Source organism: Anthonomus grandis, chromosome 2 (genome assembly GCF_022605725.1).
Source record: "Anthonomus grandis grandis chromosome 2, icAntGran1.3, whole genome shotgun sequence".
Lineage (NCBI taxonomy): Eukaryota > Metazoa > Arthropoda > Insecta > Coleoptera > Curculionidae > Anthonomus > Anthonomus grandis.
In genome coordinates, this window is record NC_065547.1 from 32,003,560 (window position 1) to 32,075,648 (window position 72,089).

The 72,089-nt window shown below is 33.7% G+C and overlaps 2 protein-coding genes across 2 annotated transcripts; both read right to left on the reverse strand.

Annotated features, from left to right (window-relative positions):
- Nucleotides 1–25,992: 25,992 nt before the first annotated feature.
- Nucleotides 25,993–28,349, reverse strand: LOC126750106 (uncharacterized). The gene is made up of 2 exons (XM_050459613.1): nt 27,989–28,349; nt 25,993–27,924 (listed from the first exon to the last, which is right to left on the reverse strand). Exons 1-2 carry the CDS (start codon nt 28,096–28,098, stop codon nt 26,226–26,228), a joined length of 1,809 nt encoding a protein of 602 aa, XP_050315570.1. The 5' UTR covers nt 28,099–28,349; the 3' UTR covers nt 25,993–26,225.
- A 4,352-nt stretch (nt 28,350–32,701) lies between these two features.
- LOC126750108 (UDP-glycosyltransferase UGT4-like) lies at nt 32,702–44,868 on the reverse strand. Its single transcript, XM_050459614.1, has 4 exons — nt 44,029–44,868; nt 43,681–43,942; nt 33,045–33,228; nt 32,702–32,993 (listed from the first exon to the last, which is right to left on the reverse strand). Exons 1-4 carry the CDS (start codon nt 44,830–44,832, stop codon nt 32,711–32,713), a joined length of 1,533 nt encoding a protein of 510 aa, XP_050315571.1. The 5' UTR covers nt 44,833–44,868; the 3' UTR covers nt 32,702–32,710.
- Nucleotides 44,869–72,089: the final 27,221 nt, after the last annotated feature.

Here is a 72,089-nt window from a genome sequence, read left to right on the forward strand (position 1 = left end):
GAACTAATTCAAATTGCAGAAAATCAAGATACACTTGTCCCGTTAAAGTCTGTTCAAAGAAAAAGGGACCTATTACTCTTCCGCGCACTATTCCACACCACACATTTAGTTTTTGAGGGTACTGGGTGTTTACCTCCATCTTCCAATGCGGATTTTCTGTTGCCCAATATCGACAATTTTGTCTGTTCACACTACCATTCAAACAGAACGTGGCTTTATCAGAAAAAATAATAATTGTTACTAAATTATTATTTAGATTGCACATGTTTTCTAAGCGTTCACAAAAAGCGTTGTGCTTTTTAACTATAGATTTCGCCATGTGTAAATTTGCTCCAATCTGCGACAGAGAAGTGCATGGATTTTCTTCCAAAAAAAGCAAAACGTCAAGTTGTTTATTTTCATCTCGAGCAGGACGACCAGATTTCGGCTGATCTCTAACATGACCGAATTCTGAATATTTAGCCTACTCACTATCTTTTGACATATCGGACGACGATCAGGATGGATTTCATTGAATAATTGAGCATCTTCTCTTTGAGTACGTGTTCTATCACCAAACTCAACCATACACAGAATTTCAATTTTTTCTCATTCCGTTAACTTTACCATTGTGAAAACCGCAACTTTGCTCGTACACTTCACACTTAACAATATCTGTTTCGCGTACAACTGGCATACAGTTTCTATGAAAATACACGGTCTCCAGCCAACAATAAAAAAACACGAATGAATGGAATTTTGCTCTGTATAAAAATTCTCAGAGATAAGGTGAGAGCCGAAATGTTGACATCAAAAGAAAAATGATTTGAACATGTTGGATTTTAATTGATCCCACAACCAACTTAAACCTTAAAAGCTAACACAATTCAACTAGGTCATTAAAACAACATATTAAATCAAATAATTCCATATATTCAAAATCGTAAAATATTTACAAACCTATAAAAATACCATAAAAAAGTAGAAATTCATTACTTTACAAGGAACGCAGACTTTAATATGGGTATGCCTACAAGATATCACCAAGATCTCATAATTTTGCACCATAATATGGCTCTATTTGAAAAGAGTGCGATTTTCGTAAAGTCTAACGCGTTTAATAAATTATTAAACTGCATAAAAACAATTGACGGTATAAACCAGTTCAAATCAAAAATAAAGCAACTCCTTTTAGATAATCCTTTATACTGTCATAATGACTATTACTGTTTGAACCTAAAAAATGGAAAATCTGTGCAAGTTTAGTCCCTAGTCTATAGTGTTTTAGCCTTTAAGTCTTCTTTTGTAAGTTCCTTTTAATAAATATTGTTAGTATATGTATGTCTCTATTGCAGCTATGTTCATTGTTGAACCTTTGTAATAAAGAATTTTAAATAAATAAATAAAAAATAATTTAACCATAACCATAGCTGTAATATGTATTTCGTAAATACATTTCATGATATAATTCCCAATAGAAGTATACTGAATATGTCAATTAAAGAAAAATAAAATTGCACAAGTATATATATTAATAATATCGTATACATTTAAAAAGTAAGTTTCTTTTAAAAAGAAAATATTCACAAAAACTGGATAATAACAATTTTGTTCGATAAAACTGGATAATAACGAATAAACTCGATATCGATAGCATAAATATATAAAAAAATTACGATTTGAAATTAAAGGAAATAATTCATTTAAAAAATAATTTAAAAATAAAGACACATTAATATTCGCAAAATGTTGAATATGTCAAATAAAATTTTAATAATTTAAATAAGTTTGAGTGTTTTTTTTTAATTTCATATACATTTTTAAAAAATGTCCTAAAAATTTAACGAATGAATAAAACAAATACAAAATTTGGAGTCTATCAATGTAACAAAATTATGTTTTTATGAAACCAAATAATTTGTTATTTTTTAAGTGTTACAAAAAATATAAAAAATTAACAAAAATTAAATAATGATAAATTTCGTCAATTGTACGCTGTTATTTAGTTATATGTAAAAAAATAATCGGCGTAATCTACCAGTTGTCATCATATCGCCCTTTACTATCTCACTTATTCTGTTATTTAAATATGACGTCAACCATTTAAGAGTTAGACTTCTGAACCTAAAATTTATTAATTAAGATATTATAATTTACACAGTCAAAAGCTTTACAGAAATTGCAGAAAATTATTGCTGTCAAGTGATCCTTGTCTAGATAAGAGTATACTCTATTAAAAAGGAAAAATGTAAGAACGAGTGCAATTGGACTATAATTCAAACGTAAAAAATCTCTATAACCTCCTCTATGCAACGGAATAATAATTCCCGTTTTCAGGTAACTTCAAACAGCTCAAGGGAGAGGATTAATTTCGTTTGAAAGAAATAAAAATATGTATAAATTGTTTGAGGCGGTACCAATGTTTAAGTAATAATTTTATATGAATTAATTAATTTGTATTATGATTATAAATAAACGTGGCATAAAAAAATAATGACCAAATTTCCTGAAAGCAAAATTAAAATATAAATCTTTTTTTTTAATTATTATATAAAAAGACTTTCAAAATGTAATTAATTGATAGCCGTTCTTTATGATATGATTTAATAATATTTAACGAAGGAAACTGATAACACTATTGCTAATAATATATAGTTAATGAATTTATTTATTTCTCTTTTTACAGATCCTTGCTTTCTACTTCTAAGAGTCTCTTCATTATTATGCATATTTCAATTAATAAATAAACATAAAAAAAATAGTTTGCAAAATTATTTTATATTTTCATATAAATATAGCGTAAATAATTCGTAAAACAAAAAAGATTTAATTAAGTTGAAGTAATTCTCTTTTTATGTGCCTGCTCGAAATGCCCATATAAAAAAGGAAAACGAACAAAAATGAAAAACACACATACAAACCGAATAAATCCGTGGAAAAAGACGAAAGTTTGCCGCTTTTAAATTGCTAAATTAGTGTTCAGGTGGCTCTTTAAAAATCCCTTAAGGGACGGAAACTGAAATCTGGAAAACCGGTAAAATAAATCTTTTGTTGCTGGCAGTAGACTTTCTTCGTTTTTGATGGCTTTCGTTAGTTGTTCGAGTCGGGAGAAAAGTGGATTTTTAAATTGGCTTTGATCGTTTTTTTTAAACTTAACCGATATTATTAATTAAGTCAGACTATACTAATATACATAGATAAATAAAATTCTCATAACTTGATAGTTAATGAGGTATATATTATTATTATTATTATTATTATTATTATTATTATGTACTACTTTTTTATTGATTTAACAGCGCTTTATTTAAATAAAAAAAGTTTAAAAAGCGCCTTTAAAATTTAAACACGCAGACATAACTTACAGGCTTGCGAATAGAAAGGGTAACCTATTTTAGTCTATACACCCCGATTTTTCCCAAAACATTCGCAACTTACAATAAAATGGCTCAGACATTACCTAATGAAACAATTGACCTTGAAAATATCATTTTGGGCGTAACATTAGTGATTATTAATGAAAAAATGACCTTGACATATGTACAAGGTCACAAACATTATTTGCAATTCATTGAATTGATCAAGAGACATGCTGAAATTGCTAATCCTAGACTGTCTCTAAAATTCATTGTTTTAAAAATAACAATTTGACTTTGACAAGTGTGGCATTAACTTTACAGTGTTACTATTTTGCCAAGAGTTTGCAGACGGTAGCTCAGAATTATTGGAGGCTTGGGATTGTTCAAAGGCTCACTTATGACTGGCTATTAAAGAATCTAAACTTGATTATAACTATTAAATAAGAGGGCGCTACTTAATTTTTTTTTATAAATGAAAGAAAACTAAGAAAAAGACTTGGTATATAGGTTTCAATTAACAATTAAATGACCCTGGATAAAGTAGATTTAAAGAGGCAAAAAAAATTTATCTTAACAATACAACCAAATTATATTTACATCAAAGATATGTACACACCTCATGTTCTAATCTGATAAATGTTAATAATTTGCTATGAATAAAAATATGAATAATATTGATATGATTAAATTAAATTTGACAAAAGTAACATTTAAATGATGAATTCACTACTAGGTAGATTTCAGCACTTGAAAACTAAATTGCAATTATTAAGTTTTTAGTATATATTTGTATTACGCAGGGGAAAGTTCATGAACCTTTTTACCTAAGGCATATCAGCCTTAACCGTGTTATATCTACTTAATTACCCAAAAGGGTACTAAAAAATACTGAACAATAAATAACTAATATTATAGATAAGAAATTGACGTATTAAATAATGACATTGATTGCTGAAATTGCTGAAAGCGGTGGAGCTGGAGCCAGAGTTAGAGCTAGTATTAGAGATTCCCAGTCCGGATAGCTGTGCTACAAATGGCATATATTTGCAGCCTCGGTTTTGAAAGCTAGCCGTTCATTTCTTGGAGGAATATACAGGCCAGTTTATTCCATTTATTTAAATATTACTATCCATAGATTTGTCTCACTTATTTAAATTTTTATTAATATACCTTTTATTTCAATTTAACGTTACAACTTTTATGATATTATGAAATGTTTTTTGCCATTTCTATGTAAGCTTTTGGCATCATTGCAACAAAGTGCTCATAGTTCCATGGCAATGCTAATTTTGCCCTTAAAATTACATTTGAAAAAAAAATGGTTTTATCTTGAATAACTTGCTTAGACAATGAATTTATTTTTGTATTAAAGTTCCCAACAATTTTGGATTTATTCTAAAATATTGCTTTAAAAGATTTTTACTTAAACATAAATTAATGTATGGGCAGGCATTTTAAGAAATAAAGGGATTGGGCCATTATTTATTAACGGAAATTTAAATGGAGACATTTATTTGAATATGTTGGAAAAGACCATCAATCCGCTTATCACTGAATCCATTGAAAACCAAATCGATGATGATGGAAACCCTATACTTGATGAGGCGGAAATATATTTCCAAAACGGCGCTTCTCCTCACTATGTTCTTCCCGTTCGGCAATGGCTAGACGACGAGTTTCCAGATAAATAGATAGGGCGAAGGGGGCCTCTAGAATGGCCTGCTAGATCTCCTGATATAACGCCGTTAGACTTTTTTCTATGGGGTCATTTGAAATCTATTGTGTTTACTCCCCAACCTGAAAGTTTGGATGAACTTCGTCAACGCATCATCGACAGCTCCCATGATATCTCACAACCTGTTTTTAAAAATGTCCGTCAGGAATTTGAACATCGCCTATATCATTGTTTGGCCAAAAACGGGCAACATTTTGAAAACTTATTGAAATAAAAACTGATATTTTTATGTTTTTGTTTTCTATCTGAACAAATTAAGATAAACAAAGATTTTTCTAATTTTCTCGAAAACCAATCGACCGATTTAAAAAAATCAAACGTCAAAATAAAAGACTTCGAAAGACCTTTTAAACAAGCTATTACTCGATATCCCTTGCCATTTAAAATTTTTAAGGGGATGACCCTGGGGGGCAATGGGTGAAAGGGGGTGAAGTAATTTTAGCTTAGAAAGTTGTCCCCCTTGACAAACCTTTTGACGTATTTCGGCGTTTTTTTTTTTAAACTGTGGTTTTCGATAAATCCGTGGTGGGAAGTTTCCAAATGAACACCCTCTACATAAATAAGCAAAATTTATCAAGTATTGTGTCCTGGTCATTATACTTTTTATTTTATGCTTCTGGAATCATCATATTTTCAGATCAGAGTATGTAATAAAAATGTGTAATGTTTACACCAAAATCTACTTTTTTTAGCATATTCTTGATAATCTATTACGTCATAATAGGTTCTATTAGAAATCCCTAGGGTAAGCAAGTGGCCAAAACCTTTACCACCCATTTCCTCATCGAATCTCCTTCCAAAAGACCAATTAAAAAAATGTAATGTCACTCAAGCTTTATTCATTATCCTAAACTAGACGTAAGTTTAAGTAAAATCTGTATTGGTGTGACGAATTTATGATGAGTTACTTATATTGTATGGGTATTACGTCACTTATAGTAAAAATCAATTTAGAAAATACTATCTTACACGCTCAAAAATTGAAAAGACGAAAAAAATTGACTTTTTTACGTATACGTAATTTAAATCTTTAACGACAAGTTTGAAATCCAATAATTTACTTGAGGTATAATATATTTTTTTATATACCCAGGAGCTGAGGGGTTTATTTAATCTATTGATATCTCAGCCCGTTTCTTCTTTTTAATATCCTACCTAACTTTATTATGAATATTGAAATCGAAAAAAGATGAGAAAATGTACTTATTTAATGCAAATACCTAATTTGAACCAACGTTTCGGGAGTTATATCTACTACCGTTATCAAGGTAAATTAAATTAAATTAAAAATACGAAAAAATATACTCATCTTTTCTAATTTCTCGTCTGCACCTTCTAATTTTTTTTAACCGAGAATATTCACAATACTTTTTTCTATAATTTGTCGTTTGTTAAGAAAGAAATAATTCAAAAGTTACTTTTTTTTTCTAATTAAAGGAGTTTGATCTTAATAAATTAATGAAAGAAGGTAATATATGAATAAAATATATTTCAAATTATACATTTAATTTTGAGAATGCCCTGTTCTACATCTCTCTTTAGCAAAGGAATCCATGTATTATTAAAATCAACCGAACAAAATAGCTAGGCCAAAATTTTGGGTTTTGGAAAATAATTGTTTTTTATGTAAGATTACACAGATATTTACAGGTTTCACCTATGTTAAACTTACCAGAAGTACAAGGAATTTCATATATTACATTTTTATTAAATTAATTTTCATTAAAAGGTTTAGTTTTTGTTAATTGATATCGTAATGTGTTTTGCGATTTAAAAATGGTTCTATGTTATATTTTTTAGCAATTGTTTTTATCTTATCAGCAAAACCTAAAATCAATAAAATAAGTTTTGTGTTAAAAATTAGTTGATTGAAATTTATACGTGGATTATCAAACTCTTTAAAGCAATTTTCATGATCATGCAAATATTATAAATAATATATAATAAATAAATATTATAAATAATATTTGCATGATCATATAAACTTTTAACTACTCCTCTCTTTACCATTATTGGATGATTAGAATTAAAATTAAGATTAGTATAAGTTGGTTTACGGTAAATTCTAGTTTCAAAATTTTGTAAATCTTTTTTAATTAAAATATCAAAAAAAGGGCAAGATGACCATCAGTCTTCTTTTCGAGAGTAAATTTCATGGTAGATTCTTTGGAGTTAATGTAATTAAAAAAATGTATAATATAATCAATATATCGCCACCATATTTTAGGTTTTTTATTAAATGTAATAATAATTTCAGGTTCAAAATTTTCCATAAATATATTACTTAAAATTTGTGAAAGAGGAGAACATATACAGGGTCCTGCAACAGTGCGTCGGTCTTCCATAAAGCCTAAAAAATAAGGTTAAAAATTTCTAACTTCTTAAAAAAATGTTGGGACCTGATAGCGCATATCTGGAAAATATTTTGAAGTATACAGGGTACTTCAAAAAAGTAGGGCGATATAAGCAGCATTTTTTTTAAATGGAATGCCATTCTTTTTATTTTATTTTTAAGACCGCATTAGGCTACCTAGTATATGCGCTAAATATGGCTGCTTTGTCATGCGCAGAGTGCAATAATTTTTTTTATAAAAAAAATCTAAAAATCATTACATCATTTAATTTCATCTTGATACTAGCAATGTTAATTCAATGTCAATATTGGACTTAATTGGGATTCTAAAAGAATGGAGAATTACTTTAACTTAAATTGTTTCCTTCTGTCATATACCCTGTATAGTTCGTAGTTAGCAATCATATTTTACGAATTTCAAAGCTCTATTTCTCGCTTTTTTTAAATGGAACACCCTGTATATTTTTTATCCATTTAATGAAGATTTAATACATGAACATTTTTTATTATGTAAACATATTAGCTATCTTTAGTAGTTTTTAAAATATTCACGATAATAATTAAACAAGTATATTAAAAATATTTATCATTTTAATATTATTACATTAAGTGTTCAATATGTCCTCCGTTTTATTCAAAACATAAATTAATACGTTCCTGAAAACTTCTTTCTACTTCATGTAGCATTTGTGGAGTTACTTGAGCAAACGCATCCCGTATTCTCTGCTCCATATCTACTGCCATTGTAGGTAGACTTCTACTATAAACAATTTCTTTTACAAAACCCCATAAAAAAAATCTAATTTTGTTAGGTCAGGTGATCAGCCAGATCTGGCTGGCCAATTAATAGGTCCATTCTTTCCAATCCATTTTTCTTCAAAGGTTACATTTAAATATTCAGTGACATTTCGAAAAAAATGTGGAGAAACCACAAACGAAAAAACACACGTCCTGTTGAAACCACATTCGGTTTCTAGTAATTAATGGAATATTTGCAAGTAATCTAGGCAGTTCATTTAGTAAAAATTGAAGGTACATTTCTTCATTGAGATGACCATTAAAAAAATAGGGACCGATAATGGTGCTTCCAATAATTCCACCCCACACATTTAATGACCACCTATGCTGGTAGTCGATCTGCTGCATAAAATGGGGGTTTTCGGATGAATAATAATGAAAGTTATGTATATTTACTGATCCGTTTATATGAAATGTTGACTCATCCGTAAATAGGACATTATTAAAAAAACGTTGAGTCGTTTTGTAATTTATTTCTGCTCCAAGTACCAAATTCAAGTCGGTTTTGTATATCCCTATTAAAAAGTGCTTGATGTTCATGGATGTGGTATGGATGAAAATTATTTCTTTTTAAAATTCGTTGCACTGATCTTTCACTTATTCCAACTGCTGCTCCGATATTTGACTGACTTAGGTGAGGATCTTCGGTTACCGTTAATAACACATCTAACTTTTGCTCCTGATTAGTAACAGGCCTCATTCTATCTTGCTTGGGGTAACAAACACTCCCTGTCTCCACAAATCTTGATAGTAACCTTCTAAAAGATTTTTCTTCTGGACATCTTCTATCAGGATAGTGCGCCCCATACATTCGAGAGGCTAAGAGGCAATTCTTTTCAGATTCCCCCAACACAAATATCATTTCAACAAGTTCGTCTTTGCTAAAATGCATTTTAGAAGTATGCAATTTTCGTTCAGATTAAATTTCTGAAACAAAACTCCAAATTTCTTTTACAAACAAAGTTACGATAATTCAAATAACTGAATACTTAAGCTGATAATACACATACAAAAATGATATTCTCACCAAAATGTCAAAAATTTATTTAGAGAAACAGGTGAAATATTTTGCTTGGCAACAAAAAACGTTAAGAATGCAGATTTCCTGGTTCTTATTTAAACATTTTATTATCTACGGATAATTATCGTGAATATTTTAAAAACGACTAGAGATAGCTAATATGTTTACATAATAAAAAATGTTCATGTATTAAATCTTCATTAAATGGATAAAAAATATATAGGATGTTCCATTTAAAAAAAGCGAGAAATGGAGCTTTGAAATTCGTAAAATATGATTGCTAACTACGAACACCCTCTATATGACAGAAGGAAACAATTTAAGTCAAAGAAATTCTCCATTCTTCTAGAATCCCAATTAGGTCCAATATTGACATTGAATTAGCATTTCTAGTATCAAGATGAAATTAAATGATATAATGAATGAAAATTTAGATGTTTTTATAAAAATAAAATTATTGCAGTCAAACTGCGCATGAAAAAGAAGCCATATTTAGCGCATATACTAGGTAGCCTAAGGCGGTCTTAGAAATAAAATAAAAAGAATGGCATTTTATTTTAAAAAAATGCTGCTTATATCGCCCTACTTTTTTGAAGCACCCTGTATAGTTCAAAATTTTTTCCAGATATGCGCTATCAGGTCCCAAAAATTTTTTAAGAGGTTAGAAAATTTTAACCTAATTTTTTTAGGCTTTATGGAAGACCGACGCACTGTTGCAGGACCCTGTATATATTATACCTCAAGTAAATTATTGTAATTAAAACTAATTGAACTTAAATTAAATTACATATAACGAAAGGTATCGTTAAAGATTTAGGTTCATATTTAATTTCTTTTAAATACGGAATAAATCTATTTTGTCTTCTTTTCAGTTTTTGAGCGTGTGAGATAGTATGTTCTAAATTGATTTTTACTACTAAGTGTTGTAATACCCAACAAAATAAGTAACTTACGTCTCTTGTTGGTACGTCTCTGCATCCCCTGGAAAATCATTTAAGCATGTCAAATGCAATTGCTGCAACGAAGAGAGAGGGAGAAAGAGGATGGGTGGAGGAAAATCGAAGGGCCGAAGGAAAACGAACATTCGCCACGGTGATTTATTAATGGTTCTTAAGCACGAACTACAATAAGTGGGAGAGGGATGGGGGCGAGTGGAGAGGGAGGAACGGAGGGCGATTTCCAGCGCGAATTTCCAGACTGTGTAAGCATATAAATCTGGATTAGGGCTCCTGCGACACGATGAGCACTTTAACAATTAACAAAAACCTGTATATATATATATATAGTATACGGAACGCGATAAGGATTTAGTTCGGACCTCCTCCAGGTGGAAATCCCATGGAAATCTCTTAAGTAGATTCTTATCAAGTCTCCCACCGGATGGTAATTTTATGCACCCCCCCATTCGTTTTGTTGTTTAGTCCCACAAACGCACCCCTAAAGTATATTTTTTTCTCTGTTTGGTTTTTCAGGGCGCCCCCAAATGTATTTTCTTGGGGTTTTAGTGATGTATCGTATTTCGCCGTTTCTCTCGATGATGTATCCACCCTGAGGGAGGCGTCCTAGATTTCACCCTTCTGTAAATAGGCCAACTGAGGGTATAAAGAAATTGTTGTGGGAGATTTATTTTCTGGTTTAGGCACAATTCGGTTCGAAGTGCTTTGGGGGTACTTGTAATGTTTGCATGGACAATATAGAATAACTTGTAATTAAACATTTTTCAAAAGCTATTAAATTAAATACAATTTATTAAGCATTGGATTCTGATTATCAAGCTTTTTTTTATCATGCTTTTAAGACTATTAAATTTTGAGAAAGAAATAGTTTTTTCTTGAGTCACTTGCGTGTTGCCTGTACAGAAGTCTTTCATCTTTCATCAAGAACTTCAAAGAAGGATATCTAAAAATATACTAAATGAAGAATACACTAAACAACTAATTAAATTACGCATTTCTTTCTGAAAATCATACTTTTTATTTTATGCTCTTAGAATTATTAGACTTTTAGAAATTTTTTTTTACTGGCTTGGACAAAGGATATATTTTAATATGATAAATAAAAATCATAATAAAGTTTAAGTTATTAACACAATAATTCAAATCATAGTAAAAAGGGAAAAAATACTCAAATAAATGTTTAAATAAATCCTTTAAATACACTGGCTGACCTGTTTTGAGAATTTTATAAATAAAATTAAACATATGATTCTCCTGTTTTCTATATTTAAAATCAAATTATTATTTAAATAAGGATTAATGTGGAACCTATATGAAATATTATAAGCAAACCTCATACAAGAGTTTTGTAATTTTTGGATTTTACGATACAGCATTTTTGTGAGTAATTCACTATACTTAAACAATATCTCCATAATCAACCAATGACAACACAAGACTTTCGCATAAGCTATATTTTACTTTAGATGATTTTAAAGAAGTTTTAAATTTATTTAAGCTTTTTAACCGAATGTAAGCAATACGAAGTTTAGCAGCAATATGTGACTCAAATGATAAAAATGAGTCTAAAATTAGGCCAAGATTTTTTGATTCTTTAACAATAGGCAACACATTATTTTGAATTTGAATTTTAGTGTTATTTTTAATATGATTATAATTAATATTATTATTACCAAACAGCAATATGCTAGATTTTGTGGAATTTAAATTTAAATTATGACTTTGTGCATATTTATTTAATTTATTTAGGTCACTATTTAATCGAGTTTGTATAGTATTGTAACGAAATTCGGGAACACACTTTTATTGTCAACGTCAAAAACACTTAACCTAACTCGCCTTGACTGTCGTTTAAGTGTTTCCAAGGTAAAAACTGACTATGATTAAAACTGAATGAATTGTCATGAAGCGCGTCATTTTTAAAACCCGATGGAACAGTTTCGAAATATTTAGAATTATCTTCATTGTTTTTGCCGAAAGAGACCAATAATTTTAGGAGAATACTGACAGTCAAAGCAAGCAAGTATACAAATTCTAGAAATTTAGAACTACAAGGATTTACAATAATATAACCTAAATAACCTAAATTGGGGCCAAAATGGGGCTCTCGAACAAGATGAATTACTTAAAAACTAAACACTATAGATAAAAATAATAAACCAAACGTAAGTAGAACCCTAAAGAAACCGTACGAAAATAATACAAAAACTAGGAAAATAATTAACATATTAACATTTTTATAATACTGCTCCCTTCTCAAGTTTGATCGTTCCGATCAAACATAGGACCACTTGAGTCATGATAGAGCGCTAACCGGACGATGTTTACAATTTTCATCTTCGTTGTCAGATGTCGCTGGATACGGTACACCACGTCGTTAATTCTGGTGACCACATTGAATGGACCTTCCCAATCCTTCAGGAGCTTTGGTGACTTGCCCTTGGTCCTCCGTGGATTGTATAACCAGACTTTATCCCCAGGATTAAAACCGGTAGAATTTGTCTTTATGTCATAACGTGATTTTATTCTGTTACTTTCTAGATGAAGTTTATCCCGTGCTTGTTCGTGAACAATTTGTAAATGCTCTTGTAAATGGTCGACATACTCCTCAAGGGTTTTAGACTTATGGGGTCTTCCAGTAATAATGTCCAAAGGTAAATGAAGTTCATCACCATAGACAACTTTTGCCGGGCTTTTTCCAGTTGACTTGTGGATAGAAGAACGATATGCCAATAGAAATGGTTGTATACAGGTATCCCAGTCGGTTTGCTTAGAGTTTACCACCATCCTCAAAAAGGTTTCAAATGTGCGGTTAAATCTTTCAACCATTCCATATTGATTCCCAGCAACTGGCATACTTGTTGGAATATTTGTGACTCAAAGTTCCTTCCTTGGTCTGAATGTATCTCTACACACCAAATCGACAAATCCAGTTCTGGAACAGTACTTCAGCTACTGTCGTTGCTTCTTGGTTTGGAATCGGATAAACCTCGGGCCACTTACTAAAGTAATCTATAGCAACAAGAGCATATCGGTTTCCGGAGCTACTAGTAGGAAAGGGTCCTGCTACGTCTATGGCAATTCGTTCAAAGGGTGCACCAACAAGATACTGCATCATATTTCCTCTTGTCCGGGTTCTTGGGCCCTTGCTTGACGAACACTGCTCACACTGTCGGCACCAGCGTTCAACATCTTGAGGACTGTTCAGCCAGTAAAACCGTTCTCTAACTTTTGCCAAGGTCTTACTAACTCTAAAATGTCCTCCGCCGACACCGCCATGAACAGCTTCAAGAACTTCCGGAATCCGTTTTCGAGGAAGGACTGTCAGATATGTCTTTTCTTTTCCATCTACGCTCTCCCAGACTCTTTTTAACAATCCATCTTTTATAACCAATGAATTCCATTGAGACCAATAAGCTTTAAGTTCTGGAGATTTGTCAGAAATGTCTTTTCATTCTGGTTTTGAAATTTTTCGAGATTTCAGTTCGTAAATAAGACCAAATACAATACTGTATTGAAACATACAACAACGTTGACATGTTTCAATACAGGGTCTTCTCGATAAAGCATCGGCATTTTGGTGATATGCGCCTTTCCTATGTTCTATTGTAAAGTCATACTCTTGTAATCGTTGAAGCCACCTTGCTATTTGTCCTTCGGGGTTTTTAAACTGAAACAGCCATTTCAACGATGCATGGTCGGTTCTAAGGATAAATCGTTGACCATACAAATATTTATGGAAATGTTCAATAGCTTTTACTGCTGCCAATAGCTCTCGTCTGGTGACACAATAGTTTCTTTCTGGTTTTGATAACGTTTTACTGAAATAATCGATCACTTGCTCGCCATCTTCATATTTTTGTGATAGAACGGCCCCAATTCCAACATTACTCGCATCGGTATCCAAAATAAAAGTTTGTCCAGCAATCGAATATGTTAAAATTGGAGATGTGCATAATGCTCTTTTTAACTGTTGAAATGCTTCTTCACAGTCTGTTGACCAACTAAATACCATTTTGTCCTCCGTGAGCTTATGTAGAGGCTTTGCAAGATTAGCGAAATTTCTTACAAATCTTCTGTAATAGGTACAAAGGCCCAGAAAGCTTCTTAACTGGTGTTTGTCAGTGGGTCGTGGCCAATTTTCGATTGCTTCTACTTTCTCTGGATCAGTCTTGACACCTTTTTCTGATATTACATGGCCAAGGTATCGAACTTCTTTTTGAAATAAGCAACATTTTTTATGACTTAGCTTCAGATTGGCCTCTCGCGATTTAACAAATACCTTTTGAATATTCTTTAAATGATCTTCAAATGTTTTTCCCAGTGTGATGACGTCATCCAGATAAACTAAACCTGATTCCAAGTCACGTAAAACTGTTTCCATAAGTCTCTCAAAGGTAGCTGGAGCATTGCAGAGTCCAAAGGGCATGACTGTAAACTGCCAAAGTCTTGTTCCAGTCGAGAATGAGGTCTTTTTCTTATCTTCTGGGTGCATCTTTACCTGCCAGTATCCACTTTTTAGATCGAGTGTTGAGAACCATTGTGAACCTGATGGCGTGTCCAGGGTGTCGTCAATTCTTGGTAGGGGATAACTGTCTTTCTTGGTAATGTCATTCAGTCGCCGATAGTCTACACAAAATCTAGTGGATCCATCTTTACTAGCACAACTGGAGATGTCCAAGGACTCTGAGAAGGTTCTATCACTCCTTGTGTCCTCATTTCTTGAAGCATTGAGGAAACTTCTCCTTGTTTAGCTATCGGAATTCTTCGAGGTGCTTGCTTAATCGGAGCATTATCTCCAGTGTTAATTCGATGCTGCACCAAATCAGTTCTTCCTAGGTCATTATCGTGCAAGGAAAACACATCTTGATTTTCTTCAAGAAGACGTCGCAATTTACTACACTGGTCCATGGTTAAATTGGCAGAAGGTTCTTCAAATAGGTTTTGTAAACATACAGGAAAAGGTGTGTTTGAATAACGACTTCTATCAGCATTTTTCATGACTGCCACTACTTTAGAGCATACGCCAATGTTCTCTCCTTGTTTTAGGTGTTGATCATATCCTTTTAAATTTACCATTCGAACCAGAACAGTAGATTTCTTCTGCGTAGATAACGTCTTAGCTGGAAAAATTTCTTGACCATATAGTTTGCAGTTTTCCATGGGCTCAATCAAACCAGTTTCTCTCTCTTTTCCTCCAGTTGTAGCATTAACCACCACCTCTGAATTTGCTGGTATGGTAATATCCTTGAATAAACGTTGTCATCCTTGAATATCCTTGAAACTTAACGACTCTGCTATTTACTTTATCTTCATATAGGTGGTGCATAAAAATCTCTTCATTTCTCGTCGTCAATATCCGGTTATATACATCCATTTTAAACTGCTGAGCATTCATAACATCTAATCCTAATATGACATCATCCATGATTTCTGCCACTAGTACTGGCTGGCTAGTGTGGCAGCCGGTTTAGTCTTATACGTGGGGCTTGGTAGCTTCAACCCAGCCAGCTTGAAGTTGAAGTTTTCCTGGTTCCTTGAATCTCTTACAATACTCCGTCAATAAAACAATTTATAGAAATTTGTTCTCGGAACTCTGTTGGGGCTGAAGGGTAAGCCAGATTTACTAATCAAGCAACATCGGCCTCTTGGAGTCCTTCCTCGGGTTGTTGTCTTCTAGATTTTAATTGAGCCTGGTACACTTGTTGTAGATGGGCTTTACCGTATCTCATCTCTAAGCTACGCACCAGTACGTCGAAATTGAGCTGATCCTCAGATGGCACCATTCTTAATATTTCTGTAGCTTCTCCTCTAAGGCTTAGCTTAAGATTGATTGCCTTTTCTTCGTTATCGCAGCGATTTCCCCTAGCAGCGGCCTCAAATTGATTCAAATAGGTACTGCATGCTTCTTTGCCGTCGAATTTTGGTGGCTTTACTTTCATCATTGTTTGCATTCCAGGATCGGGATAAAGAGGAGTCCGTTTTACTTTCATCTCTAGTTCTTGGTTCTTTTTTTGTACTTGTCCCAATTCTTTTTCTACTGTTGCTTCAAAGTTAGTCATTAATTATTTCTGATTCTTCTCCAGATCTTCTTTAAGTTATAAAACTCGTTCCTCTTGTTTTCTGTCTCGTTCCTCCTGTTCCTTTTTAAGATTATCTTTTAAATTCAGTAAGTCATCTTTCATGGTTCTAATCAGGTTTTCATTTTCTTTCTTCAGGTCAGATTTAATTGTCTTAAGTAAATCTTCCTGTTTCTTGTCTCGCTCTTCTTGTTCTTCCTTCTATTTACGGTCTCGTTCTTCTTGTTCTACTTTTTGCTCGTCAAAGTTCCTTAATAGCAGCTCCATCAATTTCTCGGTCTCCATCTTGGCCTGACTTCTTGTTAAAGGCATCCACTAAAATGAGCTTCCAAATATCCTTTACTTCTAACTCGCCTTGACTGTCGTTTAATTGTTTCCAAGGTAAAAACTGACTAAAAAATTAAAACTGAATGAATTGTCACGAAGCGCGTCCTTTTTAAAACCCTATGGAACAGTTTCGAAATATTTAGAATTATCTTCATTGTTTTTGCCGAAAGAGACCAATAATTTTAGGAGAATACTGACAGTCAAAGCAAGTATACAAATTCTAGAAAATTAGAACTACAGGGATTTACAATAATATAACCTAAATAACCTAAATTGGGGCCAAAATGGGGCTCTCAAACAAGATGAATTACTTAAAAACTAAACACTATAGATGAAAATAAGAAACCAAACGTAAGTAGAACCCTAAAGAAACCCTACGAATCAACTTTAACTACAGAATACTAATAAAAATAATACAAAAACTAGGAAAATAATTAACGTATTTACATTTTCATAATAGTATTGTAATTTAATAAAGTGCAAAAGTTGTATAACTGGGAGTCATCTGCATATTGTTGTAGTCTAGGATATTGCAAAGTTTGAAACAAATATAGAAAACAAGAGTGACCCCAAAATAGATCCTTGTGGAACACCAGTTGTAATATTCAAATAAGTTGATTTCTCTAAGATGCCATCTTTCATAACGGAGATACAATGCATTCTGTTACTTAAAGTTTTAATTTCGCTAGAAGTAACTCATGAGAGATCGTATCAAAAGCTTTAGTAAAATCTACTAAAGCTAGAAGTGTACTATGATTTTTATCTTGAGCGGATCTTATTTCATTTGTGAGATTTACTATTGTGGTTATTGTACTACAATGCTTACGAAAATCTGATTGGGATTATTCCAAATGAATCTATGTGTTTCGAGACTTGACAATATATGTGTTTTTCTATAATCTTAGAGAGAACTAATAAAATACTTATAGGACAAAGATCTTGTATTTCCTTAGCCTTAGAAACTTTTAACACATGTTTAATAACGGCATATTCAATATTTGGTGATATATCTTGAAATATAACTCTCTCATAATTTATCAAGTCTCTAATGTACGCAGCCACTCCCCTTCCACGAGTTTCCCTATCCTCGCGCTCAAGAAAGTACCTAGGTACTAAAAAGTTTTTACTATCACATTCAGCCGTTAGCCACGTTTCTGATCAGCCCAAAAATATCAAATTTATATTGTTGAAAGTAGTTGAGAAATTCATTGAAACCCATACTTAACGACCGGGTGTTTAGATGTGCTATTGAAATTATTCTATTAATAACTTAAATTTTATTATGATTTTTATTTGAGGTAAGTAATTGTGATTAATTGTTCGACCTTCCCAACAGCACAGATTTGTTCTAAAGACGTATTTTGTACGTACTCCACGAGTACCCCAAAAGACGTATTACGTACTATGGCCCTAGATAGAACGTCCACTTTCCGCAGGATTCTACATCATATGACTCATGTGTTGGGCATAATATGGCGTATCTAGGATGTTAATATAACTCCTTTTTTTGTGTGATAAAATGTATTTGGGAGAAAAAATAACTTATTTATAAAAAGTGAAAATATATTGATTATAAAAAAAATAAAAACAAAATACGTATAATATGTCTAAAATCAAAACAAAAAATAAACGTTTAAGAGAATTAAAGAAAACATCGCTTATTCTTCTCAACTATTGTGAAATACAGTCTTCAATTTTCTTTGTGCTTCCAATCCCTGCTTGTAGTGCTGCACCTTAAAATAATGTTTTAAAATAAGCAAATAAGTAATTCATTACTACTAAAATAAAAAAAAATGATCGCACCATGAATCTTAAAGAAACCTTCCTATCACTGAGTGAACAGTAAAACTATATTCAAATGTAAAAAGTAAATGTTATTATAAGCCGAATTTTGATAAATCCTAAATTACCAAGAGCGTAAACTTTTTACTTTATTACAAAGGGACAACAATCCACGCCGTGACGCCAATATTGCCAAGCCGACTGAAAGAAGGGCGTTCGTTGTCGTATCTGTCACTTGTCTTAAACACTATCAATGGTGTCAACTCATCTTGCCAAATGCTTATTTGATACAAATTACGAGACAGTTTTACCACTAACCAAAAATCTTTATTTTTAATTACGGGTTTGGCTAACGACGTTAGCATCTTCGGGAGAAGATTAGAACTAAACTAAAAGTTCTAACAGATCTCGGATAGAGCGGAAAAAGCAATGAAGGATGGCAAACAAATTTGAAACATAAACTAAAGTTTTATTTTTTAATGCATTTAATTGCTTAATACATGTTTCTAAACTCAATAAAGATTCGTTAAAAACATTAACAGTAATTCTAATTCAACATATAGAAATGTTACTATGACATTCTAAAACCTGGGCCATCTATCCTCGAATTACCCTATATTTGAAAAAAAATCTTTCCTGGCATATAGTTTTATGTATTAACAAAATGTATATATTTTTTTCATTCTGGTAAAATCCATAGGAGCTAAAATATTTTCTCAGTATTTATATGTACGTCCGTGACACGTAACTAATGAACGTACGAGCTACGTATCCAAAAGTACGTACTAAATACGTTATTTTTATAACAATGGACGTATGGACATAAATATGACGTAAAAATTACGTACTGAGGACGTATGATGTTGTTTGGGTTTTACTACTGTAATAAAAACTCTTTGTAAATAAAAATTAGTTTCTACTTTTTAGTCCGATTAGCAATAAAAGCGTATTCTATTAATTTTTTAAACTATTATTTAATGTTATTAGATTTAGAAAAAAATGGCTTTTGTGTAAGTCACTTGCTTGCATTGCAAGCATGCCTTTCCGTCTAAAAAATTTGATCAATTAACTTTATCTAAATCCATCCTAGTTGAAAAGATTTTTTACTTAAAAGATTATTTATTAAACATTTATATAAACATATATTCTGAATATCATGCATTCAGTCATCTGCTGAAATAGAATATGTCGTTTTTTATAGGTTTTTATAACTTTGATCATTGAAGAATATCTAAAAAGGGACTAGTTCGAGAGGTTGTGCATTTTAATAAAGTTTATTATCTTCTGATTATTATGATTATTTTATGCTTCTAGGCTTATTACATTTGAGAAAATGACTATTAGAAAGAAACAGAAATTTTCAGCTGATAAAAGTCATCATAAATGACCAACATAAAAAAGTAAGTTTTTCCGCCTTTGTTGTCTCTCATCATGGAACACCTTGTATAATACAAAAAAAAAATCCTAATACATCTCAAAGCAATTTTAAAAAATAATTACATTTCTCGTCTCCGCCCATGTAAAACAAGTGATTCATCCCCGAATGTCAGTTTTGCGGTTTCCAACCCTCCGGGATATGAGAGTATTTTGTCCCTTAGGGCCGAGCGATCATAATTACTCATCTTTTTTCGGGATAAAGGACCCGAGGGGAACGAGGAAATAGTTTTTTCGGAAGGGCGCCCCCAGCACAAGGAAATCCATTAGTTTCTATTGTATTTATAAAAAAAAAACGGGAAAATGACGTCCGTTAGGTTTATAAGGGAAAAAGGGGGCGATTAAAGGAGATCGCTACAAGTTGGAAAAGGGAGCTGCGGAATGAAACTAAAAATGACTTTTGCTCGCAATTACTGTTCCCAGGGGCACTCGGACATGGATGCAATTAAAAGTTTACTTGACCGTTTATAATTATGATTATTACACACGGGCCGGTTTCGTTATGAACTTTAACCATTAGGGCTTCTCTTTTTAAAAAATTTATAAACCGAAGCTGTGCAGGTGGTGCATGTTATAACGTGTTTCGTCTGGTTAAGCTTTTCAGATAATTAAATTGCGAATATTCTAGTGAGTTTTGTTGGTTTAAACGCCGGGGACTTAGCTAATGTTCGTTGATCAAAATTTCATATTTTATATTACTATCTAGGTATCATTCTTTATCATTAATGCTTTATGGCAGTCAGGAGATTAATTATTTATCTATTTATAAAATAAAGACCAAGGCTCTTTAATAGACAGACATAGCCTCCCAATTACAAGAAAGTATAATATGTTACAAAACAAAAAAACTATGGTAATAAACCAGTCTTTTCAAACTTTGGATTGGCAGTATTTGTCAAGAACGATTTGAGTTGCCAGCGGGAGGAAACGCTTGAACCTGCGGACTTCGACGTCATGTGGTTCAAAATAATAGCCAGTGGTGCCACGAAATTTATCTTTGAATTATCTTTGAACCTGGTTGATTGCATTAACCATCTGCAAATTGACCACCCAAGCGCAGAAATCATCGTCATGGGTGATTTTAACGTTTACAATATCAACTGGCTGCGCTTCTGCAACAAGAACGACGATGAAGGACGAGAAGCTGAGCTATTTGCCACCATATGCGGGCTTACGCAGCTTGTGGAGGACCCTACCAGAATGCCCAATCGAGATGGCGAGTTCGCGAGTCTCCTAGATCTGGTCTTGGCTTCAGACCCTGACTCGTACACTGTATCAGTACATGCCTCCCTAGGAATATCGGACCACAAATTGATAACAGTCTCTTGCCAGTTGGAGGTTAAAACGCAGGATCCTCCGATGCCGCGGAAGGTATGGCACTATAAATCAGCAAAGTGGAACCATCTTCGGGAATTTTATCGCTCATTCCCTTGGAAAGAAGTCTGCTTCAGAACCAATAACATCTGAGAATGTGCAAACCAAATTACAGAGACGATCTTGGCAGGAATGAAAGCTTATATCCCTTTTTCTACTAAATGCGGATCAAATAACAAGCAATGGTTCAACCTGAATTGCAAAAAGGCAGTAAACACTAAAAACGCAGCATATCGTAAATGGCGTCAACATCCTTCCATCGAAAATCGGAGAAACTTTTTAGCCTCCAGAAATAGCTGCAAGCGAATTATTGATAAATGCAAAGAGAGTCACAACAACAGGATCAAAAACAAATTGCTAAACTGCCCAAATGGAACAAGATCTTTCTGGTCGTTATCGAAAGCCGTTAGTCAAGGATTTGCTAAGTCGGCCTTGCCACCCCTAACAGCAGATGATGGTTCTATCGCGGTAACAGCATGGGAAAAAGCCAACTTACTGGGTAAACTCTTCGCGTCCAATTCTACTATGCACTCGCAAGGCAAAACACCGCCATATTTGCCAAGGGTGAATTCATCGATGGGAGAAATTTCGTTTCCCCAACGAATTATCAATAAAATTCTTAAAAGCGTAGACACCAACAAAGCTTCTGAACCCGATAGAATTCCAGCCCTAATACTAAAACGTTGTGCAGACGAATTGACTCCTCCCTTATGTAGATTGTTCACGGCATCGTATAAGCAGGGCCAATTTCCAACAAGCTGGAAAACTGCTCGAGTGCAAGCTGTACCCAAAAAGGGTAAGAAGACGATGCCCTCCAATTACCGCCCGATTGCACTAGTTCCAGTAATATCGAAGATTATGGAGAAAGCAGTCAACCAACAACTGTTAAGATATTTGGAATCATCTGGACTAATCAGCGATCATCAATACGGCTTCCGAAAGCTTAGATCCACCGGCGATCTTCTGGCTTACGTCACACATTTGTGGACGGAGGCCATGGAGAAGCACGGCGAGTCCCGCTCAGTCGCTCTTGACATTTCCAAGGCATTTGATAGAGTGTGGCATGAGGGACTACTAACCAAGCTCTCCTCAAATTATTGAATTGGATCAAAAGTTTTCTTGAACAACGAACAATCCAAGTAGCCGTCGATGGAAACCTTTCCGATAAATTTAACATTAATGCTGGAGTCCCTCAAGGATGCATTCTATCCCCCACCCTTTTCTTGATATATATCAACGATTTGCTAGGAACCACTGTCAATCCAATCTACAGCTTTGCGGACGATAGCACACTTATTTCCACATTTAAGTCCGCCAAACCAACGACAGCCGCAAGTTCACAGAATCTTAGGCAGCAATAAGTAGCTTCAATCAACAACGATATTAGAGCAATCTTGGAGTGGGGCGGTAACAATCTGGTCAATTTTAACGCTAAAAAAACGCAGGCTGCAGTATTTACCATGAAGACTAACCTTGGTGGCCCGGAGCTGATTATGGCAGGGAAAACATTGCCAATGAAATCATCTTTACATCTTCTAGGAGTCGAGGTCACCAACAGTGTGTCCTGGCATGACCACGTTGCCGAGGTCGCCAGGGCGGCTTCCAAAAAACTCGGAGTGCTTTTCAAAACGAAAAAACTGTATACACCAGAACACCTGCTGACTCTTTATAATGCTCAAATACGCCCTTCCCTCGAGTATTGCTCGCATGTCTGGAGCTCTGCACCCAAGCATAGTTTAAGTCTGCTGGATTCTATATAGAAGAGAGCTATTCGTCTTATTGACAAACCAGAACTGACAAGGAGTCTGGATAGTCTGGAGCACAGGAGAAAGGTGGCTGATCTCTGTTTATTCTACCGTTATTATCACGGTAAGTGCTCCTCTGAGCTGGCAGGCCTGATTCCACCCAGGGCTGTTCCGGCAAGAAGGACGCGTTTAGCAGTTGCGGCTTATCAACATCAAGTCCGCCTGCCTACCCCAAGGACGTCGCTGTATCGGGACTCATTCATCTTGAGAACAAGATTTGTGGAACGGGCTTCCACCTCACATATTTCCCGACGCATACAACCTACAGCAATTCAAAATAAATGCCCACAAATATCTTCGCGCAAGCACCAGTCCAAGAGTGACATAGGACTTTCCTCTTGTGCTTGTGTTTACCATGAAAAAAAAAAGAATTTAAAAAAATATTACCTTGTAAGCAAAAACAGATTCCTGGAGCTTTTAAGAATCCCGATAATTTCAATAATTATTTTGTTGACAGCAATAGCTATAATAGTCAAGAAATAATGAATTTTTATAAAAATAATTTTTTGCCCGTTTCAAATTAATTTTTATTTCGCACAGTAAGTTATAATGATATATATTCTATTTTATTTAGCATTAAATCCAAAGCATTTGGTATCGACAATCTTAATATAACATTAATTCATATGTGCTGCCCTTTTATAATACCTTTTATATTGCATATTATTAATAAATTCATTGAAAGCAGCTATTTTCACAAATGTTGGAAAGAGATATTTGTGATGCCATTGCCAAAGGTAAATAATCCAACAGATTTTAATCAGTTTAGATCCATTAGTATTCTGCCTAAATTTTCAAAAATTCTTGAAAGAATCTAAGACACTCAAATTCTTTTTAAATGCTAATGATATTTTGCCCTCTAAACTGTCTGGGTTTAGAAAGAATTTCAGTTGTGCTTCAGCAATGGCGGATGTTATTGATAACATTATAAGATCTAGGGATGATAGTATGATTTTTGCCCTTGTTCTATTGGACTGTACGAAAGCCCTTGATTTTGTTAATCACGAAATTTTAAAGTCTATATTTCACTATATAGGTTTTTCTTATAAAGCTATTATTTTCATTAATTCTTATTTAAGCGGTAGGGTGCAGCGAGTCAAGATAGAGGAAAATGTATCTGAACCTTTGGAAGTTCATAATGGCGTTCCTCAGGGTGGTTTTTTAGGATCCTTATTTTTTATTATTTATACTTTTAGATTTTATTTTTATTTAAAAAACTGCCTTTACCATTTTTATGCTGACGATGCTCAGTTGTATTACTCTTTTCTGCCAGAACATGCTGAAAATGCAGAAGCAAAAATTAATGAAGACTTACAAGCCATATGCGATATTTCTTCAAAAAATTTTCTAAAATTAAAGTTGTCTGTAATGTTTATTGGTAATAAGCAAAAAATTAACCATATTTTAAACAGCAACACTATTAATATTAAGATGGGTGATGCTAATATTCCTGTTGTAGATAATTGTAAAAGTTTGGGCTTAATAGTGGATAGTCATTTGCGATTTCATCAACATGTTTCTAATGTTCTAAAAAAGGGTATTTTGCTTTAAAATTAATTTACTTGCATAGGTGTTATCTAACTGAAGATATTAAAAAAATGTTGTGTGACTCTTTAGTGCTGTCACAATGCAATTATTGCGATGTTGTTTACGGTTGGTGCCTAGACTATAATGACAGGTGTCGATTGCAAAAGCTTCAGAACTCATGTATTCGCCTAATTTTTGGCATACGCAGACATAATCGCGTTTCCTATAGACTTTCCGAGCTGGGGTGGTTAAATATGCAAAGTCGTAGGATTGCTCATTTACTTACTTTTTTTTAATAAAATTCTTAAATACCGTAGTCCATCTTACCTACACCTTAAGATTACTTTTAGAAATGATGTTTACCATTTGGGCTTAAGAAGAAACACAATTCATATTCCGAGACATAAGACTTAATTATTTAAAAGGTCCTTTTCATATAATTTTGCATATCAGATGAACTCTTTGGGAATAAATTTTGAGTTGGGTTTGGTGTCTGTTCAGACTTTTCGCAGAGGACTTATGGTGCGTCTAATGAGTCAGCAGCTATCTGCGTAAAATATTGAAGGGTCAATATTGTTAGTTTGGGTATGGGTGAAAACTAAAAATCTGTGTTTAGTGTGGGTAACTATGGTATAACTATAACGTGTTTTTTTTTTGTGAGAGGTACTATGTTAATGTTCTAAATTTTTTGGGTAGGTATGTATAATTCAACTTAGTCTGTTACAAGCGTTTCTACATTTTTTTTAGTTAGTTTTTTTAAGTTTTGGCCACAATGTTAAAGACCAGAATCTGACTTGGCAGAATTCTGAATTTGTTGGTCATCTATTTGCATAAAATAATAAATGTGTATTTTTTTATGTAGTTATGATGAGTTTGCAAATAAAAAAATATTTATTATTATTATTATTTTTATAACTAAGCAAAATACTAATGTAAAATTAATGCAATTCGTAATCCGTCTGAAGTGTCCTTTAAAACTATTAAAACTTATAATTAATATGTAAAGGATCAATAACCTTCAAAATATTTTATAAGCAAATTATATTATATTCTAGTTATAGGAAATGGTGCAATCTAAATAATATGTTGTATTGTTACCATGGGTATATTAACCTTAAATAGTTTAGTAAGCATTAGGTATTATTCCACGTATTATAATATACCAGTACAGTGACATTATGTATTTCGCTGAATAATTAATTAGGAAGAGAATTAAACAATATATGTAATATAATTGGGTATTAATAAAATGTTATTGATAGCAGCAACAAGGGACGTCTTATTTGAGGCCATTATTTACAAAACTCGTCCTATGCTTTAAAGCAAATTGTTCAGGAAATGAAAAAAATGCTCACAGAACTACTAATGCATTATAATTTAGCTGTTTTTTTTTACTGGTAGCTTCGTAGGTACAGAAAAGCAAAACCACTAATTAGAAATCTAAAACGCTAAAAATGTTGCTAAAAATAAATAAATAAAGTGCATAGAGAGAGTTTTGCAAATAAAATTAAAAAAATATATATCTTCTAGTTCTTCCCTTTATTAATCAAACATGATAATAATATTAAAACTAGGGTGAAAGCATAAACAAATCCTAATTGCGTTTATTTAACTGCATAAAAAACAAAGAAACATTTTTTCTAACAAAAATAAAAGTTGGAAATTCAGTCAAAACAAAATCAAAATATAAATTATTCAAACAGGAAAATCCTCAGTTTGATTTTGGCATCCCTCCAACTTATCGTCTTCTTCGCGTGCAGCGGCAGGCTTTGTGAGATGACTTTTATAGAAAGTTAATTGTGGAAGACTCCTCCAATCGTTTCCGTAATGTTGAGCCAGCAACTTGTCAATTGTACTTTTGTCACCCTTCAATTGATTGCCTAATGGTATCTCTTTAGGCGATAGCGAGGAAACTTTGCAATTTTTTTTGCAAATACCTTTAGGTTGCCCAATATTAGTGCGATAATTAGGTTCACCTTGCACCAGAACAGTACCATTATTCCTGATGAAAATGAAACGTTTTGCTTTATTGAAGGCAAAATGCCACGATGAGGGATTCTTCACTACTCTTTTGGTCTCTGCTCTCCAGTCGAATAGTCTCCAGTCAACCCCTAACTTTCGAACAGTGGCATGTTTTTTAATTATGTCATCATATTGACAAGGTTCGACAATTACTGGTGTCTTCTTTATGTCCTTTTCGACCAAACCAAAAACCCTGTCGGGAGGGATGAAGGAATGTCCAACCATCGGGAAAATCAGTTCCAGACATTTAATGTTTTTTGGCGCCCCTTCTTGAAGCCAGTGGGCCAGCATTGCCATCATTATAGTATTTTTATTTTGGCCGCCACACCCGTCGGCAAATAAATTTATTTTTGTTACGGAATTTTCAAAATTGAAGTTAATCAAAACATCTCGAACAGCCGATGTTATAGCATTAGAATGTTTCGGAGATTGAATTTCGGTCCATAAGTATGAAAAGACATTTGTGACTCTTAATTGAGTCTGGGAGCTACCACATACGACTGTGAAATTATGGTAATTAATTTGCTGGCTAAAGTAGGCAGATTGGTCAGGCAACCGTGGTAAGGCCAGATTCTTTTGACAATCAAAAGAAAAGGTAACTGTTGTTGGTTTAGTGTATTTAAGTAATTTGAAAAAGGTTTTTGCCTTCAATACGTGGATGCGATGTTCCACAATTAATTGATGCCTACCACTCGCGGATGTCATTGATTTAATCTGTTCTTTCGTCCTCAGGCAGAAAGAACAACAGTCAGTCTGTGGGGTCCCAAATGCAATATTGTAATTAGCATTTACATATTTTCTGAAATAACTTATTTTTACATGCATACCTTCCGGGGTTTTTGCCAGATATTGATTGTAGAGCTTTTTAAAAGAAAGGTCACAAGGTAAATACATCCGGACACTTGACTTGCTTCGGCAATAGTGCGATTCAACACACTGAATTGATTCAATGAATTGCTTTATGCTTTTTTGCTTGTCAATATTTTTTACACCTACTCGATCGCCACCTCTGCGTTCCTTTGGAAGAGCCCCGAAAAGCACAAAATTTCGCATTACCCTTTGAATTCTATCTTTACTAAAATTTGATATTTCCAAAAAGGCATTTCGGCATACCCTTATCAAGTGCCCATCCTTCAAACGGATATTGTATTGTATAGAAACCTGAGCGTGGTCTGTTTTACCTCTTTTGGGTTTGTTTCCCGTGCAGCAAGCCAGTATTCGCCTATCTTGTTCTATCTTGTCTTTAGATTCGTACAAGTACGCGTGACACTCCTTGACCTGCGCCATCGTTAGTGTCGTGCAATAATAAGGTTGTCCTGGTCGACCATCATGCTTGCAGGTCGGATACGTTGCCAGAGTCTGTGGTAAATGTCTAGAATAGAACAGCAGGGATTAATTAAAAGATTCTATGACACATTAAAAAATGATATACCTACCGCATACGCTTGGCAACATTTCTTTTATAGTTTTCTGGCTGACGTTCTTTCTTACGTCCTTTCCCAGCAGGGCTAGGTAAAACACTTGAACTAGCATGTAGTATTTCCATAGCAAATAAGACGTTAAAATAATAATTGAACACTGAACAATATCAACAATCGTTGAAATAAGACGGACGATAACAACTAATATGACACACGCTGCGACTGCAAATAAGACGTAAAAACACATAAACAGCTGCAAAAAGTCACGTGAATATTCTAACGCGCGCTATTGGTTCAAACGCATTCAGCGAGTTTTGCAACTAATTTCGCGAAGCATAGAGCCAGTTTTGCAAATTACAAGCCTTTTTGATATGATATTTAGGTATCAAAGAGCCTGTTTAGCGCGGAACTGACTCGACCAAACTATTAGCCTCATAAAAATGAACATTTCTGACACAAAAAACAATTTTCGGTAAAAATGTCGATTAGCGAGTTTTGCAAATAATGGCCTCATTTCACAAATAAATCAATATTTGAATATAAACTAACAAAACTATTATACAGTGCTTTTCTTTCAAAACGAACGACTCTTAAAAACTTCTTAAAAAACGCGTTAACTTAGATATACAGGGGAACTTTTAATTTTATATTTCACAAAGTTCTGTCAATCACCTCCTCATATCCAGCTAACCACACTTTGATATGTCAAACGGGAACCCCCATCGTGTGACACAGCATTGTAAGCAGAATTAAAATGTCTATTCAATAGTGCCAAAAAGAATTAAATCAGTTGACAAACATCGGCAAATGTTTGTTTGCTAATATCTCTCGCTATATATCGTGATACTCGCTCGTTTGCTAATAGATTACGAGCAATTCGACCCTTTAAATCACTAATGTTTTCAGTTGGGGTTTTATAAACTTTCCTTTTTAAATCCACCAAAGGAAAAAATCGGGCGGTGTTAAGTCTGTCGACCGTTCAGGCCATTCAATTGCACGAGGCCTGCCAATCCAATCCCTGTAAACTGTTCATTAAGCCACTCTCGAATTAGCGGAATGGCAACTGTAAGGCAAACATACTAAAGTTTAAGTTAATAAAATATCTTTTATTACCACATATTTTTGCTTACTATTCGCTTATACGTTAACCTGTTTTGTTTTTTCTGGTTAAATAGGAGATTGTATGCCCTTTAAAACGATTTAAGTTTTACAAAAAGTGTTGGATAATGACCTGTATCAAATACTTAGTTAGAAAAGTTAGTGTATACGTGACATATCTCAGTGCCCCTTTCCATATTTTCGCTCAGAAGGCTTAGGAATGGTACTATATTAGTTACCTTTAGAGCGATATAATTTTGAAATTGGTAAATTAGGAGGTAAGTATTAGGACCAGGTCATTACTTTTAGTTTTTTTTTCCATTTTGCAATAAGTTCATGTTAGTTCTTTTAGACATGAATTTAAAACAAGTAACAATTACTAGTTAGAAATTAATTTCATAGGTTAATATTAGTTTAAATTATGTTTTTTTAATTTATTTTTAAAATATTCTAAATTACATAAAATATCAAATGAGTTAAATAAATTATATCAATTTTTAACACCTGATAAATGTGTTTTTGTTCACAAAATTATGTAAAAACAAACTATATAATGCTTTTATTATGCGTGTAAATTACAAAATATGTAATTGTAGATGTACAAATAGGTCCGAGCTTTGAGGGCATAAGGGGCGAGACTTAAGAACACTTTCTATTTGAATGAGGACGGTATTGAGTTCTTCAAATATGAGTGTTTGCAAACCAATTACATATTGATTATACATAGATTTGACACCTGCTTCCCACAAACCTCCGAAATTTGGATCATAGGGTGGATTAAAATGCCATTCAATTTTTTCTTCTTGTGAAGCGAGATGCATAAAAGAACTTATTTCTTTCCATGCGCCGGTAAAGTTTCTCCCTGATCGCTATAAATGTGGTTCACCCTACCTCTCCGAGCAATAAAACGGCGCAAGGGCGCCAAAAATGCAGCACTTGACATGTCTGAAGCAAGCTGTATATACAGAGCCTTAGTTGCCATACATATAAAAAGACAAACATATGCTTTTAAAACCTTAGTACCTCGAACACGGCTTGAGGTTATAGATAAGGGTCCGGCGTAATCAACACCAACATGAGCAAACGCCTTTACTGCTGTTAGACGACTAGGGGGTAAGTCACCCATGAGAGGGTGAACTGGCCTAGGGTTAGAGCGAAAACAATTTATGATATTTAGAAATTATTCGATGAATGGCACGTTTTGGAGCCATAATCCAGTATTTTTGGGAGAGAATATATTGAAGAGTTTATAAGCCAGGGTGTAACATAATTTTATTAGTATATTCTATAATTAAATCGGTTAAACGATTATTGGAAGGTAAGAGAATTGGATGTTTCTTATCAAAATAAATTTGGCTATATTTAATACAGCCGCCAACGCGTAAAATATCTCTTTTATCGAGAAATGGGGTGAGTTTGCGAAATACTTTTGTTAAAAATTTATTAGATTTAAGAGCGTGTATTTCAACTGAAAAACATTCATGTTGAACAAACTTTATGAGCAGGAGCAAGGATTCTTTCAATTCAAAAATTGAAAACATTCTATATTTGCGATTTGAGTGTTGAGTTTTACAATTATCAATAAATCTCTTTAAGTAACAAACAGTGTTTTGAATCTTTGTCAGAGAAGAAAATCGATTAATTATTCGTGCAAAGAAAGAAGAAGTCTTAAATGCTGATAAGCATTGAATGCGACATTCTTCGGAGGGTTCGAAAAGTTCAAAAATGCTTGTTGGCCAATTAGAATGAGGTTGAGTAAGCCAAGGGGGCCCCGCCCGCCATAAGTTATTAGTAAGTAAATCCAAGGGAAAAAGACCTCTGGAACCTGGGTCAGCCGGGTTATCCTCTGAAGTAACATGATGCCATTTAGAGGGAAAAATTAATTCTTGGATATGAGCAACTCTATTTGCGACAAAGGTTGTCTATTTTCGTGGCTCATTTTTTATCCAACACAAAACAATTGTTGAATCTGTCCAAGCAAAAATCTCATTAATTTTAATTTTATTAGAGAAGACTCCCAAAACATAAGTTACCAATTTAAAGAGTAATACGGCCGCGCATAACTCTAACCGGGGAATAGAAATCCTTCTTAAAGGGCATCATACTTTTGATTTTTAAATCAAAAAATTGGTTTTTATTAAGCCATCTTGATACAAATTTCGTAAGTATACTACTGCACAATATGCGTGCTGACTAGAATCGCAAAATTCGTGCAATTGAGATGAGACTACATAATTTTCAATGATTCGCCGAGGAATTTTTAATTGAGATAAATTATTAGGTTGCATTCTTATTTTAGTCCAGGTATCAATAATATTTTTTGGAGGCTGGGAGTCCCAATCACACCCGCTACTCCAAAGCCTTTGAATTAAAATCTTGAGAGATATTGTCACTGGAGACAAAAAACCCAGAGGATCAAATATTCTTGCAAGTTCTGATAGTAAATGTCTCTTAGTGCAAGCTATATCTCTTTGAGCAATTTTGAATGTAAAACAATCAAAGTTGAAATTCCATGAGAGTCCCAAAATTTTTAAAGTAGAGTCATCGCTTGAGTTAAATAAAGAGATTTGAATGTATACTTCACTATTACTCAAATTAAGTAACTAATCCCGTAAAACCTTACCGATTATCCGAGTGATGGGCAGCTCAAGTATATAAAAGAAAGGAACCAACAGCCTATGGTATGTTCATTTTTATTATCCTTTTTCTTTCATAAATTTATTGCTCTCACCCCCACATATTACTTGTTGGAATGTAGCAACATATCATATTGACTGTATTATTTTTGTAATGGAGTGTTAAATTGGGTGTTAGGCTAAAATATTATTTTGTATTTGAATTTCTTTGTTTTGTAATGAAGTTGATCCCGTAAATAAAGAATAAATAAATAAACATTTTTGCAAGAAATCAACAGAAACCGATATATTTGTCAAGATTTTCTCCTAAGTGAGTCTCAAGTCAATTCGAGATATCTGAAAAACTATTAACTCCACAAAAAAATATAAAACACCATGTTTATAGAGTGGAAGCTAATCCACAAATTTTATTCCTACTCAATTTGCCATATAATCAATATGAAAAGTGTAATTTAATAAGAACCCCAATAATTAAGTTACCACGAGAGAGTGACACGCTAGCTCGCACCACCATAAAAGAAACTACATAAAACATAAAACCCTTACATGAATTTTTTTAACCCAGAAAAACACTCATCGATACTGCTATAAATAACCCGTCAAGGACACATTAGACCATCCCACAAAAACTATTAAAATATTCCACATTTTCCCTCATGTAACTTCCAAACGGACATCCTAGAATATCTGGTTGAAATAAAAAACACTCTAAATCGCTTTGTTTTTCAACAAAAGTAAATCCATAAATATTAATACGCCGCCACCCCAAAAATAACCATAATATCCGAAATCAGATTTCCCTGGAAAAAACTCCACGGTAACATGAACCGCGGAGCGAAACACGCACCTGGAAAACTCCGGCCGCCGGATCGTAATCTCTGGATCGCGGCCAGATCGCGTGTTTCCATCCAGAATATGATAGGCCGACTAATAAATATATTCCCTTGTATATTTTACTTTATTCCAGGAATGTTTTTCTGTAGATGAAAACGCATTTTGTTACTTACAAGTCTTTATTTTTCATTTGGGACTTAATCACAAAACTACTTAAGACTTTCTTCATTATCCACCTTCCAGATAAATAAATTGTAAAAAGTAAACAAGCGATAGAGAAATACACATCCAGCAAATAATAATGGTAGAAAGGTAAGTCAGAAGCTTCATATCTGAGATGCGAGGCTCCTTCGTGGCGCAATACGTATTCGATCCAAAATATCGCTTTATCCAGAGAACTAGTGGGTTGATCATTAACGATGTTCGATTGTCTCTCAATGTTCTCACGGTACCTAAAAATCCACTTTTAACTCTAATATAGCCAAAATTGATATAAAACTTACGATTTTTCAGTAATCAGTTTCTGGATCTTGGTGGTCAGTTCTTCGGGAGTGAAGTTATTGAAATCGATGCTTTCAGCTATGCCCAGCTTCACACATTTTTCGCTGTTTGTTTTTTGGTCCGCTATAAATGGGATCACCAGCATCGGGACTTTTCTGGATAAGGCTTCGTCGATGGACTGCATACCTAGAACAAATTACATCTGGATATATTATCTCCGATATGGCGCCTCGAAGCTAACGTTCACGTTTCGGTTCGGTCCGTATTAATTCACTTTTAAAACTTATCTATATTCAAAACAAAAGTTAAAATTTATATCAGTGGGTTTATTTAAGATAAGTCTAACGAAATAAAATAAAACAGAATTTCAGAAGGTATTTTCTAAGGACTGACTTAGGAAGTAGTATTTCCGGCTCCTGGTCTCTTGGTGCTATTATATTTAGTGTGCAAAGCAGTTGTATAGGAATTAGATCTAAGGCCACCAGATTTAAGGCTTGGACTCAGCAATGTCTGGTAATGAGAAGCTTAACAAGATTTTAGGCCATATCGAAGACACCAGTAAAAAAATGAACGTGATAAATAAAACGCTGATTATGATATGAACTAAAATTTGCTTCGCCTAAAAACTCTAAAGACATCAGTTACCTACTGTCAAGAATGGTATTGAACAGTTTTCACGTAAATGCAACCTAAGATTTTTTGTGATATTAGAGAATAAAAATAAAAACATCATCCAGGTAATCTCTAATCTAATATATTCCAAATTTAGCATCCCTCTCGAAGAAAATACATTTAAAAATCTCTTCCGCATAGGAGAGAAGAAGGAAGTACTCGAGCAGTGTTTGTTAAGTTTGCGAATTCTATACGTAAAGTGCAAGTGCTTTCAAACAGAAACCTTATAAAGGGAACGAAAATTAAAATAAGAGAAGATCTTATACAAATGAGATTAAATGTGTTAAAGCAAGCCGCGGAAAAATATAGAAGCAGAATGGGAAAATAAAATGGACACAATTATGAAAACGGCAACTGCTCTATACTTAGAACAGCGAAAGGCTAGAATTAGCATTGCCGTGGAACTATGGTCAGTTATTGTTTGCTTGCAAATTCTCTAATGCAATGATGCCAAATGCTCATGTAGAAATAGCAAACAAAAAAACTATGTATTATTTTACAGACACAAAACAATATTACTGTTCCTCTTTAATAAAATATGGTAAGATACTCTATAAAGAAGTCAATATTCAAAGTTAAATGAACGTAGATAACGAATATTAAAGAAAAAGGCAACAACATCGCAACGCAGCTCAATCTATGCTCGATCATATCAAGCTGTGACACGAAGAATTAATATTTACGTGATAAATATTGATCAATAATAAATTATGTTTTAAATTATAAACAATATTACTGTTTATTGATTAATTTTTAACGTAATTCATTAAAGTAAAGGTACCTATCTAATAAAAAGCATTTTTATGGAAATTAAAAATTTTATAATTATTATAGATTTCTTAGTAAGTTCTTATTTAGGTTTATTTGTATGATCCGCTTTTCCACGTTTATGATGACGGTTCTCCTTTGATATGATGTTAATACAGTATCGGTATTTACTTTTTAAAAGATCGGCTTGAATCGGCTTTTTACCATCATTCATAGCTCACAAAAATAGTCAAATGAGACCTTTTTCCCTTTTCAACCAAAAACTAAAGAAAAAACACAGAACTTCACGAATACCGATTGTAAACAAAAAAGCCATTTGATAAGATGGCATTTCACAAGATGGCACCAGCTTTTGCTTGCGATGTTGCCACTCCAAGATTTTTAGAAGTAGTTTTACGAATAAGAATGTTAATAATTTTTGTTTTGCTTCGAAAATCCTATTTTTTTACTTAGTATAACATATATCTATTTCTATTTTTAATGTTTAATCCAAAATCAAACACCAACAAGTTAAATTAACATTTTTAAATGTGTTTATATTATCTATAAATATATATAAATCTGAAATTTCCTCTTTTGAAAATGTCTGTAAATTTTACAACAGAAAATTGGTGACTATGTTTGTAAGCAAAATACCCGCATTGCCCCTGAGGACATGTTCAACTCAAACAAAGTTGTTGTTTCCTAATTCTAGTCTTTCAATGCACTAAGGCTCACATCATTTGGTAGACTCTCAGCCGGATGATATAAATTAAAATAAATGATGATATTGTCACACTAACTAAAAACACATAGGTATTACTGAGTACTTACTTCCTTCTCCCTGATTCATTAAAACGATGTATAATAATCAGTGTGTAAAATTAAAAAAACGAAAATCTATAAACATCTCTATATAGGGAGGCTTGATTTTAAATTCTCCAGCAAATCACGAATCGCCCAAATATTTATTTACATTACTGCCTATCTTTTTTCGAAAGCTACACGTATGGAATACATTGTTTTAGAATCCCAATCTTGTTTTAATTTTCTTAAGTTTTATAGTATTATACCTACACTTAAATATAAGTCTTAAAAAGCATTTTGATCAGTTGCAGATGTTATATTAAGAATTTAAATCCTTTGACATAATTGTGTTGTCGTAATCATGGTGTACACCATCTATTAACTTCCATTAATTTCCATCTGAGTGAGTATAATATAGTATGTATTGAATCTCATAGTAACAAAAATTATGTCATTTTGGAAATGGTAAATAGATGGTATGTATTAAAAATAAAATATCGGTTTCATCACAAACTTACACTGTTAACTCAGTAAATATAATTAAAGTTATTTTAAATATTAATGGCTTACTTATACAGGGTGTTCATTTGAAAACTTCCCACCACGGATTTATCGACAACCGCTGTTCAAAAAAAACTGTTTAAAACTGTTTAAAAAAAAGTTTCCAGATAAATGGATAGGGCGAAGGGGACCTATAGAATGGCCTGCTAGATCTCCTGATATAACGCCGTTAGACTTTTTTCTATGGGGTCATTTGAAATCTATTGTGTTTACTCCCCAACCTAAAAGTTTGGATGAACTTCGTCAACGCATCATCGACAGCTGCCATGATATCACACAACATGTTTTTGAAAATATCCGTCAGGAATTTGAACATCGCCTATATCATTGTTTGGCCAAAAACGGGCAACATTTTGAACACTTATTGAAAGAAAAACTGATATTTTCATGTTTTTGTTTTCTATCTGAACAAATTAAGATAAACAAAGATTTTTCTAATTTTCTCGAAAACGAATCGACCGATTAAAAAAAATCAAACGTCAAAATAAAAGACTTCGAAAGACCTTTTAAACAAGCTATTACTCGATACCCCTTGCCATTTAAATTTTTTAGAAGATGGCCCTGGGGGGCAGATGGTGAAAGGGGTTGAAGTAATTTTAGGTAAGAAAGTTGTTCCCCTTGACAAACCTTTTGACGTATTTCGGCGTTTTTTTTTTAAATAGAGGTTTTCGATAAATCCGTGGTGGGAAGTTTTCAAATGAACACCCTAAATTTACTAAATAACTGCTGTATAGAAACTATTGAATATCTCAAAACTCCTTTAAAATACGGTTATATTAAATATATAAATTCTCCCACACGTATTTTATATGAAACCCAGTCATGTATAGATCACATAGTTATTAAAGCCTTTAATCATATTTGTATTAAAAATAAAATAATTCAATATATAACTTCGTAATAAACTATAAAAAGTTCAATCAACAATTAAGCCTTGAATAAAAGCATCGAATAGAAGTACCTACATATTATTATAGCAACTATTTATAGACAACCTCATTTTAATCCCATTACTACAATTGAAAAATTAGTTTAATTTATCACTTTAATTTATCACACCCATTGGATTCATGCTTAAATTCCTTTAGCTTAAGTCAACTTATCGACGAAGGCCACTCTTTTAAGCCAATCTCTGCTCGATTTTGTCAGTAGCCCTGACAAATGCCAACTTAAGGGCGTAATTTATGTTAACTTTCCAGATCATAACCTGGTTTACTATATCCTAAATATTTCTGTCCCTAAATTCACATCGAAAATTCTTAAAATGTGCCAATTTAAAAATTTTAATCCAATATGTTTTTCTCAAGAATTGGACAACCTCACAATGAAGAACCTCAAGCTAATTTTCGATCAAAATCAAACTATGGATTACCTACTAATGGAATAATATACTAGTACCTGCAGATAATAAGGCCTGTCGGGTAATAAGTCTATATTCAAAAAAACCGCTTTAAATTAATCGCAAATCGATTGCGTTGGGTCCGCGTCTCCTATTGGTCCATTTACAAACGACATTCGAACGGACTACCTGCGACTAGCGTCTGCGGAACCACCGTTCCTTGTGCCGCCGACGCTCGCTCTCGCGGCAGAGCATAGTCAATGTTGCCGCTTTCATCAAAGATATCCTATTTTATGATTAAAACGCATTCTGGGTGAGCCGTTATGCATGCATGTGCTCGCTCGCAGTCTCGCAGGCTCAATGTTTAGCAATTTTGTATTTACTTGTTTATTTTGATATAAACAAATATCATTAGCTAAGTGATTGGTTTACATGTATATCCATTTATATTATGCATGTATTGTGTTATTTCCAGCCATATTTGAAGATGATCTAAATATAAGGATAAGGTCGAAACGTCGGCATTTTTTTGTAAGAAATTGGTTTCATTTCCTTATTGGGTCCTACTTCTGGTAACCCTTCGCTACATAAATAAGTTTATCTTTTTCTTTGTTTTTTATTAATAAAATTTAGTTACCTATACTATGGTTTTATTTTGGATTGGTGCCTTTATTCCTTCTATTGATGGTACTTAGATCATTAGAAAATTATTTTCTTTCTAAATTTGAAATATTTTTGAAATAATTGCTAATTTAAACATATTTCTCAAAAGCGATAGTTTAAAAATTCCAAATCCTACATTATTACTATTTTAATGCGTTAATGCTCTTCAGTCTGTAATATGCAGCTAAATCTATTATCTATTTACAGATAAACATTAACATTAAACAAATCGCATTTTCTTATCTTACGTTTTTTACGCATATAAAAAAATACCTAGGTATTTATTGAATAAAATATCAAAATATTTATGAATCCTAAAAATTAGCAATTCAAAGGTTAATGGTTAAATTCAGAAAAGTGCAATATGTTTTAACCATCTTTAGAATCCTGCACAGTTTCCTAGTCATACCAAGCACAATCTTCAACACATTTATCTCATGAATGGTTGAATAAAATAATGGCATGTGATTTTATTACATTATGAGTTCATTGAAATCGTAGTAAGTACCTTTATCAATTCTTAATTGATTTTAGGGGTCTATTTAATATTAGTGCAATCAAAAGTAAACGTTTTTTGAAGAAAATTTAAAGAGGAGAGACATTGTATAGTATTTTTATTTTTTAAAGGAAAAAAATGCGGAAAAATTAAGTTTTTTGCGTGAAAACGAAAAAAAGGAATAAATAAAGTTAATATTCCCGGTACGCGGCTCAAAAGACACTAACCCAACCGATGGGAGGCTCCAACCCATGGTCGATATCCGTTTTGAGATCCAACTCTAAAATCAAGTCTCAATCCAACCCAGGCGCGCCCTTTCGAATTTTGTTCATTCAAACCCGTTAGAATGAACAAAATATTTTTGCGCTCCGCTTGTCACTAATGTCACTATAACCAATAGAAAATCCCAACACACTGACATTATTACTACGCGTCGAAAAATAGTTCCAGATTAAAATGATTTTTTCTTTTTAGAATTTTTTCTTTTTCCTAATTTTTTTCTTTTTAGAATTGACTTAAATTAGGTTAGTCTCATCATATTAATTAATTTTGTAATGTATTCCGATTGCACTAATGTTAAATGTCACCCATTTTAGTATATAAGGAAGGACAACTAGTTATTTAACATTAATAACCCAAACTGAAAATTCCATATAAATTAGGTATAGGTACTTAAATAGGTACATAATGTCCTATTACTGTACCCTGTACGTAGCGATATAACCTTTAAAAAAATAATTAATAAAAGAATCCTCCATTTAACACAAAGCTATTTTATTTTTAACCAACTACCACCTTAAAAAATATCTCTCAGAGCTGCCGGCGCGGCGCGCAACATATGCACTAATGCAGCCGGTATTTTAATATGAATAGCGGCAACGTAGCACCACACATCTGACTGCAGAGGCACAGTGATTTCCAGGCGGCAGACGCTAGTCTACCTGCGTTCCTCGCTTTCGGGCGTCAGTAAGTTCCAACAACTTGTGTCGACGGGTCGCCGCGTGTAATATTATAAGGATACAACGAACAAAAACGTAAGTATTTTTAGTATTTATAATTGTATTTTTAATTTATAACTGCAGATATTTTGGTTAGACTTTATATTTCGTGATTTCAATAGTTTATTAGATTAAATTTAACTGACATAATTTAAATAAATTTACATAATATTTCGTCATGGATGGGTAATAAGGCCTATAAAAATAAGCTATAGGCCTTATTACCCCCCATGTAGGCCTTATTATCCTCATGACAAATTAATGTTTTTATTAACATATTATTAAACTTCTAAACTATTCTCGTTTTATTTTCAGTGATTTTTAACATCATGCCTCCTAAAAGGGCACCTTGGTGCGAGGAGGATTTCATATCAGCAGTTCGATCTGTTCAACGCGGTACTCTGAGTACATATGGGGCTGCGGCAAGGTTTAATATTCCCAGAAGAACCATTAGAAATCATGTTCAAAATGGAATCCTAATAAAAAGACTAGGTCGTAAATCTATTTTAAAAGAAGAACAAGAAGCTGATCTCGTTAAAAGAATAATAAGATTTGGTGAAATAGGTCTACCTGTGACTCCACGGATCCTTCGTCGATTGGTATTCAGATTCTGCGAAGATAATAAAATTGCTCATCAATTTAATACAACTTCAAAACTTGCTGGTAAAGACTTTTATGAAGAGAAATTCTGTAATTTCTAAAAGAAAAGCACAGTTTATAAATCCAGCTAGGGCTCAAAAACTTAATAAATTTATAGTTGATGATCATTTTTCAAAAATAGGGAAAATGTATAATGATCTTGATATAATTAATCACCCTGAAAGACTTTATAATATGGATGAAAAAGGATGCCGCTTGACTATTCACCACCAGCCAACCGTTTTAGCTAAGAAAGGGGTAAAACGCGTTCACTTTCAATCGTCAGAACATGCAGAGAGTGTGACAATTGCAGGATGTGTCAATGCCCTTGGAATACCAATACCTCCTATAATTATTTTTAAAGGAAAGAGGCTAAAGCCAGAACTACATGATAATTTGCCACCAGGAACTCTAGTGGAAAAATCAAGTAAAGGCTACATGACTGACAAACTTTTTAAAGAACTCCTCAAGCACTTAGCCTGATACAAAAGTCCAGGAAGGTGCCTCTTAGTTTTTGATGGTGCAGCTTGTCATCTTGATTTGTCAATTGTTGATGTTGGAGACTCACTTGATATAGATCTCTACTGTTTGTCATCGAATACAACACATGAGCTTCAACCCCTCGACAAATCTGTATATCGTTCATTTGAGCATCATTGGGATATTATTATTGAGGTATTATTATTCTTGGATCAGAATCTTAACAAAAAGCTGACCAAATCACCTTTTAACATCATACTTTCAAATGTTTGGTCTAAATGCATGACACATAGTAGCATTATAAACGGTAAGGCTACTGGTCTGTTTCTATTAAATCCCGAGGCAATTCCAGAAACGGCATTTGCTCCTTCAATTCTCTCAGACGTACTGGCACCGGATGATACCAACAAAGAAAATAGGCATCCACCTGAATTTCCTCAACCTGGTCCGTCTGGAATGGCTTTCGACAAGTCTGGCAAATTTTCCTATTCCAATGTTTACTCTTCTGACTCGGATTCGACTGATGGCCATATCCCTCTTGCTAAATTAAAGTGACGAACAACAAAAGTCACATCTTTTAATGAGCTTTTGCCCACACCAGTAAAAACTAATGAAAAAGCTTAAAAAAATTGACAAAAAGCTCTAAACTACAAAGAAACTCCAGTCACTAGAGATCTTTTTACCGAGGAGAACAAAAGTCGTGCCAAATTGAATAAAGATATTGAAAGCTCCAGGGAAAAGTTAAGTACCGAATGGTATTGCCATGGATGTGAGGAAGACAGGAAGGCCGATATGAGGCAGTGCAGCAAATGTCTTAAATGGTACCATGAGGAATGTGTTGGCTTAACAGTCAATGACATGGATGATTTTGAGTGTCCCGATGGCTGCTAAACTTCGCCCAATTAACGAGTTGTGCCATTTTTATGTATAGGCTTTATTAAACCTCCATCGGATAATAAGGACGATTTGCGTTATTTTTCTTAATATTTATTTTTTGTTTTCTAGTTTTTTTAGAGATTATTTTTTTAAGTTTGTAAAAATTAATATAACCTTATAAGCACTTTGGTGTATTAAACTAAATATTAACATTACAGTATTTCACTTTATTCAATTTTTTTCTTAGCCTTATTCCCCTCAACTACCTTAGATTCTATAATAAGAGATAAGCTTAAAAGACGCTTAATCAAAATAAGGGTAAAATTGTACTTAATAACCAGTACATCAAATATCGGAACAAATTAACACTTCATAAAATTAACGAAAAATAATTATTATGCGAATTTGCTAGAAGAAAATAAATTTAGTATTAAAAAATCTGGAAAATGAATATTGAAGTGAAGTTCAAATAAGTATACCTTCCATAATAAATTTAATAAAATGGATAAAAGTAATCACCCAATAACTCACAAAATTGACAAAGCTAACGCATTTAATAAACAACTGTCACGGTACCTGAGATCATAAAGTATATAAATTCTTTATAAAATTACATGTCGTCAGGAGAAGATCACAGATCTGCAAAAGTACTGAACGTCAGTAGCTCATATCTAAAAACGCCACTTACTCATATTATAAATATTATTTTTACAAGTGGTTGCAAGCTTCAAGACATCTATTATAACAGCAATTACATAAAGGCGGTTCCAAATCAGAGTTATCTAACTACAGGCCTATATCTTAAATAAACAATTAAGCAAAAATTTTTGAGAAAAATTTAAAAACAAGACTTGAATAATTTCAAAATTAGCATACAATTACATCTCAAAATTAATATGAGTTTCATCCAGGGTTGTTTACTATAAATGCAATATACAAACTATCTTCTTTAATAAACAAAAATTAAAAAAAGTTGAGCCATCTTTTTAGATCTGCCTAAAGGCTTCGACACAGTACCACATGAAAGACTTGAAATTGGAAGATTGCAGCTTAGTACTGAGCAGGTTATCTCGTGAGTGTTGTTACTTAACTAGTTTATAAGGTCTGATGATGCTTTTTTAAGCAAAACCAACCTTCGGGACATATAAAAAAGATTTTGAGAGCACATTTCTTGCACCATTATTTTTTACATTATACATTAATATTATATGCTTATTAAATTGCATTAGAACTCTCATAGCTTATACAGATACTGCAATTTTTTATAAAAAAAAGCATTGGCTTATCATTAATTATATAGAATTTTTTAATCATCAGTTTTACAAGTTGTAATGGATCTAGAGTTATAAAGCTAATTACATAAAGATCATTACGTGAAGTTTTTTGTATCTCATTTAAGTTTGTAAGTCTTAATTTGAATATTTTTTGATAAATTAATTTTTTTCCTATAAACTCTAAAATCAAACAATTAAGAGCTTTTACAAGCAAATTACTTAACATAGAGCCACTTTTTCAAAGATGTACGTATGCTAGAAGCATTAAGTAAAAAGCATATTAATGAGCAGAAAATACTTTACTAAATTTTTGTTAAGACAAATTAATTCAATAAACAGTTCCTAAATTATTTGAGTTCTTTAAGAGCACTCACTAATTTAAAAGAACTTTTTGTTTTCAAATCAGTGGTTCTATCAAAATGCACCTTTCTCAAGATGAATTATCCTAAAAGCATAGAATAAAATCATACTAATAAACAGGAAATATTAAATAAAGTTTCCTAATGGCCTAAGATCATCCAATAAATAATTTCTAAGTTATTTGACTCTTTTGGGAACACTACCTTAAAATAACATTACTTTTTCAAGCTAATGACCACTAAAAGCACTTTTCTGTAGATATAGCATTTTAAAAGTATAAAATAAAAATCATTACAATAAGCAGAAAATACTTGCTTGCTTAAGGACTTAAAAGCCTCCACTAAATAATTTTTTTGCTATTTGACGTCTTTGGGAGCTCTACCTTAAAACTACATTATTTTCTAAAACTAGTTACTCAATAAAATGTACCTTCTTAAGATCTACTTATCCTAAAAGCGTGAAATAAAAAGCATTATAAGAAGCAGGTAATACCAAATACATTTTAGAAAAGTCTTAAAGCTATTTAATAAACCATTTTTAGCTTATTTAACTTTTCTGACAGCACCACATTGATTCACCACAAACATCATTCTTTTTTTTGAAACTAGTACATCTATTATCCTAGAGCGATGAACTAAAAAGCCTAATAATCAGCAAAAAAGACATACATTTTTTTAGGACTTTATTTCATCCAATAAACTATGCTTAGTAAATAAATATTCGTACCTCCTTGTGTAATAAACAACTTCACCTTGGGATGCCCCAAGACGTCTTGCTGTGGAAACCATTTGCTGGTATAAAAATTCTTGGGTAATTTTATATGTGAATCCTCCAAATCTGACTTGTACAAAATCGTGTAAGGCAACTGCCCCAAGGTATCCAGTAATTTGTTTAGTTGCACCTGCGCAAGCGCAGAAGGTCTCACGTTGGTTCCCAAACTGAAGTAGATCACGTCATTCTGAAGGTTATCTAAAAGATTACCCAAATCCTAAAAAAAAATATAAATAAATAAACCACTTATATGTTTGCGACACAATATATGCTTTTACATTTTTAATTTTTTATTGTTCTTACCTCTGGCAACGGTTTTTGCGGTTTCACGTGAATAGCACTGATAGTCACGAAGTTCGGTGTGATGGGTCTGACATTTTGTAGGGCGAAGTTGTAGTTGCCAATAACCAGAGCCACCTCCTTGGCCAAATCCCAGCAAGTCTTCGTCACACCCTTGAAATATTTCTCCATTTGTTTATTGAATATCGGTTTGAATTTCACGCTGGCGACCAATCTGTAAAGCCAATTGTGAAGCCAACTGATAACTCTCTGTTGTAAATTCTCAGCTCTGGAAAACTGTAGCAACAGATCGGGATCAACCACGGGATGTTTTTCTATACCGAGAGCATCTGAATTTCCTAGTGATAGAGGTAGGGAGGTGATGCCCACCATGGGTACTTTATAGATTTCCTTGAAGGCATAAAAGGGTTGCCATAGATACTCAACCAAAAGCAAATCGTATGTTTTATTATCAACGTTGTTAATGAGGTCTTGCATGTAAGGGTGGTTCAGCTGAGCTTCGCTTACTTTCAGAAAGATATCAAACCATTTGCTGGCATCAAAAGCTGCTTTCTCTTTATCTTGCATTTGTTTGAAACTGAATCCCAGATCGTACTCGGTTAAGTTGGTGAGCGATGGGTCGTTTAATGGGCTGGGGGTATATACGGTCACCTCGTGACCCCTCAGCGAGAGCTCTCTCCATATGGGCTGAAAGACTATTTGGTGACTGTAGCTGGGAGTCATGAAGATCCCGAGGATCCTGGCGCCATTTGCTGGTTTACACAAAAGAATCGCACAATGGATTAAGATGGTCTTTATCAGCCACATGGTGATAGTGGTGATGATGCCGAGAGACTAAACGATTATTTCATTTATAAAATTATTTAAGAGGATACTTGATAAGATCATATCATTGGAATCATTGTTGTTACAGAAATAAATTCATTGTTTCAAGTGGTGAGTAAAATCGGAAAAAAAGAGTTAAGTAGGCAGGTGTTATCGCTATCATATAATTTTTTTTTGTTTGTTTCCAATAATACTGGACGTATAATTAGCATAACTCTCGACAATCAATGTCGTTTGAATTGTAAAACTATTTATTTTTTATCTTTCAGACGATGGTGATGCATGTTGCTTAATAAGTATACTTAAAACATTATTACGCACGTAATTGATTAGATTCTTTTAAATTTTCAATTAAGAAAATGAAATATTTGGATACAAAATTTTTGGTGAGATTAAAAAAATGAGGTTTTCAAGGAGTTTAATTTAAAGATTTTCTATAATTTTTGATTTTGAAAAAATGAGTCTTTTAAAAATTAAAATTTTCTTTGATTTTAAGAGAACAGTTGATTCAAAAAATCTGATTTTGTCATTAAATAAGTTAGACACACGTAAATGAAGAAAAGATCCATTTCGAGAGATTTTTTTTTCAAAATTTCAATTTTATTTGATTTTAAGAGTACAGTTGATCAAATGAAAAATTTGATTTTACAATTAAATTACGTTTTTTTTTTAGTAATAATAATAATATAAATTTATTTAGTAAACGTGCTGCATACATAATAATAAAATAAAAATTATTAAAATATACATAAAACACTTAAATTAAATTGTTAAACGTTGCATTCCACTTCAGTGGTAACAATCGATAGTACTGCTGAGGTAGCATATCATGGTTTGGTGGTGTTGATGTTTGGAGCAAGTTACGACATGTGTTTTCTAGGTCTATGTTGACCAAGGGTAAATAGGGCATCTCGGTTTATTTTCATGGTGACAATAGGGATCATCTGGGTAATTTATGGAATTTTAATTTCTGTTACAATATAAATATAAGAGTTATAATAAAGATATAAAAATTTTATTATTTATAAACATCAAGTTTTCATAAAAAGTACATAGAAATACACAAATATTGTAAATATAATATAATAAAACTGAGACACTTATTAATAAGACTTAAAATGTCAGCTTAAACAACACCAATGAATTATAAAAAACAACGTTGTTACATTTATGTGTTAAAATAAAATCAGTACGATTCCTAATATTATAATTATAGACTTTACGAAACAGCATTAACATATCATATACTCGTATATAAATAGATAAAAGTCCTTTCTTAATTTTAAATATAAATACATCACCATTAAACAAAATTCGTTATTAGATGGACAACATATTTTACACATTTACAGTTATTTTTAATGGTAGTAGCAGTTACACTTCAAAATAGTTCTCATTGTCCTATTTTAAATTTTCTCCAGTTCACAGATTTTAGATTGCGATAAATTATATAATAGAATTGAACAAAATTATAAGTGTAAGAGACCTATGGCATGATATAAAGTTATTTTTTTACTACCGTGCGTAAAGTACTCATACTTCGCAGGATTTGAAACTTAAAATGATTATGAACTTTGTTGTATGAACAGCAAGTTTGCAAAATAGAATTTATTTGCAAATTTTAGTGGCACAAGATTATAGTAAATGTACAAAGGTAATAAATTTCTTATAAAATTCCCAAAAAATTACCCCTTCCCTTCGATTCACTGGTGCTTCTATGAAATAATATTATAAATTAAATAACTACCAACAAATAAGTAATGAAAGAGGCAATAAGTAAATATGTTAAAAATAAAATTTACAAGAGTTACCATTTTTTATTTGCATTTGAAAATTTCAGACTCCAAGATTTGTATAGGATTCAAAATTGCTCAATAATTGAACTTGCTGAAATTGCTCTTTTCTTAGGTTTGGCGTGGCAGGTTGGAGTGAGAGCAAGTTTTGACATTGAGGCTGGCAAAGAGTCCAACAAAAGTGAAACAAGATAAATTCTGTATAAAATTATAAATTATAAATTCTATCTCTATATTCACTGGGTAATTTATTTTGGAATTCGATGTCTAAAAATAGAAAGCATATTTTGAAGTAATAATTTGCAGTTTTTAACTTTTAATTCATCAGCAAATTCTGTTGTCGGCTGTTATTCTATGATCAAACAGTAGTCAGCTCCTCATAATCGTGATCTGGAAAAAGACATTTTTAAATAGAATGTCCTATATATCTTGGACTCAAAGAAATAAAAAAATATTATTCTATTGGTTTCAGGGCATCATACAAAATATCATTTGGCCACACAACAGTGGTGTTAGTTTACGAGACACTTTACTAAGCTATATTTATTACTAATATTTTTAAATTAATAATTAAAGAGCATAGTTTAACCTAAGAAGTTTATCATTAAATCAAGCTTAAGCATACCTCACCTCGTATTAAGCTTGGAAAGTTAACTGAAAATAAAGCATCTGGTTTGAGGCCCCTTCTTGACTTGGGCTTGAATGAATGTGGAATTATTGAGATTTTCATGGTTTCAAGGTTTAGGAATCTAAACCCAAGTATTAAACATATTAAGCCTGTTTAAAAAACCAGGCAAGCTGTGTCTATTACTGTCCAAAGACTAACAAGACTTACTTATTTACTTACATTGTGTTCGTCCAAAGACGACCAAATTGACATTCACTTAATAATATGTAATTTTTAGCTAATTTTCTACCATTCTTACTTTGACCAGTTTCTCAATAACCTTAGACAGGCAGGGCAAAGGTGAAATTGGTCTGTAATTTATGGGGTCATTTGGTTCGCCACCTTTAAAGAGAGGTGTCACAAGGGAAACCTTAAGAATACTTAAAAATGTTGCAATATCCAAAGAAACATTTATAGCATGGACCATTGAGCCCAGAAGTATACCCCCTTTATCAGATAACGTCTGCAAAACTCTGATGGACAGTCCATCAGTCCCAGATTTTTTGTTTTTTATTTCGTTCAACAGTTTTTTGACTCATATAATCTTAATCAGTTCTACTGCTCAGTAATCTGATCTACTGAGTTAATCTACTGAGCAGTAGAACTGATTAAGATTATATGAGTCAAAAAACTGTTGAACGAAATAAAAAACAAAAAATCTGGGACTGATGGACTGTGCTTTAGTGCAGTAGATTAACTCAGTAGATCAGATTACTGAGCAGTAGAACTGATTAAGATTATACTGATACTGATTATACTGAAGATTATACAATTCAACTGAGCAGTAACAGTTCTACTGCTCAGTAGAACTGTTTAAGATTATCTGCACTGGAAATTCACCTGACTTTATAGAATTACCCCTTAGCTCATTAATAATACTCCAGTTTTCCTTTGCCTTATGTCGTGCATTACGGACTCTATTTTCATAATGAAGTTTGCTAAGCGTTTCGTATTGTTTTCCTATAAATCCTTCTATATGTATTAAAATAAGTATGAAACCAGGAATTAATGGTATATTTTTTTAAAGTGTGTATAAATCTTAAATTAGTAGATGAGGTTTTAAGATCATGTGTAATCCATGGTTTCCTAGGCTTTATTTTTATCTTTTTCGTGGGAAAAATCGTATTGCAAAATACTCAAAACAGAGTCACTAAAGTAGTTAAGAGGAACAAGATAACGATACAGTACCGTCCAATCAGTATTATTGCATACATTTCTAAAGCGTCTAAAATTCGCATCGCTGTAGACTTTACCGAATTTAATTTTTTTTCCCTATTTATTTTCGATACGCTAACCCTAGCCAGAATTGACCCGTGATCGGACAACCCAAAAGGAATAACATGGACAACACAACTTAGCTCAGAGACCAAATTTAAAGCTTTTACACAACCCGCAGAAAATTCAGATTCAGAAAATTCAGATCCTCAGTAATATATTCATCAAACCTTTTTAAAGTAGTTATATTAAATCTCTTCTAATATTGTTATTTACTAGAATCGGCACTATGATTCTAGACCATGACCCAACTCATTTCTGCAGTAAGAAGCAACTACCGTATAGTTTTTTATAAAACATGGCTCATCGGGTTTTACTTAGCCAATGTTCAGTTAAAAGTAATATATCCGGCGAACTCGAAGTATTTATAAGGATTTCAAATTCATTTGATTTATTTCTTAGCGACTATTTGAAAGTAAAATAACATGTAGTCACTATTTTTTGAACTATTAGGAGCCTGAGCATTATTTATAAAAAATGTTAATTGGTATTGGTTTCTGATGTAAGATTAATAGAGTCATGAATTGAAGTAAAGAAAGTTGGATTATTTGACGCATGTGGGTAAATATTTGTGTCAGGTTAAATATATATCAGGTTAGTATTTTTAACAGGGTCGAAATTTTGAACAATATACTTAACCATTCTTCCCAATTTGCCTATTCCTTTTTTATTAAGGAAAAGGGTTTGATTTAAAAAATCTTTATATGAAAATTTATTTAATAGATCCAAAAAATCCATATTATTTGAGAATCTCTTTAGGCTATTAACAACAGAGGACAATTTGTTATTAACAGTGCTTATATTTTTTACAGTGGAAAGCAAGACCGTCGGAATTCTTTGAATGAATAGGAATATTGCAAACAATTAGATTTGTCTTGAAACACTTATTAGCTAAAGTTATTTAAGACATTTTAATGAAACTATCATTTATGCCATCTAGAACTATTACGAAATCTTTCATAGCCAAATCGGAGATATATCAGTCACAAGTGTTTATTAAATATTTAAATCTAGAAAACCGTTAACTTATTACTTGTATTTTAAAGTTTGCGAGTTCGCTTCATAAGTAGGAATAAATGTTTCTTCCAAAATCATAAGTAAGAATAATGTTTCTGTTTTTATTTGACCCTGGTGGTAGGGGAAGTTGTCCTAAAATGACATAGCATGTAAAATGACATAGCGGTATTTATTCTCCAACTGCTAGCGCCATCTAGTCAATAGTTTGCTTGCATGTCACAAACCAAGACCAGATATCATGTGGGCACTCTATTTGTTTTAAGTTTATGATATGTAGAAGATAACCTCAAAAAATTATTTTTAGCGGTGTAGAAATTTTGCATGTGCTGTTTTGAAAGTCTGTTTTTATTATTATATTATTGTTACGAAATTGTGCTGATTTTAAAGTAAAACCAGGGTTAGTATTGAAATGTAAGAATATACTTCAGATTCACGTGCGCGGAAATGTCGTTTAACATGAAATAAGATTATTCTGCATTAACAAAGGACTATCTGTTACTGCGGGTAAAACGACACAGATAGGCATGAAGGTAAAATGGCATACTATGTCATTTTACAAACAAACATCAAATTAATTTAAATTTAAGGAATATTGTATTTTTTGTTTATTTTTAGCTACATTATGGTGGGAAAACGTGAAAGAACATCAACTAGACAATCGTGGGATGAATAAGCAATGCTAAGTGCAATTAACGCTGTAAAAGGTGGCCAAATGGGGTGGCTGAAAGCATCGAAATTGTTTAATGTCCCCCAAGCCACATTAAGGCGAAGAGCAAATGATACAAACAAAAGAGCTAAGGGCTGTCAGAAAGTTTTGGGTCGGTTTCCAACCACATTTAATGAAGACGAAGAAAGAGAGTTAGTTGAGCATATACGATTACTTCAGTCTAGATTGTTCAGGACAACAACAGATATAAAGAAACTGGCGTATGAGTTTGCCACTAAAAATGACATTTCAAATAGATTTAAAGATCGTAGCGCTGGACGAGAGTGGCTGAGAGGATTTCGTATGTGACATCCTGAAATATCTCTAAGGCAGCCTGAAGCTGTGTCTGCGGCTAGAGCCATGGCATTTAATAGGCCACAAGTGCAAATTTTTTTTAATACGTTGGAAAATACCCTAAAATAAGAAAAAATTGATGTGCATCGTATTTACAATATGAACGAAAGTGGTTTGTCCAGTGCAAAGGCCTTCAAAAATTTTTGCCAAAACTGGAAGAAAACAAGTAGAATCATTAACCAGTGCTGAAAGAGGTCAGCATGTAACATGACGTGTTTGCTGCATGAATAGTGTAGGTAATTTTGTGCCACCTGCTTTGATTTTCCCTAGGAAAAATAGAAAGGAGGAACTTTTAGATGCTTTACCTCCAAGTTCTTTGGGATTATTTAACGAGATTGGATGGATGACATCTGATTCCTTTGCTTTGTGGTTAAAGCATTTTTAGACTTTTGTTACAGCTTCTCCTGACTCAAAAGTTTTATTACTTCTGGATGGGCACACTAGCCACAAATCATTAAATGCCTTGACGTTTGCCAGAAGAAATAGAATAATCCCTTTATGCTTTCCTGCCCACTGTACCCATCGTATGCAGCCCCTGAATGTCAGGTTCTATGGTCCACTAAAGACATTTTATAACCACGAATGTGCACTTTGGTTGAAAAACCATCCAGGGAGAAAAATAACACTACATCAAATTGGTGAACTGTTTACGTCCGCTTACGGGAAAGCAGCTACAATTAAAAATGCCACAAGCGCATTTTTAAATACGGGAATTGATGCATTTAATCCACATATTTTCCCAGACGAGATTTTGAGCCGGCTGAGACAACAAATAGATTATTAGAACCGACCATAGAAGAAGGAGCATCCCATCGCCCAGAGCAACCATCAACAAGCAATGAAATAATAGTAATTGGTGTTACAGAAGAAGCAATGCGACAAAAACAAGGCAAAAGTGTCGATAAAGAAAATGAACCGATCAGACAGAAAGCAATATAAAACAAAATCAACCACTAAGGAAAAGGTTTTCTCTACAGGGAATTTCGCCAGTGCCTGTAGCAAGAGGAACCAAAAAAAGGAAGACCAGACAAACTATAACCGGAGTCTTAACAACTACTCCCAATTTAGAAGAGTTAAAGCTAAGGAAAGAAAAAAAATTGCAATAAAATGTGCGTCAATTTAAAAAGAACCTTTCAGGTGAGACAAGTTTTGTTGCACGAAGCGAAAGTTAAGAAGATCCTTTTGCAGCCGAGGATTATTAGGATGAAGTGGCATGCCTGTATTGCAACGATCTATTCAAAAATTCTCGATCCAGGGAGTCTTGGATTAGTTGTATGAAGTGCCACAATTGGGCACATTGCGAATGTGCTGGAGTTTCTTCAAAAGTCAAAAAGTTTATTTGCGAGAATTGCCAAGACTAATTCCTTATTAGCTTACTTTCTTTAACTATATTTTATAAGTTCTATTTGTGTTATCACTTGTTTTAAGTATATGTCATTTTATACCCCACGACTGTGTCATTTTACAATATACATGTTTGTAAAACGACATAGTGTAACGTTTTTTAAAATGCATTTTCTTACAAGTTTTAAATAGAGTTGAAATATTTTTGTTTATGTTTGTCAATAAAGTTTATTTAAAGCAACGTGGTGTATTATTTTGAGTTAATTATCTTAAATGGTTTTTGCATAAACAAGATTTAAATAAAAAGTATGTCATTTTAGGACACCTTCCTCTACCCTTGTTACATTTTCTATGCATTTGTCAGGAGAATGACGATCTGCATTGGACTGGGTGGTTGAGAGAATCACGCATGTTGAATAGGTTGAAGGGAAGTTTTTTCAAATCTTGGACCAACTTTCTTTCTCTATTCCATTCTCCGGCTTTGGTGTCATACAATCGGCAATATTTCACAGCCATTTAGCATTTAAAGCTTTACTTTACCTGGGATTTCTACTGCAAATACTTGTGCTGATCAAATTTGCTTACACAAAATTCTCTGTCCAACATGCTGCTTATTTAATATAGCATACGTCTATCTTCTACAATAATTTACAGCCCAAAAAATTCGTATACGCTTACGAAACAACCGTAAACTTGTAAACGCCGCCGCACGCTTTCCAGCCACAGCGACTAACACTTGAAACTGCTTGAAACGACAGACGAATCGCGGCAAACTGGAGTCTTAAGCCCTTAACCTTAAGCTATATGCAGTTTTGGGTTCTGTAGAAATAGAAAGTTTCCTATTTATAGTACAAAATGCTTTTAGCTAGTAGACAATTATGATAAGCACAGACAGTAATAAATTTCATTGAATCCGTACACTACAAAATTTACAACGGCAGTAAGAACTTAACTTAATAAAATATAATCCATAAAATATTTTCATCAAAATACTGTTTGCATGCTTTGCACTGTGTTGTAGCATTTTTCGCGTAGTGTAAGTGTAAATTAAAATAATAAAAAATTGTCAATTAATTTATTTACACATTTACAGCATACAAGTATGATCACTTACTAATCAAATTAGATCTTAACTAGATTAAAATCAAATACATTATTACTGGACATTTTTCATTCACAAAAAAAGAAAATACTCATTCTATTTTGATTAGAACATGGCACACAAAGTATTCAATCAATATATGACATCTGTTTAATTTGCTTTGCACAAACATGACTAAAACGATCAATTGTCTATCGTACGTGTTGATCCGGATGACCCTGCGGTTATTCAAATCAGATAAAAGTAGTTAAAAGAATGATTTTTAAAATATATTTTTTTGATTTTAAAAGAACAGTTGTCGGGTGCGTATTAATGTAAAACTACCCGTCGTACACAATACGCAGTTCGATCCAATAATAAAAGCCAAAAACTTTAGAAAAAAAAACACTTATATTATCAAACAAAAATCAGGCAGTTTTAAGATGGTTAAAGACTATGTAATGTATGAAAGTTAAATAAAAATCAGAAAATGCAAAAAACCTTTTAACCCGGCCCCGAGAATATAAAACCGACCGAAATAATAAAATAAAAACTGATCGCTCTGATAGACGTCGTTCAGGATGACGTGACATTCTCCCACCTGAGGCATGTTTTTAAAACAAAAGAAACATGACTCACCTAACTAAAACAGAGACAACATGTAAACAATGTAAATAAGTAGGTTCAATAATAACAATGTAATAAGCCTTAAAAATGTCAACTACCTACCTACCCTACACAAATAAAACAATTAACTCTATGTAAAAGTAATCCTAATCATTGTCCCTATACCTGACCGGCACGCGAACCGTACGACCGCTCCGCGAAACATATGCCGTATCATCTACGTTCGGTTCGGGTACTCTGCTTTTGGACACTCCCGGATTCGCGGTCTCGATATCGCCTGCAGATTCACTTGAGTCCTCACAGGGTACATTTGCCTCGGCCAACCTCGATTTAGGGCTAGTCAATGCCTTGCTATTTATTAGACTAAAGCCCTCTTCTGCACATTCCAAGGGATAGAAACGTTGTACAGGTCTCAAAAGTTGGCCCCTTTCGGTACTGACCCGCACCACTCGAACCTCACCATCTTTGCCAGGTAGCAGCTCAATAACTCTCCCTAACGGCCAATTAACCCGCTTATCTAGGTTATCGCCAATAAAAACCACATCCCCCATCTTAACTTGATAACTGGAACTTCCCTTGGACCATAGCTGCAACTGCCCTAGGTATTCATTACGAAACCTTCGACGAAGATCCTCTGCCAATTTCTGTCTATGCTGTACCTTCCTAGACAGAGAGTGACGGTCAACAGCATCACAATCTGGAACACCACTCACCAACTGATCCCTAAGAAACATTATGGGGGTTAAAGGTACCAATTCATTAGGGTCAGTTGACGAACAAGTGAGTGGCCGCGAATTGATGATGGCCTCACAATCACAGATTATCGTTAACAAGCTTTCATAATCCAGTAAAGCTCGTCCCAATACTTTACGCAACAATTGTTTCAACACTCCGACAAGTCTTTCCCAGAATCCTCCCCACCACGCCACCGTTGGAGGATTAAAACGCCATTGGATCCGCTCGGTACTACTAGTTTCGGCAAATTTTTTAAAGTCTACTCGCGAAAACGCGTTCTTCGTACCCACGAAATTTCTCCCGTTATCACTGTATATAGTCCGAGGGCGACCCCGCTTGGCAATAAACCGACGCAATGCTTGCATGAAACACACAACCGATAAAGATGAACAAAGTTCCAAATGAACAGCCCGATATACCGCACATGTAAAAAGGCATATCCATACCTTTTCTCCCGATTTGACAAACAACGGACCAGCAATGTCAACACCGGTTATCTCAAATGCTATAGCATCGCGAACCCGATCAATAGGTAAGGGTGGCGATCTTACAGTAACCGGCTTCGATGTGTGTCTCTTGCATACTACGCACTTTGATATCGCATGTCGAATGGCTCGACGACTACCCAAAATCCAAAAATTTTGCCGTAAAATACACATCAAACTTTATGCGCCAATATGCCCTAACTTTAAGTGTTCTCCAAAAATAAGTCTGTTTACTAAAAAATGTTTACCAGGTAATATCACAGGAAAAAGGAAGTTGTCACAATCACTCCTATTACTTATACGGGATTTTAATCTAATGACGCTATCCATATCTTCGAAAACTTCCATGCCGCTTAGTCTATTTTTATTGTCTTCAAAGAATTCTTGTTGCACTTTTCTTAATACAAATATCTCGGCTTGATTAATTTCTTCGGTACTTAAGGGCCCTGTGTGCCGCTCCTTATTTCTCGTATTATAAATAAATCGAGATATCCATGCACACATCCGTATAATTTTCAAATACTGAGAAAAGTAGTCCAAGTGCCAATCCATAAGAGACATTTTCTGCCGCTCATTATTTATTAAGACAGTAACCAACTTTTTCCTCCTCTCCCTATTAATTTCTTCCTCATCGTAGCTAAGGCTTTCCAGGGGGGTGTTAAAAGGATTTTGATAAAGCCATTGTGGACCCTTCCACCATCTTAATTGAACCAATTGCTTAATAGAGCAGCCTCGAGATGGTAAGTCGGCAGGATTTAACAACCCAGGTACATGCCTCCAGGTGCCAGAAGCTGAGAGTTTTCTTATTTCTGAAATGCGATTCCAAACAAAAGTAGACCACTCCTCGGCTCTTTCAATCCAGGAAAGGACCGTTGTTGAATCGCTCCAGAAAAAGGCTTCCAGTTTATTGTCAAAATTCTCCAAGATGTTACTGTATAACCTTACAGCAATTAGAGCTCCCATTAATTCAAGCCTTGGTATAGATAAAACTTTCTTTGGAGCTACCCTTGACTTAGCTCCCAACAGACGAACAAATACTCTGCCATTCTCGACCCCTCTCAAAAACACTACAGCAGAGAAGGCCTCCTTACTTGCATCACAAAAAATATGCAGGGACCATTGTTCAGCCTCTTGAGGTCCTGCATTTATCCATCTGGCAATTTTATTAGTCGACAAATATGGTACTTCTTTAAGCCAATTCTTAAACAATGACTCAATTTCCCCATTAACTGGCACATCCCAACCTACTTGCTTTTCTCAGGTTTTTTGTAATAAAAGCTAAGGTTTTAAAACTGCCGGGCAACTGAATCATATGGGATCGAATATCCGTTGTGCTAGTGATAACATCAATCTCTTGCTTACTGGCTGACTAAGAAGTTCTTCAATATTTCCGATGTCCTGATTTAAAAATTTGCCCTGGACTTGACCTGTATACTCCCACCCTCTAAGGTCAAATCTGCCTTTACCCATTATCATAATAGATCCTTTGACGAATGATTCCAAATCTTCCTCATTGGCGACACTAGTTACGCAATTGTCAACATAGAGAGCCTTTGACAATTTAACTACAATGTCCTTGGATACTGCCATCGATTCACATTTTTCGGACATCTTTGACAAATGGTACTCCAACGAAGCTCCCAACAAAAAAGGGCTACTATTAATTCCAAACACCACTCTACGATGACGAAATATTATTTCTTGACCATTTTTATCTCGCCATAGGAACCGAAGAAAATCCCTGTCATCTGGGTGTATGCTAAGCTGTAGAAACGCTTTCCGAATGTCTGATACTACCCCAATTCTTTGCTGCCGAAACCTCAGTAAAATATTTGGAATCATTTCGATCAAATTAACCCCCTTTTCAAGGCACTGGTTTAATGATGGATTGTCCTTTTCTCTGGCCGAAGCGTCGAATACCGCTCTTATCTTTGTGGATGAGTTTAATTTGATTACGGGCCTATGAGATAGGTAATGAGCCTTTGAACTTGTTTGATCTTCGCAAACCTCCTCAATGATGTTCTCACTTTGCCAGTCCTTAAAAACCTGATCATAGAGTTCGTAATAACCATCCTTCGTGACTTTAGTGATGGTATTATTCAGTCTTTTCTTAGCAATGCCATAATTACTGGGCAATGCTGGATGTCCTTATCGGCCATGGAAGTCTAACCTCGTATCGTCCTTCGGCGTCTGTTTTAACAGTCTCTAGAAACAATGCTTTTGCTGCCAATGCCGTCTCCTCTCGAGTTTTTCTTTCCACTGGATCGCTTATGCCTAGTACGTCAAGTTCCCAGAGGTTTGAAATGGACGCGTTATTAACAAAAAGCGAAACGGCGGACATAGATAAAGTGTCCTTTTGTTCAACTGGTATTTTTCCCGTCAAAACCCAACCTAACAGAGTTTCTACAGCTACCAGTAAACATCTCAAAATTTGTCTCTTGCCTGTGTATAATTTACCCGCTATATCAGATCCTATTAACAGTTCAATAGGGCCAGAATTATGTGAATCTGATATCTTGATGTTCAGTGTCTGTAACTCTTCTATCCAAGGACCATTGAATACAGAATCCACTCCACTGCATATGACGGGTTGATCCAGTGCCTCGAAATTACAGCTGTAGTTGTTGTGACTAAGAGTGACGTCATAACAGCAATGGACTTGCGGTAACTCAGTGCCTCCAAACAAACCATGAATAACGTTAATTTGCCTCTTCGATTGGTAACCCAAAAATTCAACCGTCGATTTTAAAAGATAAGTTTTTTGGGAACCGGTATCGATCAGCGCACGCACGTACTTTGATTTATTCGCGCCCTTAACTTTTACCTGCAAAGTTTGCAAAAATACGAGTGTATTAGAACTATTTGCCAGAGTCTGACGTCCTTTTTCTCAGAGCTGTTCCGACCAGAGCTGTACTGACCCGAGCTACAAGATGGAAGTTCAGGACACATGAAAGTGACATGGGATTTGCTGCAAACTATACAATTTAAGCGTGCTCGACACTTTCGAGAAAAATGACCCAGTTTTAGACATCGAAAGCACGCACCATTTTTTGACAAAATATCCTTTTTCTCCCCACGACCTAATTTCTGCGCCTTAAAACAATTGCTGCTCTCATGAGGATTTTGACAAAAAATACATTTTGTGGTTCCATCTGAATTGATTAAGCCCATCGCGGTTTGAAATTTAGGCTCAAAATCCTGGCCTGCTTTATTTGTTTGGTAACCACCCCGTTTAACATCCTTATGAACAGTGCTTCGCAAATTAAAACCTTCTGTTGCTAAAGAAACATGTTGCTCATTATCGACTTCCAATTTTAGAAAATTCATGAGGCTTTTAAGTCGATTTTCGATTGTAGTAAGACCTGTATTATCCAGTGAAACCTGCGAATTTATACCAGTGTCTCCGATATCCGGTGTCCGTTGCCAAATTCTTAACAGCTCTGGCGGTAAGCAAGACTCGACCAACGGAAATAGCGTCGCCGCGTATTTATCGAACGTAATACCGAGGGTTTCTAAGGCCCGTAGCTGAGTTTCCAGTTTATCATACAAACGAGTTATGTCTAATCTATTACCAGACGAGGTATTGTTTATAACTAATTTAAGTAACTCGCGCACATAAACTTCTACCTAGAGGTCTTCCCGACCGAACCGCGCTTGAAGACACTCCACCATTTTACTATAGTTACTTCCGGTAGCGGGAAAACTTTCGACTAGTTGCCTTGCCCTACTGCCTTGAACCGTCGCCTGAATTAAATATTCGACCTTGTCGTTGTCGTCTATTTCCAAATCATTGTGAACCTTTTGAGACTGAGACCAAAAAGGCAACCAGTGATTATTTTTTGATATTTCCATCAAATTTTTTCAACTCGAGAATAGGTAACTTAAATCTACGCCTACCTTGTCTGATGCTGTGGCTAACACTAGGCTCCGAATTTACCTCTTCATCTGGATCTGCCTTTACCCTAGGCTGTAAACATTCCTCACATTGAAGACTCAGATCTGTATACCTTTTAACATATGCCGTGTCATCCTTTTCTAACATAAGAGCATAAATATCTCCATCAAGTCTCTTTAGATCCTCAGTTTTCTGTTTTACCAATTCTAAAGAGACCGTAATCAAAAGCTCTTTCCCTTCCGGTGATGACAAAAGACCCTCTAGCTCACCAGCGGTCTTGGTAAAACTGGTGCGGAGTACTCTACGCCTTTTCTTTTTCTGATCCATTGCTATGCACTGTATACTCACTGTTAATCACCTAAACCGCGTTCACCTAAGTCCAGGGCGACAACGCGTCGGACCGATTGCCCGGTGATCAAGTAGGGTAGTCAAAATATGTCCATATACACTACAAGATTAAACACAACCCGTAAAACTGCCAGTCCTGTCACGGTCGCCAAAATGTCGGGTGCGTATGAATGTAAAACTATCCGTCGTACATCATACGCGGTTCGGTTCAATAATAAAAGCTAAAAAATTTAGACAAAAAAAACACTTACATTATCAAACAAAAATCAGGCAGTTTTAAGATGGTTAACGACTATGTAATGTATGAAAATTAAATGAAAATCAGAAAAAGCAAAAACCTATTAACCCGGCCCCGAGAATATAAAACCGACCGAAATAAAAAATAAAAACTGATAGCTCTGACAGGCGTCGTTCAGGATAACGTGACAACAGTTGATCAAATAAAAAATGTAATTTTACCTTAAATTAGTTGGAAAAACGTAGCTGAAAAAAAATATCATAATTTTGATATAATGCACAATAAATACACCGAAAACTATTGAGAGAAAATTGTAAAAAATGTGTGCGTCAAAAATTAGTAATAAAATTATGTAGAAAAGAAAGTAAAATTCAAAATCGAATGAACGTAGAAACAAAAATCTGTTATTTAAAAAAAAATTAATCTTCTTATGAAATAAACCATTGTTATTTGATTATGTTAAAGTTGAATAAATGGTTTAGTTGTAAATTAAATTAATTTTATAAAAATGATAATTATATTTTTTAATAAATAAAATAATACCTATTGTCATTGTAATCTCATTTTTTAATTAACACTAAAAATAACCTGAGCCGAAAACGAATTATCGATTTTCAGTTCCAGAACCTTTACAGTATCAGAGCACAAAGTAGTTTCGTTATCCCATTTAATTTGAACAGTTTTCATTATAGTTTTAATTGATCCTCGGTTTGAAAACAAAACCATTTTTATTTTATCAAGTTATGCTCTTTTGAAAATTGACTTATTAGGCTCAAATCAGCGTTAATAGTATCAGCCAGGTTATAAAATTTACCAAAGTCAAAATAATGTATATATTGAGTGTCATCAACATACTAATATATCTCAATAATCTCAATGATGCTTGGTAAATCTAAAGTATATAGATGGAATAATAACGGGTTTATGACCGACCCTTGTGAAATACCAGAAATCAATGTAGAAAATTAATTATTTACTCTTACTTTTTAGGTTTTACGCTACAAGTAAGAATTAAAAATGTACAAAACATCACCACAGCCATAATATTTCACTTTTGCAAATCATGATCGATTACATTGTTTTTGACTTTATTGTTTTCGAGAAATCAAATCATCATAATAGCTGAAATCTTTTTGTCAAGAGCTCGCAAGATATTATCGGTGACTTTTAGAAATGAACTAGCTGTACTATGATGTTTTCTAAAGCCAGACTGATGGGAAGGCAGGATATTATTTGACATTGAATTGAATTTTGATTTATCGAAACAGTGGGCTGCCAAGGCAGTTGTGCATATAGGCCTCCAAATGGACCCGTCATGCCCCACCAGGGGTTACCAGAGCCCAATGGCTTTAGAGAAACCGATAAGGCTCTCTGGTCTGAAGGACTTAAAGTCACTCGGTACACTGAAAGTGACCCAAGTATTTGAACCTGGCGCGCGTGAGTGCTGGGCACTCCCCGACTACATGGTCAACGGTTTCATCCTCCTCACAGCACCATCGGCATTCCGGGTTGTCCGCAATACCGATAGTATGGAGATGGCTTCTTAAGTACCAGTGACTGGTTAAAAGACTTGTCACTAGTCGAATTTCGCGTCTTTTTGGGCGTAGTAGATTTTTGGTGAGACACGCAGAGAGCCCACCTATGTGCGCTTTGGCCTGTCTCAAACCAGGGGACTCAGTCCATCTTCGGTAGGTCTACTTGTCCAGCAGACCCTTTATTGACGTGACCGCAACGCATTTGGCGATATCAACTATGGGTTCCGGCCCTATCGGCACATTCGCGGATCCCAGTCTGGCAAGAAAGTCCGCTTCCTCATAACCTGCATGGCCTGCGTGGCCAGGTATGTAGACGAGCTGGACCCTGCAGCCAACCTGCACCAGTTTTTTCAGGACTTTTATGCATTCTAGAACAAGCTTGGAGCTTACCTTTGCGGCCGTGATAGCTGATAGTCTTAATGGTAGCTCTGCTGTCCAAGCATATTGATACGACTGTATTGCGGTGTCCGCAGCTTAGGATTTTCTGTCCGCATTTGAATACAGCGAATACTTCGGCCTGGAAGACAGTGGCATGCTCCCCCAGCGAGTATGCCCTACTGATATATGGGATCCCACCACAAAGCCCTGATCCAGCTCTGTTATTCATTCTGCAGCCATCTGTGTATTAGATGGTCCCCCTATTTAGCAATGTAGGTCTGTTGGAATGCTGCCACTCATCTCTACCTGCAAAGTGCGTCACGAATCCCTCGCAGTCCACAGTCACTGGAGCCATGCAGTCACTGCCCATCAGAAGGAGAGGATATTCCTGTATGGCTCGTGACCAAATTTTTGCGTGACCGGTCTCGCCAGCACGTAGTTCGCCGAGGACGTAAAGCCTGTACGCAGTCCTCATTGCCTCGAATTGCACAACGAGGTCCAGAGGCGGAAAGATCTTAGGAGACAGACCCCAGGTATTGCCGAAAGCCCGCTTGCAGACCCATAGCGCGCAGGTGGCCTTCTTCATTCTGGTGTCTGCATGATCGTACCAGGATTATTTGACATTAAAAATGATAACAGCGGCATATATACTATTTTTTTCGAGAATTTTGTAAATTACGAGAAGCAAACTTATTGGACACAAATCCTGAACACTTTCAGGATTGAAAACTGGAAGCTTTGGGAATCGGACGTAGCACAGACTCACACCAGGCCCTGAAGAAATACCCTCATCCATATTATAAACAATAATTTATAATATGGGTGACATGATCCAGAATATCAGGAAGACATAAGTGTTACATACTCGAGTTATGTTATCAAAACCAGAGGCATTGGACCTAATATTTTTTATAGTTTTTTCGACAGTATTTTGGTATACTAGAGAAAAATTAATTTCTGTAAATTTATTATTGGAATAGAAATTAATTTTGTTTAAACATTTATCAAATTTTTTACAGACGCTTACAAAAAAATCGTTTATTTGATTTGGATCAGATATGATGGCAGCTGGTTATTATTCTAATTGTTTTAATATTTAAATTTTCTAGACCTTTCCAAGATATTTTACCAGTTTTGTCACTCTCCAAGCTTGCAAGATATGCAACTTTTTCTCGTCTTGCGACTGACGCAAAATTACGATATTTCCTGTAATGTCTCTAGTTTTCTAAATACTTGTGATTTTTGTATTTAGTCAAAGCCTGATCATCTACCTTTAAAATAAATTTTAAGGTGTCTGTCAACCAGGGAGCTGGTTTTTTACTGACTCTTATAGTTCTGTAGGGTGCACGAATATTAAATAAACATATAATCTGAATGGAAACATTTGGAACATGGGAACGTTTAACCAATCCTAAAATATTTATATACTCTCTATATAACATTTTAATATTGCTCAGATGTTAATCAGCTCTGTTACAAGGAGATTACTGCTTGCCACATTTTAACCTAAGTTTGATATTGAGTAGAATTCACTTTACTTACTAGATCGGCAGCTATATTTTATGCTTGTACCCTATCAGTTGAAAACTGAAAGTGGAGGTTATGTTATAAAGGTAGGTATCTTAAATTTAATTTTGAAGCACTTTAGGTATAAAATAGTATAAGCTTGCAATTTGTTTAACCCCAAAATTGTTTGAATTTTAAGCAATATATCATATCTAATAGTTTGTTTAATTGCTATAGAAACTGATAAAATATTTAAGTAAAAATTGTGTATCTGCTTTATATATATAAGGTGTTTATTTACATTTTACACAAATAATATAAAAAAGTAGGCATGACTTTATTGTTTTAAATCAAAAATGTTTTTTGAGTAAGAATTTTAACTTGTGTATTTTTAAATAGAAATTTTATATTATAGCCCAAGAATTAAGGAACATTTATTAAAACTAAAGAAAATAATGAATATTATATTACTAATGACTATTATATACAAGTAATTATTTTGTAATATTGGTGGAGGTTTCGACCTTCCGACCTGCAGACACATAAACGCTATTAACTTTGGTTCTATGACGATTTTTTTTCGGATTTTCACCGCTTGAAAAATGACGGTACGTGGTGGTAAAACATTTTTTTTACGCCAAAAACCACTTTTTAGCGACAAAACTGCTGCAGAAGCTTGTGGAAGACTGACTAGGCTGAATTTTCTGAAACTCATTTACGTCAAAGGACTCCACGAATAGCTGCTCCAGAACGGCGATAAGATAAAATGCCTTGCAAAAGTGGACTTTACATGTGCTTGAAGGTTGAAATTTTATCGCGGTACCTTGCGGTACTTGCCGGTTGTGAGACCTAAACGGTGACCTTTCCGATAATGCGAACTAATCAACGCGTTTATACGTAAAATGTAGCTCTCTTTATTGTAAAAACTATTTTTTGCAAAAAGAAATTCCTTTAGAGATGAACGAGCTTAAACGTTAAATCCACTTTCTGAGCCTTTTTTGACCAATTTTTTTTCCTAATAACTCTTTATTGACAGCACGTAGCAGTTTCAAACTTTCGGCATTTTAAAACTTTTTTTTTTTACATAATTTATAATATTCAACGTAGAGTAGTTTTTGCTCTACACTTTTTTTGATTCTAATACTGGCATACCTATAACACCTACGAAAACTATTTTTTCCCTTGGATACCCGGAATTTATCTGGCTATAATCCACTCAAAGTCCTTTCTACTAAGAAATGTTACCATATTTGTGCAAAATTATGTACTAAAAACCCCAAAAGGCACTATAATCAACCATACCCTGGAGATAGAGGGAGCTAGCTCACCAAACAAATAGTACAATAATATAACAAAGGTCCAGCACCCAATGTAAAAGCCAAGGAGACTAGACGTAAGGAGACTGATGAAAATGAATGCAAACTACTTTAAAAAAGTTGCCACATCGGCTGTTGGTCAAAAATGTACCTCACTCTGATTGGCTAAACCCATTTTTTGATAATATTTTATTTATATACACCTCATGATAATTAGACAGCTGGAAATAATAGTAATTATGAAATTTGGCGATATTTTGCTTATTCCAAAGATCTTTTAATACATTAAAAAACCAGAAGAATTAAATATTATCTTTTGGAAATGGTAAATTAATATTTTTATTCCGTCGTGTCCGAGTTTCGTCGAGAAATTTAACGAAAGCTTCAGAGAACTGCGCATAGCGGACATAGAACATTATCATTTCCCTACAGCTTTAAGAAATCTTGTCACAATAAGACAAATTTAATAGGAAACAAAATAATTTACATGAAATGATTTTTGACTAGTTTACATGAAGTTTTTGTTTGAATATGGTACAAAAAGGGAATGTGGTGCTGTTTCAGAACGAAAGAGGTTGTTAATCATTAAATTTGAATGATGAACGTATGTGCCCCTGAAAAAATTTTCAATATACAGGGTGTTTGGCGGAGGGTTAGCCAAACTTGGTGGGCATATAGATAGGCTCAGATAGAAGATATTTTCTTAATAAACTTGTGTTCTAAAAGTCTCGGGTATTTTTATATCATTGATTTTGTGTTATTTTCAGGATTTTCAAAAAATTATGCCTTTTGACATCTTTAAATTTTTTCAGCATATTTTTCACGTTTTTTTTTACATTTGTATTTAGTCTGTAATGTATCCTGAATCTAAAAAAATTAATATCAGGTACAAATAATACCGAAATAATTCGTTTTGAGCTCAAAAAGTTAATACAAGTAGCAAAAAAAGTTATGAAAGGTAACTTTAACTTTTCGCAAAAAAAAACTAAAATCTATTAAGATGTTCAGGTAGTTTTAAAAACATCTCCAGTTAATACTCTTTTCAATGATATACGATGTGTAACACAAAGCCGACTAACTTGCCACAATTCATGACTTTAAAGGACAATAAAGTAAAAAAAATATTTTTTTAATTTTATGTATTTATTTCAAAATTACAAATTTTATTAAAACTGCGCTCCCCTGGCTCTAATACATGCCCTACGTCACCGTCGCATTTCCACTGTCGTAAGACGAAGCCGCATCTCTTTTCTGATAGTTTGAAAAGCGGCATCGATTCTTTGAATGGTCAAATGAGGAAATCGTGGAACATGCTATAGGATTGTTGTTGTGATAACAACAATATGTGCTACATATTGTTGTTGTCATTTGACATTTGTCATTTATCGTGGTGTAAGTCGTTAATTTAGTATTGTATCGTTTCTGTAGTTGTTATTGTTTTTGTTAATACTGTTGTTATTGTTGCTGTTAATTGAGTTTTTATATTGTTTTGTGACTTATACAATATAAATACATTATATTGTATTTATATTATATTGTATTGTGACTTTCCTTATTTTCGTATCATTATCGCCATAATGGCTGCATACACTACCGAAGAATATGCCGATATTGTCTTTGCTTATGGAAGAGCCAATGGTAATACGCGAGAAGCACAAAGAATTTATGAGGAGCAATACCCCAATAGGCGTGTGCCCCACCACAACACTTTTGCTAACACTTTTCGTCGATTAAGGGAAACAGGCAATCTAAATTTTCAAGAACCAAGGATCAATCGGAGGCAGTATGATGTTGCTGTAGATGAAAACGTAATTCGCGCATTCGATGAGGATCCCATCACTAGTACAAGGAAAGTAGCTACAGATCTGAACATTTCTACATGGAAAGCAGGGTCAGTTGTCAAGGCAGAAGGAAGGCATCCTTTCCATTACACCCCAGTGCGAGGTAATTTCATACTACATCAACAACTTAATTCCGTAATTTTTACTGGCATCGTGATACTCTATTCTAGGTCTTCTACAAGCCGGTTATGAGCGAAGGGTACAATTTTGCCGCTTTTTGCTTCACGCAGACGTTGAAAATGGACACTTTTTAAAAAGCATCTTATGGACAGATGAATCAACATTTGCACGTGCGGGGATATTTGACCAACATAATTTACATTATTGGGAAAACAAAATCCGCATTTGACCAGGGCCAAGTCTTTCCAAACAAGATTCAATGTTAATGTTTGGGCAGGTGTGATTGGGAGACATCTCATCGGTCCACACTACTTGCCGAGAAACCTCAACGGGGACAATTACTTACATTTTTTACAAAATGATCTCCCACAATTATTGGCTGATATACCCATATTTAACCTTCGTCTTCCCGGGATACATCTCTTTTCTTGCATATTTGCCCAAAAAAAGCTTATTTTTTGTGAAGAATTTTATTTTCTGTTAATAAAAGCTTTGTAAATATTTATTACCTTTTAAACCATATTTTTTTCTCGGTTTTTCAAAAATAAAGTTGTTTGAATAGCCCGAGGTACATTTATACCCCACGTGGGTTCGCACGCCTACTGGCTTGGCGGTGCTTTGTACTTCGATCCGGCGCGCGCTGCTGCTAAAAATAGACCATTAGTTGATTAGAGTGATCGTTGCAGTGTGCGCAGACTGTGAAGGTTCGATTTAGGAATTATAAATAAGAATGCCAAATGCGCTTACACCATGGTATATTACTCTCTTCGATGATATCTGGTAATTAGTAGTTATTTTAAAAACAGTGTTCTACATAATTGTCGTGCATACGTGTGCAATAGTATTGCATAAATATTTAACAATAATAATAATTCATGGTATAACAAATTAATATACAGTATGATACTTGAAAATAAATAACATATATCACTATTATATTATTGTACCACATCTCCCCCTTTTGAAAGAATGAACTACATTTTTAATGAAATAAAAATGGAGTACTTTCGTACAAAAATAAATATTCATAAGGTATATGCGCTTTTTTACTACATTTTACACTTCTATTTTACAATAAAAATAAAATTATTAGAGGTTCAAGGAAAGTGTTAAGAAAAAGATAAGAGGAATAATAGAAAGAAAATAAATAATAAAGAAAGGATAGAAAAGAAAAGTATTTATCGATCGAGTATAGATTTGAATATATATATATTTTTTTTTTTTTTTAAATGAAACCTAAAATGTTAACCCTAATTTTACTTAAACAAACTTATTACCTAAATAAACTTATTACTTAATTAAAGTACACATGTACTTAAGTTGTTTAATTTAAATATAATGCTACATAATTCTTAACTATTTCAAGCCTAAACAATACGTGTTAAGTTATTAAATTATGAACCTCTTTTTGCGAAGCTTTGCATTGACTTATGAGTACATAATATGTATTATAAAATATTAGGTTACAAGGTTAGTAAATTAAAACTAGTACATGTTTTCTTTTCGGTACAACTGCTATAATTGACATAATTAATTGTTTTTCTTTTTTTTTTTCTACGATAAACACTGAAAATGGCTTTTTCACTATAATCACTTATAAAAATGCTGTAATCTATTTTTATGCACTTTCACTTTAGCGTCACTTTTACTATTACTTAATATACAATTTACACCTTCTACCTCCTCTACTACGAAAGGGCCTTTATACCAAGGGTCAAATTTCGTTCTATTTTCATTATTTAAAAGTACTGAGTCACCGGGTTTTAAATATATTTCTTTAGACTGTTTATCGTATTCTAATTTTCGCTGAACTTTTGCTTTTTGAATAAAATCATTGGCTCGTCTATTTGCAATTTGTAAGCGATATCTGACTTCTTGATAATATGCGTCGATATTATATACAGGGTCTATCAAAGTACCATTTAAAATATTAGAAAAATCAACCTTACGTGCAAAAACTAATTCAAATGGCGTATATTCGTGATATACACTGGGAGTTGTGTTATAACAAAAGCTGAAATAGTTTGTCCATTCATCCCAATCGTCTTGCATTTCGTTTATGTACATTCTAAGAAACTCATTTAAGACTCTATGATTTCTTTCGCAACCACCTATAGTTTGACTATGGTAGGCTGTCGAAATAGAATGTTTAATTTTTAGAAGTTCAGAAAGTGATGTAAGTACTTCGTTTTTATACTCAGTGCCCATATCGGTTCTGATTTCCTGCATTGGGCCATAATTAAGAATAAATTCATTAAACATTGCCCTAGCTATAGTTTTAGCTTCTTTATTCGGAATAGGGATAATTTTGACAAATTTAGTTAACTCGCACTGGATTGTTATTGCATACATATTGTTGTTAGGAGTTTTTCTGAATGGTCCAATCGTGTCGATACATGTGATGTCAAATGCTTTTTGTGGTGTAGGTGTTATTACCATTGGCTCTGAATGAGTTATTTTTCTCTTATTAATTTGACACTTTTGACATTTTTTAACGTATTTGTTGACATCGCGGGACATTCCTTTCCATCGGTAATTTGTTCTTAGCTTCTTAAGCAATTTTTTCTGTCCACAGTGACCTCCGGTAAGTGGATTATCATGATATTCCTGTACTAACGCTAACTTGTCATCATTATTTTTAATAATTTTGGGCTCTTCATACAGAAAAATAGTAAGATTTTTTAATTTACTTAAAGCAATATTTTTTAATTCGTTTATTGTGCACAATTTAAATATTTCATCTGTTATTTTTAGCTTTAGTTCCTTAATGTTGCAATCAGCAGCCATTTTTTCCAGCTTAGACAAAACTGTTCCTAAGAATGATTTGTCATTACTGATTAACATTTTATCCTCGATTATAAAATCTTTATTCTTACCCATAATTATCCATAGATATTTATGCTGAATTTTAAATTTTACATAAGCTAATTTTAAAATATTACTATTTTCTAAAGTCTCTAAGACTTTTGGTTTAACCGTAAACGGCATGCTAGCATTCTCGCTATTATCTTCTGTTAAGGTAGTATCCTTTTTTGCCATTGCCCGTGTTACTGCAAATACGTTGACTGTTTTGTTATTTATCGCCAAATCGCTTAGTTCGCTAATACAAATTCTCGATAATGCATCTGCTCCTACATTGTCCTTTCCTTTAATAGATTCAATTTCAAAATTATATTCTTCTAAATCTAATCGCATCCTGGTAAGTTTTGAAGATGGGTCTTTCATAGAAAAGAGATACACTAAAGGCTTATGGTCAGATTTTACCAAAAATTTATTTCTGTACAAATATGGCCTAAAATACTGAATCGCCCAGTGGATGGCTACTAATTCTTGTTCTATAGTCGCTTTATTAGATTCTCCTTTAGTGAATGATTTTGAAGCGTAAGCTATTGGCAATTCTTGCCCATTAAAGTTTTGTGATAATATAGCGCCACAAGCATTTTTTGATGCGTCTGTTGTTAAAATAAATTGTTTATTAAAGTCTGGGTATTGTAAAATTTCGGGTTGCAACAACGAATTTTTAAGATAAATAAAAGCTTGTTTACATTTTTCACTCCATTCGAATTGCGTATTTTTTCTTGTTAACATATTAAGAGGTTTTGCAATTTCTGCGAAGTTTCGAATAAACCTGCGATAATAGTTACAAAATGCTATAAAGCGTTTTACTTCATCAGCATTTCTAGGCTCTGGGTATTTATTAATAATGTCGTATTTTGACTCGTCAGGCAAAATTCCATTACTAGTAATCCTGTGACCTAGGTAGGTAACTTCTTGCGAAAAAAAATTGCATTTTTCGGGATTTAATTTTAAATTGTATTTTCTGCACGTTTCAAATACACTACGTAAATTTTGTAAATGATGATTTTTTGAACAACCAATTACAATTACGTCATCCATGTACAAGAAAGCCTTTTCAGGTGTTATTCCAGCAAATGCTATATTCATCATCCTCTGGAAACTGTTTGGGCTTATTCTGAGGCCAAATGGTAACCTTGTAAATCTGTAGCTACCTGTACTTGTACTAAAAGTTGTAAAATCTCTAGATTCTTCTGCAAGTGGTATTTGATGAAAGCCCGCCTTTAAATCTAGGGTTGAAAACCATTTAGCACGGCCTAGTTGGTCTAAAATATCGTCAATTCGAGGCAATGGAAATTTATCAGGGATAATTTTCTTATTTGCCTCTCTAAAATCCACTACTAGTCGCCATTTTTTATCATGACCCTTAGATTTCTTAGGTACCAAAAGGATTGGACTATTGTAAACGGCATTAGATTCCTCTATTATGTTTTCCTCTAACATTTTACTTACCTGTGCATTTATTTCTTTAGATTGGGAAAGCGGTGTTCGATAATTTTTTATATAGAAAGGTTGCTCATCAGCTAATTTAATTTTTTGTTTATAAAAATTGTTTGTTGTTAATTTATCACATTTTAACCCAAATATATCAGCAAATTCCATGCATAATTCGGTGGTTTCCTTTTTCGCGCATTCCGGGATGTTTTTATTTAATTCCTTTAATAGTTGATTTTTTCGGTTATTTTGATTACAATGCAATTGATAACACGAAAAGTTTTTTAGGGGTTCGGTTACAATTTTAGGATTATTTATGGTTATGGTTTCGCATGTTGTATTTAGAATTTTAATTATTGGACTTGACCTAGAAATTATGGTTGATGCTATGAAAACGCCTGGGGATATTTCGTTATTTAATACAACCGAATCTTCTTTAAGATATTTTAACTTTTCTACTTTTCTAATTATTTCACATCTCGGGGGGATAATTAACATATCTTTTGCAGGGCTGTCATGAATTGGTATAGAGATAAAATTATTATGAAGTCTTATTTGCATTGTCCAATTAGAGTAGTCCAATTGACATTGATATTGTGTAATAAAATCGCTACCAAGAATTCCATCTGCTGGTATGGGAAAATTATCCTCAACTATGTGAAAATTTTGTTTTAAAGAAAAATTGTCAATAAACATTACAGTTTTAGTAGTACCTATGGAAGTTATATGTCCTTCTGTAACACCGTTTATCCTGCTAGCATTTGCTCTGTCAACTATTTGGTTTTTATCGATTTTTGTTCGCTTAATTAAAGAAATATCGGCACCAGTATCTACGATTAATGTTATTGTTTCATTTTGTGTCATTTGGGTCTGAACGACGATAAAATTTGACAACGATAGGTCCATGTTAAAAATATTTATTGCTCCCCCAATGGACCTGGTTGGGGTGATAATTCGTTTCCCGAATTATCTGTCTCAAAGCTGCGCACAGAATAGTTTCCTCTGCCTCGTTGAGAATAGCCCCTGTGACCTCTATATCTGCTATGGCCACCATGATAATTATTATGGATAGGAACTTCAGGATTTCTATTAAATCCTCTTTTCCATTGTCCTTGCGCCCTAGGATAATGACCTCTATAATTTGGATTTCCTCTATTGTTGAATCGATTTTGTGTAAAAAGGACTGTAGAATTTTTTGATTCAGTTTCGACGCTAACAAACTTTGTCAAGGCGTCTTGAGTTGTGTTGAATGTGCCTGCTTCCATTATCAACCTGGATCTTTCTGAGGTTGCATTCGATTTTAGGGCTTTAACTGCAATATTAGTTGTATAACCCTCTGCTACATTTACTGGTACACCTTCATTTATGTACGCTCTTTTTAAGCTTGTTGCTAAAGCTTCTATGTCAGATGCATATTTTGATGTATCGCTGGATCCTTGTTTAAGAGCTAATAATTTTGCCGAAACTAACTGCGAACTTTCACCCTTAATATTGCTTGTTAGTTTTTGAATTATAATTGGTATGGTATCATTATCGCCAATAAGGTCTCTTGCTTTACCAACTAATTTAGTTTTAATAAGAGCCACGGCATTTGCTTCGTGCCCTTCGCAATTTTCTTGGATTAAAGTTAGTGCGTCAATAAAAGATCGAAGTTTATCGAAGAACGATCGAAGAACTCTGCTGGTGAA

Bases quoted from the DNA above. Each gene is read 5' to 3' on its own strand.
- LOC126750106 (XM_050459613.1), bottom strand. From the start codon at position 28,098: ATGGAAATACTACATGCTAGTTCAAGTGTTTTACCTAGCCCTGCTGGG. The intron at 27,925-27,988 runs GTAGGTATATCA...GTTCTATTCTAG, and splicing joins AATGTTGCCAAGCGTATGCG to ACATTTACCACAGACTCTGG.
- LOC126750108 (XM_050459614.1), bottom strand. From the start codon at position 44,832: ATGTGGCTGATAAAGACCATCTTAATCCATTGTGCGATTCTTTTGTGT. The intron at 43,943-44,028 runs GTAAGAACAATA...ATTTTTTTTTAG, and splicing joins CGCAAAAACCGTTGCCAGAG to GATTTGGGTAATCTTTTAGA. The intron at 32,994-33,044 runs GTAAGTTTTATA...GTGGATTTTTAG, and splicing joins AAACTGATTACTGAAAAATC to GTACCGTGAGAACATTGAGA.